Source organism: Helianthus annuus, chromosome 6 (genome assembly GCF_002127325.2).
Source record: "Helianthus annuus cultivar XRQ/B chromosome 6, HanXRQr2.0-SUNRISE, whole genome shotgun sequence".
Classification (NCBI taxonomy): domain Eukaryota; kingdom Viridiplantae; phylum Streptophyta; class Magnoliopsida; order Asterales; family Asteraceae; genus Helianthus; species Helianthus annuus.
In genome coordinates, this window is record NC_035438.2 from 87,223,475 (window position 1) to 87,295,563 (window position 72,089).

Consider the following 72,089-nt stretch of genomic DNA (forward strand, 5'->3'; position numbering starts at 1 on the left):
TCGGTATCCGCCAGCACTTCACCGTCATTACCCCACTCGTTTGGGCCCCACTCGGAGAATGGGCCCCATGGTTCGCATGGATCCTACATACCTTTGCATCAGTCACCGCACCAGTATCCAGCACCAGTCTACCAGGGTTTGTATAACCCTGATGCTTTTGTGGATGAGCCAGTGGGTCATAACCCACTTGGACCGGAGGACCACTTTTCTGGTGGTCACGAGATGGACGTCGACGAGGATACGGACCCCTCGCTACCGCCTTCAGGTACGCCTAACCATCCGATTGAGATATCGGATGGGTCGCCATTTAGGGGATCACCCTACAATGGTGGGGACAGCTTTCAGGAGAGATTTAAGCAGCATGATTGGTATTTCACCCCCAGCCACAACTCTCCGATGCTCCAGTCTCACCAGGTTTCGCCGGTGCACTCGCAGCACCACTCGCAGCAGCAGCAGCTTCAGCAGCAGCCGCCTCTACCGCAGGACCTATCTGAGGCCCTATGGCGTGACGTGATCACTCCGTCACCACCGCCGCCACCAGTTTTACCTCCTCCGCCTCAGAGGCCTAGGAGGAATGCGCGCATGTCTACGCGCGGAGGGATTCGCATAGGCACCCCTCCACATGTTGGTAGCAGCCGCTACACGTCTCTTCCCGGGGAGTCCGAGACAGGGGAGTCTCAGCAGCCCGTATCGGAGGTTACTTCTGTACCGATTCCGCCTCTGCCGCTGTAGAACTATGGAGAGCCGATTCCGGCTTATGCTAGTGCAGCTCAGTTTAACCCGTTCGAGCACGTTTTCCCTCAGGGTTATGATTACACAGGAGACCCTTATTGGCAAGCTGTGAACTACAGCTCACTCCCACCTAGTGGTCCATTGGGAGACACTTGGGCTGCTGGGCAGTCTACTTTTGGTTACCCTCCGGGTTACCAGCAGCCACCGCAGCCGCAGCCGTACCAGCCACCGCAGCCGCAGCAGTACCAGCCACCGCCACCGGCGCCTATGATGTCGCCGCCGCAGGTTCAGGAAATCCTGCATGGGATTGATAGCATGCGACGTGAGTTTCAACACGAGATGCGAGCTGATCGCCGTCGCACCAGTGGCATGTTCAAGAAGGTATTTGACCTGCTCAAGGGTAAGAGCAAGAGAGATCATTGAATCCTTCGATTATTGTCTCATTTACTCATGTCCCTGCGTGGACATCTATCCTTGTACTCTACCCCTGTGTGGGTATATTTATCTTATTCTACCCCTGCGAGGGTATGCTGTTCTGTTGGCCCCTGCGTGGGTTTGCTTTATTTTATTTTGTTATTGTTGTTATTTGTTTAGCCCCTGCGCGGGCATGTTATTCATGTTATTCATGTTATTTCAAAGTCCCGTTTAGGGCAAAATATGTACTAGTACTTGTTTGAAATTGAAATGGTTAATTTGAATTTATCATTTTATTTATATGCATGAATAATATTAAAATAATGGAAAATATCAATTTTTATTTGATTTGCCATTTTATAAGAATCTTAGTAAGGTATAACCTAGCTTGAATGCCTTATTAACAGGCCTGGCCCTGATGGTAAAACCTGGTTGAAAAGATTCAACTCCCTGTTAACATCTGAAAACATGTTAACATTCTTGACTAAGCGTGATTCGTAAAATCACCCACGTCACCCTTTTTAATAAATTATCTACAGATTATATCTGTATACAAGTCTATTAATGACTTGATACCTACGGGTTATGACTATGTCATATAGTGGCAGTTGTGGTTTATAACTCCCTGCCTAGTAAAGAAATATCTACAGATTTTATCTGTACACAAGTCTGTTAACGACTTGATACCTACGGGTTATAACTATGTTATATAGTGGCAGTTGTGGTTTATGACTCCCTGCCTAGTAAAGGGTTATTTGTTTAATTATACAATTTATAATCCTATAAAAATCTAAATTTATAATTTAGTAATTGTCCATGTGACTAGGCCTATGGTGCCAATATATATATTTTCATTCCTTGATTGCTAATAAGAGCCTGAATGAAATTTATTAAATTAACTGCTAAGGTTTTTGATACCATGGTTAATAAATCATCTAGAACGATAATACTGTTAGGTTCTAAATTAGACCTTGTCCTTTATTGTAGCTTAAAGCTACAATGGCCAAATCGGAGGAGACCAACAGTCATTCTGGGGAACACTCAGATAATGCAAAGATTCACGTTACCGGTGCAGAGTTGCAAGCACTGATAGATAACGCTGTTGCCAAAGCTATGGATAGGCAATTCAGGGAATCTAGTGGTACTCGGAGTAGGACCCGAACAGAAACGCACGCAAAGCCCAAGACTCATTCTGAGGCTCATAGTAAGCCGCCATCTAAAAAGAGTGAGCCGAAGAAAGCTGAGGATGATAATCATTCCTCCAACCACAGCAGCGTCCCAAAACAGGAGATTGAGCTGAAACATGACACGTACAGCAGGTCCTGTACGTACAAGTATTTTGTATCCTGCAAGCCCAGAGATTTCACTGGGGAAAAGGGAGCCGTCGATTGTATGACGTGGATTGACGAGATGGATACTGTGGTTGATATCAGCGGGTGTGCTGATAGAGATGTTGTGAAGTACGCGTCCCAGTCGTTCAAGGGAGACGCGTTAGCATGGTGGAAGTCGCTTCTACAAGCTACTGGAAAGACCGCTCTGTATAGCATGACTTGGGATCAGTTTGTAGCACTGATCAAGGAAAATTTCTGTCCGCAGCATGAGGTCGAGAGAATTGAATCGGATTTTGTGTCTCTAGTTATGAAGAATCTCGATTGTCAAGCGTATCTTACTACGTTCAACACCTTATCCCGGTTAGTGCCTTATCTGGTGACCCCGGAGCCGCGTAGGATTGCTCGATTTATTGGGGGTCTGGCACCGGAGATAAAGGTAAGTGTCAAAGCTTCAAGGCCTACTACATTTAGATCCGTAGCGGATCTATCCCTCTCCCTCACTCAAGACGTGGTTAGATTGAGAGCCATGAAGAGCTCTGAGGAGAACAAACGGAAACGTGAGGATGACACCTCACGAAGGTCTGAGAAGCGACATAGAGGGAACAACGGCCACAGGAAAGGGTCGGGGTCTAGGAAAAGTGATCATCAGTCCGGTGAGAAACCCAAATGCAAGGTTTGTAGGAGACACCACTTTGGGAGGTGTCGGTTAGAAACAAAATCCCAGTCTTCAGAAAAACGGTGTGGAATCTGCAAGTCCACAGACCATAAAGCTGTGGATTGCAAGAAAATGAAGGATGCAACTTGTTTCGGTTGCAACGAGAAAGGGCACATTCGGCCCAACTGTCCAAAGAATGCGAAGAAGGCTGATGATGGGAAGAAGACTAATGCGAGAGTCTTCAGAATGGACGCAAAGGAAGCAGTCCTTGACGATAACGTCATTACCGGTACGTTTCTTGTAAATGATGTTTTTGCTAGAGTCTTGTTTGATTCAGGAGCCGATAAGTCGTTTGTAGATGATAAGTTTTGTAAATTGTTGAACCTTCCTGTTAAAACCTTAAGCGTGAAATATGAGGTGGAATTAGCCGATGGAACCTTAGAAACCGCCTCGACTGTTCTAGATGGATGTGTTATATCCATTAGGAATCATTCTTTCCCGTTATCCTTGCTTCCCTTTAAGTTAGCTGGATTCGACATAGTGATAGGCATGGATTGGTTGTCGAGTAACCAAGCCCAGATTCTGTGCAATAGAAAGCAGGTGATAGTGAAGACTCCGTCTGGTGAGTCACTTACTATTCAAGGAGATACCCAGCATGGATTGCCGGAGCAAGTGTCCATGCTCAAGGCATCCAGGTGCATGCAGAAAGGATGTGTCATTTATATGGCACAAGTTACCATTGATGAGCCGAAGCCGAAGATTGAGGATATCCCTGTTATCTCGGAATATCCTGAAGTATTTCCTGAAGAGTTACCTGGTTTGCCACCAGATAGGCAAGTAGAATTTCGGATAGACATTATTCCAGGTGCAGCACCTGTAGCAAGAGCACCATACAGATTGGCACCAACGGAGATGAAGGAGTTGAGGACGCAGTTGGATGATTTGTTAGCTAAAGGTTTTATTAGACCTAGCTCGTCTCCTTGGGGAGCGCCAATCTTGTTCGTTAAGAAGAAGGATGGTTCGATGCGTCTGTGCATCGATTATCGTGAGCTTAACAAGGTCACTATCAAGAATAGGTATCCGTTACCCAGGATCGACGATCTGTTCGATCAGTTGCAAGGAGCAAGTTATTTCTCCAAGATTGACCTGAGGTCAGGTTATCATCAGTTAAAGGTCAAGGATGAAGATGTGCACAAGACCGCGTTTAGGACTCGTTATGGACATTACGAGTTCCTAGTGATGCCGTTTGGGCTCACTAACGCACCAGCCGCGTTCATGGACCTCATGAATCGCGTCTGTAAACCCTATTTAGATAAGTTCGTTATCGTCTTTATTGATGACATTCTTATCTACTCGAAGAGCCAAGCTGACCATGAGAAACACCTTCGTTGTATTCTCAAACTTCTGTATCAAGAGAAGCTTTATGCCAAATTTTCAAAGTGTGAATTTTGGCTTCGAGAAGTCCAATTCCTTGGACATGTTGTAAGCGAGCGTGGTATCCAAGTAGATCCCGCTAAAGTAGAAGCAGTCATGAACTGGCAGGAGCCGAAGACTCCTACCGAGATTCGCAGTTTCCTCGGATTGGCAGGATATTATAGGCGATTTATCGAGAACTTTTCAAGGATTGCTGCGCCCCTAACTTCGTTGACCCGTAAGAAGATTAAGTTTGATTGGGGCCCTAAGCAGCAGGAATCCTTCGACATTTTGAAGAAGAAGCTGAGCAATGCGCCAGTATTGACATTGCCCGATGGTATAGATGAATTTGTGGTGTATTGTGATGCATCACATACTGGCATGGGTTGTGTACTCATGCAGAAAGGCAAAGTCATTGCCTACGCTTCTCGACAACTCAAGGTGCATGAGAAGAACTACACCACCCACGATTTGGAATTGGGTGCAGTTGTATTTGCTTTGAAGTTATGGAGACATTACTTGTATGGAACCAAGTGCATAATTTATTCGGATCACAAGAGTCTTCAGCATCTGTTCAATCAGAAGGAATTGAACATGCGTCAAAGGCGATGGATGGAAACCCTCAATGATTATGACTGCGAGATACGATACCATCCAGGCAAGGCAAATGTGGTTGCCGACGCCTTAAGCAGAAAGGAAAGGGTGAAACCAATCAGAATCAATGCCAAGCGCATTGAAATAAGAAATAACTTGAATGAAAGGGTGTTAGCTGCACAGAAGGAAGCTGTGCTGGAAGCTAATTATCCTGCAGAAAAGTTGGGAGTAACTGAGGAGCAGTTATCCCACGACAAAGATGGGATGCTACGACTAAACGGACGAATATGGGTTCCAGTATATGGAGGACTTCGGGATGTTATCCTCCAGGAAGCCCACAGCTCTAAATATTCCGTTCATCCTGGAGCTGATAAGATGTACCAGGATTTGAAATCAAACTACTGGTGGACTGGTTTGAAAAAGTCCGTGGCCGAGTATGTGGCCAAATGTTTGACTTGTGCGCAAGTCAAGGCTGAGCATCAGAAGCCGTCAGGTTTGCTTCAGCAACCTGAAATTCCCAAGTGGAAATGGGAAATGGTGACAATGGATTTCATCACCAAGTTACCAAAGACGAAAAAGGGAAATGATACCATATGGGTCATAGTAGACAGACTGACTAAGTCAGCTCATTTTCTACCCATCAAAGAGACGTATAGCTCAGATATGTTAGCTCAATTATACGTCGATAAGATAGTAGCGCTACATGGTATACCTATATCTATTATCTCTGATAGAGATACTAGATATACGTCGCATTTTTGGAAAAGTTTCCAACAGTCGTTGGGCACTCGTTTGAATTTTAGTACGGCTTATCATCCTCAGACCGATGGTCAGAGTGAGCGTACTATTCAAACTTTGGAAGACATGCTTCGCGCATGTGCGATCGACTTAGGTGGTAGTTGGGATAAGAACCTACCACTGATTGAATTCTCCTACAACAACAGCTACCATTCCAGCATAAAGGCTGCGCCTTTTGAGGCCCTATACGGTAGAAAGTGTAGATCGCCCATTTGTTGGGTAGAAATTGGAGATGTCCAGTTGTCTGGACCAGATATCGTCTTTGAGACGACAGACAAGATCGTTCAGATCCGTGATCGTTTGAAAGCTGCCAGGGATAGGCAGAAAAGTTATGCGGATCCTAAGCGCAAAGATTTTCACTTTGATGTGGGTGAAAAAGTGTTGCTTAAGGTATCACCTTGGAAAGGTGTGATGAGATTTGGAAAGAAAGGCAAGCTAAGCCCGAGATACATAGGACCTTTCGAGATTATCGAACGTGTCGGGTCAGTCGCTTATAAGTTAAACTTGCCTGAAGAGCTAAGCGCTATTCATAATGTGTTCCATATCTGTAATTTGAAGAAGTGTTTCGCTGACGATTCACTGGTTATACCGCATACAGATATACACATAGACGAAAGTCTAAAATTTGTGGAAAAACCTTTGTCGATTGAGGATCGACAGGTAAAGAAGCTTCGAAGGAAGCACGTGCCTATTGTTAAGGTCAAGTGGGATGCCCGTAGAGGTCCCGAATACACGTGGGAAGTGGAATCCACGATGAAAGAAAAATATCCCCATTTGTTTGAATAAATCTCGGGGTCGAGATTTCTTTTAAGGGGGTGAGGATGTAACACCTCGAAAAATTTCGTCCAATAATGTCTTGACACGTGTCATAAGGTTCCGTTATGTGAAAACATACTTTAGAGGGACTAAAAGTGACAAACGGTGAAAACTATGGAACGTAAGGGTCCAAAGTGTCAACAATGGATAAATAGACTCTATGATAACCCTACATAATGTTTATAACCTTAAACGTATGGTTCATGGATCATACGACGCGGAAATTGCACAAAAGTGAAGTATTTCAAACTATAGGGGCCAAAAGTGTCAACATGTTTAATTTATACCTCTGAGTGAACTTTTGGCAGACCCGAAGCTTTGTATAGCTAAAATATACTCACTAGAATATGTGGTAAAAATTTCATGAAGTTTCGTCAACGTATGAGAAAGTTATGGCCAAAACCGTACTTAAGGGACTAAAAGCGTCAACGTCGAATTTCATGGCTTTTCGGTTGAGCGCAAAGTTATCCGAGGACATTACCATGTTGGTAAAAGTCCTAAGGTTCTTAAAAACCAAGTTTGGGGGTTTACGGGTCGAGAAAAGTGGCCGAAACATCGCGTACAAGCTCAGGGACCATTTCTGCCAAAACTGAAGCAAGTTTGGCTGAACCAGGGTCAGGCGACCCGCCTGGTAAAGCCCAAGCGGGCCGCGTGGGGCTGCCAGCGACAGGAAGTTCGGATTTAGGTCGAATTGGGTCCGATTTTGAGTGGAATCCAGTTGTTCTTGCCTCCAAATGCTCCAATTAGAAGCCATGCATGGCTATGACTACAGTAAACCTCAAATTACAGCTTTAAATCCGAATTCATCTCATTCTTGAGCATTTACAAATTGTGAACAAGAACTCTCAAGACTTGCAAAGGTTCTCAAGACTTCCTGGAGCTAATCTGATCATCAAGGCCGATTTCTAGTGTTCACTAATCACCTATAGGACCTTTGTAAGCTTTCAATTCGTTCTTTAATCCGTTCTTGTTGTGATTATTGCTAAAAGTCAAACTGGGTGTTCATAAGCTTTGACTTTCTGATTAAACGGATTTCTTTCAGTCATTTCTCGAATTGAAACTTGTTATAGATTGGTATTTATGTGGGAAACAAACCCTCTAAAGGGTACTCTCTGATTCCCACTACATGCATGCTAAATGTCGAGTCAAACCTGTTTCTAAAAAGTCAACAGAATTGATTTTTGCAAAAATAAGCTTGAATGTTAATATATTAGACATGCAATCTGATTGATCATCATAAATAACTTGTAATACATATAAGAATGTGTTTTATCATCATCAACTCGACAATCTATAGTATAGACACGAATCGGAACCGAAAGTCTTATAAAACGATTATTTCGTAGGCTATCGATTCGGATTCGTACATGCATGTTCGAGATCTGTATTGGAAAGTATTTTTGACCATTTTTATTTTGGTAAAACTTTCTGGAATTTTTGTTGATTAAGTCTATGCTTAGCCGATTCGAATGCATGTTTCCGATTTATGCATAAAGTTGACTATTTTGCCCTTTTTGATATAAAACGTGATTTTTGGAAAAGTGAAAGAGTAGAAATCTTTATTTCTAATATATAAACTTGCACCGAAAATTTCGGATCAGTTGGTGGTCCAGATTGTGAGTTATGGCCATTAGCGTAAAACTATATTATAAATTTACATAAACGGCCCTTTTCGCGTAGAACCCGTTTCTGGCCACATTTTGATGCAAAACTTTTTACCAACTGATGTATTATAATATTCTGGGAATTTTGATGATTTTTAATTAATTTTTGGCTGAACGGATCCTAGATCGCCTAGTTATTTCGGGTTATGTCGGTTTTGACCGTTTAAGCCATAAAATGAGTTTTACACATCCTTTTGACCCGAAACCTTTTTCTACTGATTTCAAATGTTAAATAAATTATTTTGAGCCTTCTGGAAATATAAAAATCTCAGCTTCCATATATAAACCCGGAAACGGCTCTAAATCGCATATTTAGCGTTTTAAGCGCATAGTAAGCGTTATACTTGTTTTAAACATGTAAGACCTATACCTACTGATGTGTTTAGCTTATTTTCATATAAAAACAGTAAGTATAAGCATATGAACTCAGATTTCCAGTTTTGGCATTTTTAGCCCTTGTGAAATTACTAATTTGCCCATACGGTGCATAGTTTGGTTTTAAATGATAAATTTGATATATGGGTCATACCCTACTGATATAATATGTTATATTAAGTATATTTACTGTATGAACCAGACCCGAAACTCAGATTTCTAATTTTACCCTTTTATTATCTTTTAAATGACCAAAATGCCCTTCTAAGGCATAAAATGGGTTTAAAATTATTCCGGGCAATATAGAACATAACTTACTGATATAATATCATATTTTAAGCATATTATCTCAGGGAACTTGCATTTGAATCATTGGTCTACCCGTATCGCCCTTTTCGCGTTCGGTTCGGTTTACGTAACTAGTTTGCGTAAATTGACCGAAACGGGTCAAACGATATCATTTTTATTTCAAAATCCAGAATGTATTTAGTATACCCATATTATACAAGTATTCAAACTTGTCGGGTCTAAATCACATTCTATCCGGTCTTTCGCTTAATCGTGCGTAAACCGTATCATTCTTAAAACTAACCGGTCAAAGCTTAGGCTTAAATAAAAGACCCGTTAGGAATCTAATAGGTTAATTATAAACCTTTGTTCCAGATTAGGAGGCCCGGTAAAAGCTACCAACACTTATCATTTGTGACTTATACTTGCTCAGGTAAATACATTTTGACTTATTTTCCCTATACGGGCTTGGGGTACGGTATTTAAAATACCGCTTGATCGGGCGCACAAGTCCTGCGCCTTATAGGTGTACAGTCCTGAATAGCTTGTGCGACTTCGTTTAAACAGTTTTGTCTTACTTAAAGGCTTTGGGGGGTTATTGACCGTGTCCCGGATATCCTTGGCATTATCTTACGAGATGGCCACGACCAGAGCACGGGGTGTAGGCGTACACCCGACGTGTATAACGCATTAATGTGGTGTGTCATTTAATCTCTAGCCCGGACAGCAGATCCCGGGCCACCAGAGATATAAGTGCATGTAATTCGTTCACAAGTTTATATTATATAATTATCCCAAGTTAATAAAAATATTTATGCCTTGTGCATTTAAATAAATTTTCAATCATTTTCAAAATGAGTCAGTCGATTTGTATTTACCAGTGTAAACTGACGTATTTTTCCCAAAAGGTTAAGTGCAGGTACTATACGAAAATAGGCTGGCTGTTTCCTAAGAGCGTCCACTATAGTCTCGCAAGCTCGGACGACAAATATCTGTTGAACTATTTTTATCTTATTTTATTTGATCCGCCTGTGGATCCATTTCAACTACTGTGATATTTATTATTACACTTTATTTAAAAGTTGAAATGTTTCTATTCTGCTTCCGCTGTGCATTATTATATTGTGTTGATTGTCTATGACGATGCCAACTACGTCACTGTACCCCACACCGGGCCCACCGGTGACACGTGGAAATCGGGGTGTGACAGCATGCATCAATATCATCATCAAACATCATCAACTATAGCACCTGAAACACATGTGAAAATACGTCAGCATAAAAATGCCGGCGAGTACATAGGTTTTATGAAAAATAGGATTCATGAGTTATGTTTAAGAAAATGTTTAACCAAAAACATGTCATAAATCCAGTTTAAATGTTTGCTTTTATAAAACGTTTGAAAATCGATGATAGATAGGTATAGTTAAAAAGAATGATGTAAGGTTAAGTGAATAACCAAGTAAAAAGGAGTTTGTATAAAACAAACTGTTTTGTAAAACAATGTCTTGTGAAAAAATATGTTATTTGTGTAAAAATGTATAAGTCCAAATTGAATGATTTAAATAACGGTACGTCATGTAATACAATACAAGCACTTATATATAGGAAGTACCAGCGGCGTATCCACCATGCTTGTATCACATTACACACGTCTCGTTACCCAAATCACTTACCCACATAAACCACCAATGTAAATTGCTCATGTCTAAACCGTTGTCAAATGTTAATCAAGTAATGTGTAAACAAAATGTCATGTATGGCAAGTGAAATATGCAATCACCAAACCATAGGTAAGAATGCACAAACGATGTGACCATAAGGTATAACCTCGGAAGGTTATTCCCTATACAACTATGGTCACTTAAAGTGTTTGGTCGGATCCTAATGATCGACCAAATGGGTCGGGTTCGTAAGCATAAGCGATTGATTAGATCGCTTACCTTTACGACCCTAAACAAGCACAAATCTAAAAGCGACGAGCTAATCATGCTAGAACATGTTTAGTAATGTTTAGAAAACAGGTTTGGTATTAAAACAAACGGTTTTAATACCCTAGAGTAGTTTGGTTACAAAATACGCGAGAAAACGCATTTTGGCCGAAACTACGACTCGTCACTGAGCCTAGATAACGTGGTAATCAGTAGGTATAGTCACTAGGGACTATAACCATCGTGATGACGCTCACGTTATGAAGTTCAAACGAACTTCGCATTGACCATAAACTGGGCAATGCAGAAAGTCAAACGCAGTTTGACTTTAACGCTAAAACGAACAAAAAACGCGAAAGAATACTTACAGAAGGTCCCCGCAAGATTTGAACCCGATTCACTCTCAGGTAGGAAGTATATAAACTTCCACTTAGAGAGCTTTGAATCAGATTTCAAATGTGAGGGAAAATGAGCAAGACAAGGTGGGTATTTATAGATAAACAAGAACCGTTAGGATCATTTCTTGGAAAAGAGGGCACAAATCTGGCCATACAAGTGGGCACAAGGTTTTGAATACAATGGGTAATGAAATACCAGTCCATAGAATGAAAATCAGGGGTTAAAAACCATGGGAACAAGTGGAAAGGACCAGGTTCAATGTTTCTGCATTCTGCTGGTCTGAAGGTGGCTTACGGACCGTATGAGGTCCCTTACGGTCCGTAAGGACCTCTGGTGCTGGCAGAAACTTTCACAAAATGGCAGAACAGGCCCCTGTGACTCCGAACTTGGTTTTTGATGCGTTTTGGCACGTGTAAGCCCCGTTAACCCCATTTTAAGGATCTAAAATGAACTTAAAGTATAGGGAACTTAAAATGTGCTCAAAAATATCCCGGATGTCGGCTCGTTTGGTCGTACGGTTGCGTTGTTCGGTTAATTACGACGGGAGCCGTAACGGACGCAAAAATGGTCCAAATTGCGCGACGAATGGATTATTCTTATGCCAAACACTAAAATAAAATATTTTAATGCTTACATAAAATTTTGGAAGTCCGGAAGTATTCAGAACGTAAAATATGCGCGAAAATGCAAACTTATGCACTTTTTGATGCTTTTAGTCCCTGAATGAGCATAAAGTTTATTTTTGCGCACCAAACACCTCAAAGCCTATTTCTAAGCTATGTAAAGGATATTTAGGGCATATTTAACTTATGATCAAGTTCCGGAAGGTCTGTTACAGTACAAATTGACATACTTTCGCAGTTTGTCGAATTTAGTCCCTGTAAGCGAATAAACTTGATTTCGGCATACCAAACCATCCAAAACTTATTTCTAAGTTATGTAAGGGTTATTTTAGGTATGCTAAGCCTATGTCACTATTCCGGAGTGTTTGTTGCATTAAACTGGTTATATTTACGCATCAGTGCGCTTATAACTCTCCAGAAAGCGATTTAGAGCCCGAAATCGAACAAGAATTAATACGTGCAAACGATACACATATTTACACAAAATCCCAAGTATGAAATACAATATTTCATTGGTTTAGTATTTGTTTGATGGTTGAAGTGACACAGGTGTCACACCGCCAGTGAACATTTTTCAAAGAAGAAAGAGACTGACGACAGATAAGATTTGAAAAATGAATTGTTTCTATTTCTATTTTTTTTTATTTTCTATTTCTGTTGTTTGTTATGTATTTTTCAACTTAGAATAAAGAAATAACATTATATTAATAAAACGCCAAAAGTCATAATTTTGGTGAAACGCCATAATGAAGTAAAACGCCAAAAACTTCCAACCTATAATAAAAGTAATTTAGAGAAGAATTATTAAAAGCTAAAAATGGAAACAAACGCCAAAAACTACTTAAAGCCATTAAAAACGCCAAACTTGGAAGATGGAATGTCTAAGACCATAAAAACTCATAAATACCCGAACAAAACCAGTAAAAAATACACACAGTAACTGAAAAGACGGCTACTTTGTTAATATCATTTATTATAAATAAAAATCCCGCCTAAACTACGTGCCAAAAACATCCTATAAGAGAGACGTCTCTGCACAATCAACTGATCACACCACCAAAAAAATAAACGCCATCTTTCCAACAAACCATTCACTTAAAAACGCCAAAAAAGATACTTAAAAACGCCACAGATGCGGAACGTCATTTCTTCTTTATTGTGTATTGTTCTGAATGAAGTTTCACTAAATGGATTATACTCTGAGGTGGGTATATCTATAAGCTTTTGCGGAATGAGATGGACAAATTTTCATGAAAAACTGAAGAAAAAAAGACTTTTACCCCTTAATGAAGACGAGCGTTATGTAGGAAAAAAGGATGTACATAAGGTATTCAAAACAGGTTTAAAACGCCAAAAAGGTTAAAGTAGAAGAGGCTAATGACAGTGAAGATTTGGAAGAGAAATTAGATTATAATTTTTATTTTTTTTTTCAGTTTCTATTGTTTGTTATCTAATTCTCTGATTTTATTATCTAATTCGCTACTAAAAAAAATTTAATATAAAACACCAAAAACACCAAAACGACTGATAGTGTGAAAACTGAGAGAACGGATGCTAGCAAAGCACGATGTTGCTATAAAACGCCAAAAACGCCAAAGAAGGTATTACTGAAAAATCAACACTAATTCACCGATGAAATTGAACGAAACAGTAATTGCTCAACAGTAAAATGAAGAGACGGTAACATTATTGCCAAACATTTATTATATTAAAAGCCACTACATGAAAAACTGGATTTATTTATCTTTTCAAAACGCCATAATTGCCTGTCAAATTATAGACCTGTATCCTACTTGATATAATAAACATCAAGAAAATTACTGATGTATTTTACATCATAGACATGCATCCGGATTTAAAAAACAATAAAAATGCCAAAACATAATTAAAACGCCAAAATATTAACTATGATCCTGATCTACAAACAATAAAACGCGGCGTATTTATTAAACGCCAAAAAATGGAAACGGGATGTGACACACGTTTAAAAAAAGAAATATGAAAGGACAAAAAAGCCCCTCCGCGCTACTCTATGCCGCGTGACACGTGTTAGGCCAGGAAGCGTTCTCACCATTCTCACACTTTTGAGCGTTTTCTCCTGATCCCGTTTATATATATATATATATATATCTATATATATATATATATATATATATATATATATATATAGGATAAGGATTATGTGAGAAGTAGTAGGCTAATTGAGAAACTTGAGAATCATTCTGGACTACACATTTTCCTTACGCAAAAAAAATGCAAAAAAAAGGTGAAAAAAATGCAATTTTTTTTTTGGAAAAATCGTAACTTTTTCTTTAAGGATTTATTTATTATATTTATTTTTATTTATTTTTTTTGGGATTTATACACATGTGTATATTGTTAATTTTTTAACTATACATATATGTATATTGTCAATTATACATATATGTATATACATGTTTAAAATTGAAAAATAAGTGTTATTTAGGGTTTAACATTAGTATTTAAGGTTTAGCATTAGGGTTTTGGGTTTAGCTTTATGATTTAGGGTTTAGCATTAGGGTTTAGCAATAGTATTTATGGTTTAGTATTAGGGTTTAGCTTTTGGGTTTAGCATTAGGGTTTAGCTTTAACTTTTGGGTTTAGCTTTAGCTTTAGGGTTTGCATTAGGGTTTAGCATTAAGAGTTTAGCTTTAGGGTTTAGCATTAGGGTTTAAAATTATGGTTTAGCTTTAGGGTTTAGCATTAGGGTTTAGCTTTAGGGTTTAGAATTAGGGTTTAGCTTTAGGGTTTAGGGTTTAGCATTAAGGTTTAGCTTTAGTGTTTAGGCTTTAAGGTTTAGGGTTTATAACACATATTTTTTCAATTTTAAACATGTATATACATATATGTATAGTTAAAAGATTAATAATATACACATGTGTATAAATCCCAAAATTAAAAAAAAATAAATAAAAAATTAAATCCTTAAAGAAAAAGCTGCGATTTTTCCAATTTTTTTTTTTTTTTTGCATTTTTTGCTTAGGGAAAATGTGTGGTCCATATTGCTTCTCAAGTTTCTCAAATAGGGTGGACTTCTCTTAGGATCTCTACCCTATATATATATATCTATATCTATATCTATATCTATATATATAATAAACAAATAAGGTTTGAGACACGTGTCACATTGTGGTGCAACCTCAATTGATTTTGGGCGGGAAAATGGATGGGTCAAAGTTTTTTGTTTATGGGTTAAGACGGGATCCGGATTTTGACCCGGTGTATATAAACCTTCTAAAATAACCAATCCTAATTTCATTCGATCAGAACTCCTTCGTCACCCTCAAAACCCTAGCTGCGCATACGTATCTTCTCCAGCAAATCCACAGATCCAGCCGCTACAATCCTTCAAAGATCCAGCCGCCATGATCATTCCGGTATATATTTTTCTTTCGCTAATTCATATTCTGATTGTTAATTTCATATATCTTAGATCGTTCTTTCCAATTTCTAACCACAAATCACTTCTTTTCTAAAAACCCTAGGTATCAGAAGCATTTTCCTTCTGATTGAATCATATACAATCCAGACAATACAATCAATCAGGTTTGACATCAGTTTCTCTTCTACGTCTCTGTCACAAACCCTAAATCGATCTGTTTCATCTTACTGTGTTGCCTTTTGAATCATTCATCTGAAACCCTAATATCGATCTATTCACAGTTGGTGAAGCGTTTCCTTTTCAATCATTCATTGCAAACCCCAATCGCAATATCTTTAAAATCAAGAAATCTATGTGGTTAAGAATTGGTAGAAAAAATTATTGCGGCATTTGATCGAAGATGGGATCTAGATATGTAGCTCAGACTAATCGCTCAAAAGTTAGACATTCTTGCCGGGTAAGTTTATTACTCTATTTCACTTCAGATTTCAAACATAAATCTAGGGTTTAAATTATGAACTTCTTCGCTCATGTCTTGTGTTTGTTTTATATATCTCCATAGGTTTTGGTTCAAATACAATAATCAAATCAACTATGGTCCAGACCCAGTACGTTTGAGCTCAGATTATAGTTTTTCACTTTTTTTTTGCTTAATATTACTTCGACTGTTGTTGTTTTGTCTGTAATCGGTGTTTTGGTTGTTAAGATTTTGAATAATTTGTGATAATTGCTTTGGATTATGATTTCTAGGAATGTTGTTATTAAGTTGGATGTTTTCTACCTTAAATCATTGAATGTTTGTGATTTAAGTTGGTTGTTTTCTACAAATGACAGCATTGGATTTTTTGCACCTACTTATGATGGAAACATGGCCAAAGCTGTCGAAGGCCATCATAGGTGCACCATTATTATAGCTTTTAATGTTTTTTTCGGTTCGGTTTTGACCTTTAACCATATCCATAACCGCTAGCTTTGGTAATGGAACTTCATATTTTTTTAACTTTCTTGAAATATTTGTTAGGTTTTTTTTTTAAAAAAAATACTTATATCTTGTACTAAAAATGTCAAGGGATTCAAAATTACAGCACCATGTAGAACAATCGAAGAATGATGGGATCTACATTAGCTGTGTAGCATCAAGTCATCAGCCTAGCATGTTTGGGCTGTCAATACGGATGCAGGAACAGGGTTCACTTCACAAGTTTACAAAATGGATGAACATTATGATGTTAACTTTTTTATTTCTTCAATTTTTCATCGTCTAAAGAATTGAGATTTTCAGGAACTACAAGTGGTACTGGATTGGAAACAGCGCATGTGGTTACTACTGTAACCACGTATTGTACTTTTGAAGTTATAAAAAAAAGGCATCTGAGCTTGAGTTGTAAGTTGACCGGACATCTAAGCTAGAAGGAAGCCTTCTACAACAGGTTGGCATTTTTAGATTTTAGACCAATCTATCTATAAATGTGTCGAGATTTGTGTTATGCTTTATCTTTTACGCATGGGCTCAATAGGTCAAATGGGTTAAAGTCATTCGAAATGTATAGAACCCATATAGTTGCACTTCGTTTAATAGAATTTGATTAATTTTGTTATATTTAATTTTTATTATATTTGATTTTTGTTTTCTTTTAAATTTAGAGTATTAATTCGATAATCGGTCTTTGTTCAAGCAACATCAACATGAGAACCAACTAATCTTAGGTTATTTCGGAGATTTGTTCTTGGTATACATACTGTCTTACTAAAAGGTAAATAAGTTAGGAAGTATATTTCATCTAATCTAACACTATCACAGTATAATTGATGGCAGCATATGATAAATGATCATATTAATTTGTTCTATTTAGCTTACACCACCAGTCATGTTTCTGTTCTTAATATTGTTAGGTTTAGAGTATTTTTTAGCATTTTGCATGTAATTAGTTTATATTTAGTGTTTGCGTTCTTTAAATAGGTAGATTTTGAAAGTGTTTTTTAGCATTTTTAATGTGGTTAGGTTATAATTACTGTTTTTGTTCTTATAATCTGTAGGTTTTGAGCCTTTTTTAGCATTTTGTATGTAATTAGTTTATAGTAAATGGTTTCGTTTTTAAAGTCGCTAGATTTTGAGTGTTTTTTTTAGCATTTTGCGTGTAATTTGTTTACAGTTCATGTTTTCATTCTATTATCGGTAGATTTTTAGTATTTTTTTAAAATCATTTTGAATGTAATTAGTTTATAGTTACTATTTGCGTTCTTAAAATCAGTAGATTTTGAGTGCTTTTTTAGCATTTTCTATGTAATTAGTTTACAGTTACTTTTTCTGTTCTTAATATCGTTAGGCTTTCAGCATTTTGAATGTGATTAGCTTTTAATTATTGTTTATGTTCTTAATATCGTTAAGTTTTAAGTGTTTTTTAGCATTTTGCATGTAATTAGTTTATAATTAGTGTTTGCGTTCTTTAAATAGGTAGATTTTGAGAGTGTTTTTTTTAGCATTTTGAATGTAATTAGGTTATAGTTACTGTCTTTGTTCTTAAAATCAGTAGGTTTTGAGCTTTTTTAGCATTTTGTATGTAATTAGTTTATAGTTAATGGTTTCGTTTTTAAAGTCGGTAAATTTTGATTTTTTTTAGCATTTTGCGTGTAATTTGTTTACAGTTCCTGTTTTCGTTCTATTATCGGTAGATTTTGAGTATTTTTTTCATCATTTTGAATGTAAGTTTATAGTTACTGTTTTCGTTCTTACAATTAGTAGATTTTTAGTGCTTTTTAGCATTTTGTATGTAATTAGTTTACACTTACTGTTTTTGTCCTTAATATCGTTAGGTTTTGAGTGTTTTTTTAGCATTTTGCATGTAATTAGTTTATAATTAGTGTTTGCGTTCTTTAAATAGGTATACATACTGTCTTACTAGAAAGGTAATTAAGTTAGGAAGTATATTTCATCTAATCTAACCCTATCACAGTACAATTGATGGCAGCATATGATAAATGATCATATTAATCTGTTCTATTTAGCTTATACCACCAGTCATGTTTCTGAGTCTTGCTATTCAAGAGTGTTAGTACTTTTCAGTAAGATTAATTGAATTTGGTGGTACTTGTTTGTTGCAGTGTGATATCAGGTATAAGGAGGATTTGGAGAAGTTGTTTTCTTAGTCTAAAAGTATGTTAATTTTCATGTAAATGTGTTTACTCTTGATTTAGGTTAATTTTGACACAAATGGTTCTTGAATGATCTATGATGACATGGATTCTATAATCCCTAAAACTGATGTTATTTTGTATGGTTGTTTTTCTTGATTTAACTGTATGTAGGTTTGAAGAAACACCGAACTGATTAAGGTGCTAATCGGTTTGGTTTATGTTTCTATCATGATGGTTAATCTTCTAATGAATATTTGAGCTCCGACTGGATGAATCAATCCTGCAAAACAGAACACCGTTACTCGTTAAGAGGGGAATGTGGGGGTTTCCCTCTTAACCAGGCTCCGGCGTGAGAATAAGCGACTGTTTTGAGAGTAATTAAGTGCTAAGAGTGAGAGTAGAGGGAATGGAATGTTTAACCTGTGGAATGAGGTCTCTATTTATAGCCGGAGAGGTGTAAGAGGATATGGGCTGATGGGTCTTGGGCCGGAAATGGACAGCATAGCGGATATGCTCCTTGCCTTGCTGATGTCGACCGTTTAGTGGCTTCTAGAAGTTCTTTGGTGTTGGCGCACCTTGATTGGAGCCACGTGTCATTGTTGTCGGCCCTGCTGTCTTTTTGCCATCAGCAGACAAGTGGAGATCGTGGGACAGTTGTCTCCGTCCCTTGATTGGTGCCACGTAGGCGTCCTTATGTACTTATCGTCAGGCGATCGTGGCGCACGATTGACCAGACCCTGCTGGACGTTCATTGGCTCTTTTCACTGCCACTTGTACCTTGTGTACCACTGGAGGTAGACTCGCGCTTCCCTCTTGTGTGGTTCTTGTTGGGCATGTAACTAACCCGCGCGGGGTTAGTATGCCCATGTGTTCCTTTATTTTATGCTAAGTGCTGTTATCTGAGCTTTTTGAGGGCTAGGCCTCGCGCCGCACGGATCGAAACGTGGTGTAGGTCGCGCGAGGCTCTCGGTAAGAGGTTTATTAAAATAAGGAGTATGGTCTCAAGCGCAACCACACGGAGGTTTGCGCGGCTTTTTTGGGACCATACCCCTTCAAGTCCCCCAGTCCAGTGCTGCACCATGCGCAACGCAAGTGGTTGGAGCTCTGGACTTAGAAAAATAAAAGAAGGGGAATGCTCTCTTGATTTTGGTTGGTGTGGCAGGTTGTAAAATTGTTGTTTTCAACTGCGCAGCTTATCCAGGCAGGTTCCAAGTGGTTCATTGGGTATCTGATCGGGCGCGAGGTGTTGCTGAGCTGGTGTTAGCTTGCGCGGCCCTGTTAACTTTTGCATGAAGTTACTTGTAATTTTATGGCGGGAAACTCCGAAATTTGAACTCTGGCAAGTTGGTAGGATAGGTCTTTGAGTGCGACGTTTGAGTTGACCCCTGACACGAATGTCATCATGTCGACTGCGACGGTTGCACTTCGTGTCAGGAGAGTGAGGCCCACGCGCGCGTGGTAACTGTCACCCCTGCTTTTCCGCTTGACGTGGCAATCTCTCATTGGTTAGCCTAGCGGCGAATACGGCACGCTTACCCATCGTATTAAATGCGATGGGTATATATATCTGAAGAGATGTGAGACGGTTCTCACTTCTCTCTTCTTTGCTTTCTATTTTCCTCTCGTTTCTTTGAATCTTCAAGATTTCTTCAAATCTTCAAGAGTTCTTCCGATCTTCAAGAGAGTTCTTCAGATCTTCAAGTTTTCTTCAAAAACTCCTGTTACGATGACTGAAGAACACCAGGAGGCTGTTTCTACCGAGGAGGGTCCGGTTCCTGTCCTCAAGTGGGATCTCGGACTATTTGAACAATTTGTTCGAGGTTTCCGGTTCCCACCGGAGTGGGATGCTCGGTACCCGGCTCAGGGCCAGACCGCCGCCGACGCACCGCTGGGTTACATTACCCTATATGAAGACTTTTTCCTTCAGGGTAACTTTAGGTTACCGGCGACTAACTTTCTGGGAAACATATTGCATTATTACAATTTTCACCTTTCCCAGATGAGCCCTCCTGGGATGGTTCGGGTTCGTCACTTCGAATTTCTATGCCGATCTCATGGTATTGAGCCGACTGTCGAGAAGTTCCGGGCTTTTTATCAGTTGCAACGAACGATGGGTTTCTTCTCTTTTGCCAGCCGTGGTGCTGCAAAGAAGATCTTACTAAATCCTCCTAAGAGTTTTCACGATTGGAAACCCAAGTTTTTCTTCATTAGGGAGGAGGTGCTGCCGTTCAGGGACTGGACTGAGGCTGTTTTGAAGGAGGATCTTCCAATCCCCAAGCAAGCACTGTGGTATCAACAATTAGCCCCTACCCCTAATCGGGTGTTTGGGGAAAATGTGTTGGTAGCTGCGCAGATGAGTGACCGGTGGTCACCCGACAGCAAAGAGGTCCCTGTCTTGAAGATTGGCGATCAGGGTTAGTGACTTTCTTCCTCTCCTTTGATTCAAGTTTGTTTTTATCTTACATAATATATTCTGACGTGTAGATGCGCAACTATATCAAGCTGCCTTCGCCACTTTTGCTGGATCAATGGGCGTGCGCCCGCTGCGCGAGGATGAAGAGAGCTGGTATGAGCAGATCAGGGGCAACTTCATGTACCCTGTTGCTGATGCATTTGCCGCGCCGCCAATTGCAACAGAAGGTGCGCAATTCCCTAAACCTCGCCCTTTGCGCTCTGTGACTCCCGCTGGAAAAGAGGTTCTTTATCTTTCCAGCGAGGAGTCTGTAGGGTCTTCAAACGGCGAGCTAAGTTCGTGGTCTAATATATTTGCAGGTGTGTTGCGCGACCTGGGGATTGACCCGGAAGAGAAGAAGAAAAAACCCCTGAAGAAGAAGAAAACAGCTAAAGCGGGTCCGGAGGTGACCAGCAAGGGGGCTGGTAGTAGTCGCGCAACCGCTGCCGCTGTTAAAGGTACTCTTCGTCTTCGACAGAGTGACTTAAACGATTATGTGATAATAAGTGACTCACTTGAAGGCTTATCATGCACAACTGATGTAAAGACTGGAGCGGGTAGCTCAAAGAGTTCTTGAAGCGCGGGTTCTCGTAACCCTGATGCTGGCGCGACCCCTTCGGTGCATGAAGAGGAAACTGAAGAAGAAGAAGATGCTGCTGCCCAGTTGGTTGGTAGAAAAAGAGTTAGGAGTGAGACCACAGCTGGTGTGGGCTCTGCGCTGATTGTTGACGTGCTTCCCTTGGTTGGGAAGACGAGCAAACTGCGCTCTTTGTACAAGTTCTCTCCTGGTAAGCTCCTGATTTCTCTCCCTTTATTTATCTCCCTTGCTTAATTATTTGTTTTATTTCTCGCAGAGATCAAGAAGAAGACCCCTGAGAAGGGTGTCACGTTTACTGAGCCAGAGCCGAAGAGGCCGAAAATTACGATCAAGTCTTCTCAGACTGCTGGTGATGAGTCTGCTAAAGAGAAACATATTGCTGAACAAGACGTGGCGAAAGCTGTTGACGCGCAGCGGACAGCTGAGGAACGTCGTAAGAAGGAGGAAGAGAAAAAGAAAAGAGCTGAGGAGGATAAGAAGAAAAAAACTGAAGAGAAGAAGAAGGTTGAAGAGGAGAAGAGGAAGAATGCTGAGGAGGAGAAGAGAAAGAAGGCTGAGGAGGAGAAGAGAGCCTTCGAGTTGGAGAGGGAGCAAGAACAAAAGAAGGCTATGGACAAACCTGTCAATGTTCAAGAGTCGGAGGTCGTTAGGGGTTCTGAGAGGAGGCAAGGGCCTGAAGTCGTCAAACCTACCCACCTCGAGCATTCTGAGGCCCATGACCGTTCAAAGATACATACTTCCAAGGGGTCAAGTCGGTATACCTCTAGTGGTGCGAGTTCTGGTGGAGCTGGGGGCTATAACCCAAACGTCATTGGGGCGAAGGACACCGTTGGTGATATATATTATAAGAGTTATACCGAGGAAGAACGCGGTGATGCTCCTCACCAAGCTCCCTGGAGTTTGAAGCAAAAGGACACATTTCAGGAATTCGGGCCCTGCCGTGATTGGTTCTTGAACTCGTTTACTCCTGGAGAGGTTAACCGACATAGGGCGAAGACCCATGAAATGTTGTATTGAAAACAAAATTTTCCTAGCCCGGGATGTTCCCGGGTGATAGCCTAGTATATATATAGGGTCGGGATTTAGAGAAAACGGAAGAAAGTGTGAGAACGGTGAGAACGCTTATCGATCGTCCGATCAAAACAATCTATGGACTAGATTGGCGCGGTGGCATTTTCGTAAATAACATCAATTTTATTACGTGGACGCGCTTCATTAAGGGTAAAAGCGTCTTTTGACTACTCCAAACAAACGCCATCTCATGAAAATAAAACGGCAAAACAAAAATCACACAACATTCTGCTAAAACGCCATTAGATATAAAACGCCAAACTTAATTATAGTAAAATCCCGCCTAAAAAAACCGCCAAAGATATCCTATATATACAACAACTCAGACCTTCAATTTAAAAACACAAACAAAAACCCCAAACGCCATATTTAATATATACCATTCGACTGATAAACGTCGGAAAACCCAAACATCAAATATATTGCTGTCAATAAAGTGTAGCTGTATGGTGTGGACAACATTGTCAGTTATCTTTCTTAACCGAGGATTAACAATGTTATCCAACACCATACAACAACACTTTATTGATTTTAGCATGATCAAATTTACACTTTTAAGATGGTTTATTTTGTGGCGTTCTTTTTCTCGGTAAAACGCCAAAAAAGATAACATTTTGGCTGAAAGGGTGTAAACTCAATAACATTTTGCTGCATGAGATGGACAAAAATTATAGAAAAAGAGGCTCATTTCATACGAAAGTCGAAACAGCCAGTGAAGATGCTTCAAACGAAGAAAGAGACTGGTGACAGTGAAGATTTGAAGATCAATATTTATTTTGTTTAATTTTCTTTTTCAGTTGATTGTTATTTAATAAACAATGCCATATCTAATAAAAACACCAAAAAGGCAAATGTCTTACACCTTTGGCGTTTATGAAACCATCATAAAATTACTTTGGACAAGTATTATAAAAAAACATTTTTTATGAATTCTTTTTTTTTATTTTCCTTTTCAGTTGATTGTTGTATAAATAAAAACACCATATATAATAAAAACGCCAAAACAGCCAAAATGCTTGTTTAAACGATATCATCATGTTAAACGCCCCCAAAAACTCCGAAACTATAATAAAATTAGTTTCAAAAAGTATTATCAAAACCCCCAAAAAAAAATAAAAAAGTAAAAAATAAAAAACAAACTTGAAAATGTTACTAGAAACAGTAACTTCAAATCAGAAAAACTAAAGATAGGGGAAATTTATTATATTAGAATATAAAACGCCAAACTTGAAAGATGTGATGTATTACAGACTTCATTGATAAAGCTTGTCAAAAACAATAATTACAAACAGTAACTGAAAAGATGAATACTTTATTATAATAACGCACCGCCTAACTTAGGCGCCAAAAAGAGATCCTATAAAATGATACATCTCAGCAACTACCATTTGATTAAACCAAAAAAAAAAAAAAAAAAAACAAACACCAATACTACTAAATACCACTCAATGTAAAACGCCAAAAAAAATCAAAGATGGCTAATATGCTTTATTGGATATTCAGTATTGTTATTCGTCAAGTTTCACTGAATGAATTGTTAGGGGATGCGAGTAACTCAGTAAGATTTTGCTGCATGAGATGGACAAAAATTCAAGAAAAAGATACTAATGCCAGTCATATGGCATTTTGTATTTTTTGTTCTTGAAGAAGGCTTGGATGAGGAGAAGAGATCAATGACACTGAAGAGTGGGATGATGATAAAGATGAAGATCAACATGAAGAAAAAGCGAAAAACCCACCCACACGTCATAGATCTGTGTCCCCAAACATCTGTAGGATCGTTTTCAGACCCGAACGAGTCGATCAGAAGAGTTTATCTCAGTTTCAGAGGCGGAAACTAAGAAACTAAGTTCAATTCAACAAGCATTACACTTTAAACTGTTGTTTGATTGATAATAATGACTTTTACAGCGATTCGACACTTTGGCAGCACTTCGTGGCAAAACCGGAACAATTCTTATGAGATTCCGCTCCATATAACCCTATATATAGACAAAGGGGTCCCGCTTGAACACGTTCAAGCGGAATCAGAACATTAACTCTCGAGCGGAATCATCATGTTACACTACGAGCGGAATCAGACTTTTATGTGATTTCGCTTGAACATGGCCTAATGCCATTTCAAGCGGAATCAGCTCTAAATCACTATTTCTCGATTCTCGTGCCCTGATCTATCATGTTCTATACAAGACTCGATACAAGACGTAGACGAAAGATGGATGCACCAACAAACTCCCCCTCGGATGTTGACGGAGTCTTCAGTGTCGAGTCTTCGCATCTTCAGTCTATATCAGCCTTTGGGCTTCTCTTAGAAGTATTTGACGCTGTAAGCATCCTCAATCTCTATCTTCTCTTCTCTTTCAATCTTCCCTCGGATGTTGACGTCTTCTCTATTCATCAGCACCAACATACACTCCTTCTCAAATGTTGAATCTTTAATTTTGTCAGCAGCAACAATCTCAGGATCAAAAACCTGGCTCAGCTATTTGTCATTCAGACTCCCCTTCTCAGTCAGCTGGGATCACAGTCTGGCTTTCACAGGTTCAAAATCCATTCCAAGATCGTGACCTAGCTCTCCTCCAGCTCAGGTTATATGCACAATCTCTACCTCAAACATAAATGATATTAAACTTTAATACATTCAGACACCACTTGTAGAAATCATAATAATCTAACATTTAGACTCTGATGAACCACTTGCAGGAGTATCCTTTTTCAACAACATCTGATTACCACTTGTAATATTTAAACTCTTAAACACACTCTCCCAAACCAACTGTCGTCATATTTAGCACTTGGAATTTTGAAAATCAGCTCTTCAACACCAGTTGTCGAAAATCTTTTTAGATTTTTCAAAATTTATGCTAAAACACACTAAAATCTTTTTGAGATTTTTGAGTATAAGGAATGCAGTAAAGAAATATTTACAAACAATATTTTTGTGAGTTTGTGCAAGAGGATCATATCAGTTTTTGAGAGAAATCACCAACACCGTTAAACTTCGTTTCATTTTAAGTTCTAAACAATTCACTTAGATTGTCAGTATACTGGTCCACTTTAAATTTTCACACAAAGTTCAATTGTTTCGAGATACGATATTAATGTTTTAGAGACTTAAACTTATTCGAGTGTCCCACCACTTGAATATACTCCCGTATCCAGATCCCAATATTCAGTCTTACAGGTGAGTATACCACAGATGATATCTGTAAAGGGGTTAGATGCGAAACCGTGAGAGCTCAGTTCAGAACTTTCGTTCAGCAGAGAGATGATGGTTCGACTTTAGGTGTGTTCCCTTTAGAGGATCTTTTCTTCAACAGCAATGATTATCAATTTTATTGTTTCATCATTTTGCTAAGGGCGAGCTTATATCACTGAGTATAAAGACCTAGTATCTCAGAAAGAGGGACCTTTCAAACAAGATTTCGGGGGTTACCCATATATCCAAGAAGTTGTTCCCCACGATATAAGCAAGATTGAAATTTTAGGTTTATATCTCGTTACAATTTACTAAATGTGCAAAAACCTACTGGCATATCATCAGTGAGATTGTTTATCACTTTTTTCTTTCCAATACTTTAGCATGTTGTGATAGTCCGTTGATGTACTATCATTTCCTCTTTTTCACAACAAAAACTCATTTTTGATTTTATCATGTTTTTGGCTTTTTCAAATTTACAAATGTTTTTGAATTTTCTGAAATTTTCTACTCCCCCTAATATTCAAACAAATAAAGAAATTTTGAAAAAAAAAACTGTACAGAAATTGACAACCGATATCAAAACGCATCAATTCGCCATTCACTAGGCGTAAACAATCAGAACTCCCCTATCAACAAACTATTTTCCCATTTAGATTTCAAAACACTTAAGTTTGTTTTAATCAAAATGGTTTTTCTAGAAAATAAGTTTTGTTGATTTTACCATTTGTAAGAACGGGGATGTGGTTCATCATCTTGTCTTCAACCACTTGTATGAGGATTACATCAAGTTCAACTTAATGACCTTGATTAATCACTTTTTAAGAACCAACCTCTGTACCACTTGTACGGCAAACATAACCAAATACAAAGAATGATGCCGATTCATGATCCACGATTACCAACTTGGGATCTCCGGCAAGTCAGGTTTTTCTATTCAAAGAAAATATCCACCCAAGCCTGACCAGCCTTGGGTGTCACCGAGTCATCATCACTCGGTTTCTTACCTCCCCTCTTCTTCTTCTCATAGAACTCTTTAACCCCTTTGATTTTTCAATCAATCATCTTACCAAAAATATGTTTAACCTTGGGGTTAAAGGCCTTTTCAACATCAAAAACCTTTTTATCATCATAAAATTGGTTTAATATCTCAACTTTACCAATTTTCTTTTTAAAAATTTCAGCCCGAAGTGGTGGAAAATTCTCATCATCCACAATCGAAACTGATTGTTCACCATTTTCTGCAACCTGTGGCTCCTCTGATTTTGTGGAATCAGATTCATCGCCAGAAGATAGCTCCTCTGATTTTGTCCTGTCAGAATCATCGCTAGAGCTATGAACAGACTTCTTGACCACCCATTTCTGGTTGTCAGATTTAGCTCTTTTGTTGTAAAACTTGTTTGAACATTCACCAATTTCACATTTTGAATTTTTGAATAGTTTTGTTCTGTCAATTGGTGATTCAAACTCAATCACTTTCTCTTTGAGTTTGGAAACTCCCTGTTTGGTTTGAATTGCTTGCGAACAGTTCACTGCAAGATGTCCAATTCTACCACATTTGAAACAGGTTCGAGTTTTCTTTCTCTGATTAGCATTCTTCATTTCTTCTTGCTTCTTTGCAAGGAACTCTTTATTTGACTGTCTCCAAAATGTTTTCTTTTCTTCTTCTTCTGATGATGTACTTGAAACAAATGTCATTTTTGATTTAAAATCACGAACATATTTTTTCATTTTTCTGTTTTTCTGTTGGAGTAAAACCAAGACCTTTCTTTTTGAAATTGCCATAGTTAGGTTTCTTTTGAAAACCAGAACCAGAGCCATAACCTTTTTTCTTGTTTTCTCTTTGCTCAACTCTTGAGGTGTAGTTTTTAGGTTTATCAGTAAGATTTAAATCTTTTATTTCAGAAATGTTAATTTCTGTAAGTTTGAAAACCTTTTTTATCATCTCAGTTTTGGCACCTCTTATTGGAAATTCCTCATCAGAATATAATTTGTCCGAATCATTCAAAGTATATGCAACTTTAAATGTCTCATCATCCAAATTAGATTTTGATAACAGGAATTCATTACTATAAACTCTTTTGCCCTGTTTTTCATTTTGACCCGGAATGCTGGACTCAGACTTTGACTCCGACATCGACTCCGACTTTGACTCCTCAGTTTCATCATTATCTAACATATGATCCACCACTTTCTTCATAAATTGAGATTGTTGATCAGTGTCAGACGATGTAAACGTGACATCAATAGTTTCTGGCAAATTGACTGAGGACTCTGACTCCCACTGTAAGTTTGTAGCCTGTTTGACTCTTTTATCATTTGGATTTCTGGGCAAATATCCATTATCCAGCGGGGGTGGAAACTTGTTGTAACTGACACCTTGTTTCTTACCAGAATTCTTCTTGTCAGCCTTTTTCTTAGTGTCTTTCTTCTTCTCAGTCTTTTTTTTTTCTCTGGAGTCTTTTCTTTAGAAGCTTTTTCATCATTTTTTTCTTCAGTTACTTCATCATCTTCAAATGCCTTCATGCCTTCAACAGTAGGATATATCCTGTCAATGACATAAGAAGTACATGAGTAACTTTTCAACAAACGATTTACTCTCTCAGTCTCAATTCTTTGCAACTCCAGTTTTTGTTCAAGAACAGCACACTTTTCAATGTAGTTATTCACAACTTTTTACTTCGTCATGAATGCTCCTTGAAGAGTTTTCATAGCAGATGCCTGTTCTTCACTTGTGTCATTATACATGTTCATTGCTTTGTTCAGCACATCATAAGATTCCTTCAACCTGTTCATGTTGTTGAATGTTGATCAACTCACTGTTTTTCTTTTTCATGATCTCACAGGTTTCACAATTCACAGGAATCTCTTTTGCAATAACATCTTCACTAATTTTGAACTTTGGAACTTCTTTAACTTTTCTTTTCTCCACTGGAGCTTTATCATCACTGCTCACAGGTGTCTTGATCTTTTTCTTTTTCTTCTTGGCTTTTTCATCTTCACTATCGCTTTCAGCCATCATCTTCAGATGTTCTGCCATTCTTCTTGCATAATACTCAGTATCATCATCACTATCTTCTTAAATTCTGGCAACAAAAGCTGTGTGAACTGGAGCTTGGTCAGGAATATAATCATCCCAAGTGAAATTCTCCCAGCTAAACCCTTCAGGTAACTTTTCATCATCTTGATCAATCACACATGCTTTGCCATCAGCTAATATATATTTATCCCAGTTGAACCCTGTTGATGGCTTCTTCTCTTCTTGATTAACCACACAAGCTCTTTTTGAAGAATCTTCAATCACATTTCTTCCATGTGTAGTTTGTGCCTGATGCTGAGTTGGTTGTTGAGCAACTTGATGGTAGATGGCCTTTCGGTAGTAATCATTGTTGTTGAACGGATTTTTAGCTCCACTTGCTTCGTGATTGGTGCACTCCCTCTTGAAGTGTCCTTTTTCCCTGCATCGAAAACAAGTGACTTTAGATTTACCAAAACCCAAAGTAGAAACATTAGCCTCACGAAGATCATCTCTTCCTGTGATTTGCTTAAATTTCTCAGCTCTCCTCAACACGCTAGCCAAACACCATTTTATATCCATTAGCTCCATCTCTTCAGCATCGATCTGGTCGTAATCCTCCTTAGTCAGCATTTGATTCCCGATCCGACCTGCAACAAAACTACCATAAGATTCTAAAACATTTCCCAACAAATACATATGGCTTTTAGCTAACTCCTCAAAATATTCCTGATCATTTTCAATATTCAACACAATATTGCATTGAAGCTTTTTGCCATTTCTTGTTGTTGAAACATTCGGATCAAATGATGGAAATGATGAGAAATTTGTGTTGCTGCTTGATCCTTTTGATGAACTACCAGATGAATTCTTTGCGTTGAAAGCAATGTCAACTTTTGGTGACAAGTTGGTTGTTTTCTCATTCAACCCTGATTTGTAGTATAAACTGATGTCTTGTTCACCATCAAACACTTTCATTCTGGAAATTTTTATCTGTTCCATCTCTTGAGCTTCCAATTTTTCAATGAATTTACTCAAAGTTAGCGTGTTAAATCCTTTCTTGTTTCTGAGCATCATCAAATATGTTCCCCATGTTTCGTGTGGCAATGCATCTGCTAGCTTTTCAATCAACTCCTCATTATCTTTGTTGATACTCACTCTTCTCATATTAACCAACAGATTGCAATATCTTTCTATAATCTGCTTTGTGCTCTCGTTCTTCAAACCACGAAACAAATCAAACTCTTTCTTTAGAAGTGATTTCTTGTTCTTCATCATTTCCTGACTACCAACAAACTTTGATCTTAGAGCTTTCCAAATCGAATATGAACTTCCGTTATGTTGCAATAAGACCATGATATCTTCTTTCACAGCTTGTTGTAACAGACTTAGCATCATTTTCTCATTTTTGTATTTCCTTTTATCATCTGCACTCATGTCCTTTATAGCAATCACTTCTTCATCGTCATTCAACGGTCTCACATACTTCGTTTCAACACATTCCCAAACATCTAGATAGTTTGCTTGTACCCAGTTTTCAAACCGTCCTTCCCAACCTTTATACTCCTCGATGTTCATAAGCTTGGGCGGTTTTTGCATAGTCCCCGTTTCGTTTTCTAGCATCGTGTTTTGTGCAATAGTAATCGGGGTAACCGGGGTAGCGAACGCGTTATAAAAATCCTCGTCCATGATTCGGATTTCACAAAATTTTCAAGACTGTCTTTCAAGCGAAATAACCACACTCAAATACACACTGATTCAAGCGGAATCACTACACACTGATTCAAGCGGAATCAGTTAAAACTTGTTCAAGCAAAACCCTGGTTTGGAGCGGAATTACAAAGGATGATTCAAGCGGAATCTCAGTTCGAGCGGAATCAAACCTAACTTTCAAGCGGAACCTCAAATACATGCAGAATGTCACGTTTGAAGCGGAATCAAACAAATTTCAAGCGGGATCAAATATAAAATGTGATTTCAAGCGAAATCAGATCTAAAGTGCTGCTGACGTCATCATATAATTGCTGTTTTTGAAGCGGAATAGCAAATTTAACCTGATTTATATCGAATTTTAAGCTGAAATTTTCAAGGATTCATTAAAACATGTTTGCGCACAACATATGTGAAATTTGGCAGATTTTAACCGTGTAAAATTTTGAATTTTGAAAAAGAATGGTGTAGAAACAGAATTGGTAGCTGAATTGTATGGAACTCTTCTTCCTGAGCTCTGATACCACTTGTAGGATCGTTTTCAGACCTGAACGAGTCGATCAGAAGAGTTTATCTCAGTTTCAGAGGCGGAAACTAAGAAACTGAGTTCAATTCAGCAAGCATTACACTTTAAACTGTCGTTTGATTGATAATAATGACTTTTATAGCGATTCGACACTTCGGGAGCACTTCGTGGCAAAACCGGAACAATTCTTATGAGATTCCGCTCCAGATGACCCTATATATAGACAAAGGGGTTCCGCTTGAACACGTTCAAGTGGAATCCGAACATTGACTCTCGAGCGGAATCATCATGTTACACTACGAGCGGAATCAGACTTTTATGTGATTTCGCTTGAACATGGCCTAATGCCATTTCAAGCGGAATCAGCTCTCAATCACTATTTCTCGATTCTCGTGCCCTGATCTATCATGTTCTATACAAAACTCGATAAAAGACGTAGACGACAGACGGATGCACCAACAACATCCACAAAAAAGCCACTTCAACAGACGAGCAGGCAAAATAATCAAACCGATGGTTTTGTTAAGTTTTACATAAAACACCATATTTTGGTGTCAGTTCTTGTACTATTAAAGAACAGAGAGACTGATGCCAGTGAATATTGTGAAGAGATATCCGATTAGGATTTTTAATTTATTTTCTTCGCTTGTATTTTTTTTCTGTGGCTGAAATATAATCCAACAATTGTAAAACTCCAAGATAACCCAAAAGCCAAAATGTTTATAAAAAGATAATAGAACAACAGACCATCTTGTTTAAAACCCCTTGAAAAACGCCATTCAAATAGATTTCCTGCCCCCTGGGTTCCAATGGCATACGATGTGAATAAATGCCATAAACGCCAAAATGTTGATACAATGAAACCATTAAAACGCCATAAATTATTGAATTTGGTTAACACCAAAAATCTTAAAAAAAATTAAAACAATATCGGGAAAAGCGGAACTAGAAAAGCAGAAGATGAAAGGACAAAAAAGCCCCTCCGCCCTTCTCTAAGCCGGGTGACACATGTTGGGCCAGAAAGCGTTCTCACCGTTCTCACACTTTTGAGCGTTTTCTCCTGATCCCGTTCATATATATATTATAGGGTGGGAGTTGACTACAAAGTCTATTTTTCCTACAAAGTGTAAAAAGTCATAAAACACCACAATTTCAGTCATAAAACACACTCAAAACCCACAAATAACAAAGTGAAGATTACTAAAACGCCATATTTGTGGGTTTTGTGTTGTGTTTTGAATGATAAGGCTTTGATTAACGAATGACTAACATTAGTGTGTTTTATATTTGATTATCATGTTGTGTTTTATATTCATAGTTCTACAATGATGTGTTTGAAGTTTTATGGAATGTTAGGGTTTGGATATTGTGTTTTAGTGATCTTTACTCTCTTATTTGTGGTTTTGAGTGTGTTTTATGGCTGAAATTGTTGCGTTTTATGACTTTGTACACTTTGTAGGAAAAATGGATTTTGTAGCCGAACCCCACCCTATATATATATATATATATATATATATAGGACAAAGATCCGTTAGGAACCACCCTTTATTGGGAGAACCGCGAGAACCAATGTGAACACAACAAAAAATGCCTAAAATAGCTAAAAAACACACAAAACTTTTTTATTTTTTTAATATTTTTTTATAAAAAAATCGCTACTTTTAGTAGGGTTCGCACGGAAAGTGTGTTTTTCCTAGAAAGTCTAGGAAGCGATCTGGTCCATCCGATTGGTGTGTTTAAGGGTTGAGATTAAATCAATGGCAATATTGTAATATTTGAGTTTAATTAATTGATTGTTTTAAATGAGTAGGGGCAATTTTGTCAATGGTCGTGTTTTAAATCAATTAGATAACCGCCCAATTCCTAATTTCAAGCGATTTTCCCTCTCTCTCTCCAAACTCATCTTGGAAACCCCAATCCCTACCAAAAATAACTACAATCATGGAAGAATATAACTTTAGAAACGATGGAGAGCACCGGATCAAATTAAAACACTTCTCCATCTCCACCATCTCCGAGTTCATCATCACCATTCAAATATTGTTCTTATCATCTTCGTTTTCTTGACGATGTGTTTTAACAGCAAGCAAATTAATACAGTTGTGTTTTAGCAGCAAGCAGATTCATACAGTTGTGGTTTAGCATCCAGATTCATACAGATGTGTTTTAACAGCAAGCAGATTCATACAGTTGTGTTTTAGCATTCAGATTCATACAGATGTGTTTTAACAGCAAACAGATTCATACAGTTGTGTTTTAACAGCAAGCAGATTCATACAGTTGTGTTTTAGCATTCAGATTCATACAGTTGTGTTTTAGCATCCAGATTCATACAGATGTGTTTTAACAGCAAGCAGATTCATACAGTTGTGTTTTAGCATTCAAATTCATACAGTTGTGTTTTAACAGCAAACAGATTCATACAGTTGTGTTTTAACAGCAAGCAGATTCATACACTTGTGTTTTAGCATTCAGATTCATACAGTTGTGTTTTAACAACAATCAGATTCATACAGTTGTGTTTTAGCATTCAGATTCATACAGTTGTGTTTTAACAGCAATCAGATTCATACCATGTGTTTTACCATCTTTATATTGTGGGATCTACGAAAATTTTTTGACTTTAGGCCTGTAAACTATTAAAACACAGCACCAAGAACATGCTGATAAATTCCAGTAATCTTCTGAACAATGGAATATGCGATGTAATGTGACATAGACAATAACATAAAACACATTCAGATTGTTAAAATGCAAAAGAACTGTTAAAACACAACCTGATTATATATTGACTTCAGAGTGTTAAAACACACTGACTTCAACCTCTCTGACTGGTAACACACATCACTAAGAACATGCTGATAGTTTTCAGATAAACACATTGACTTCCAGATTTGAATTCGAAAATAATAAAATGTCACGACCCCCGACCCCATCTGGCCGGAATCGGTGCCGTGAGCAGTCCAGTGGTACCGGTGATTATTCTTGAAAAGCATTGCAGCGGAAATTTCATCAGGACCGTGAGTTAGGAAAATATCAGAGTTTAGAAACACCGGTTTTTATTTAAATAGATGGAATAAATTCCATGTTTTACAAAGGTAGCTTTTAATAAAAACAATATTTGATTTAATTAATAAAATAAGCCACTTCTTGAAGTCTTTTAGTGCCGGATCCAATCCTTACTCCAATCTACTGTAATTACCTGAAACGCGTTTTAAAAAGGTTTTGTCAGCGGGAAGTACCGAGTGAATCATTCATTTTACTGAAAATGACACATTTATTTTAATACACAGTGTTAAGATCTTTTACGCATGTTTCTGATATCAACCAACTACCCATAGTATTTGTCACTCGACCGGATCTGTGACAGTGGTCATATCACCATTGGCTGCCCCAATGAATGACGTAAATTAATTAAAATTAGGTTCGCCCACCTAAAATGATTTAAACCGTAGTAATGTGCACAATACCCCACATACTGGCTGTAATTTGGTGATTACATCAACTTAATCACTGTAATTATAATTCTGAAAATAATTTGGAGTATTGTGAAACATTTGATAAAAAGAGAGAATGACTCACAAACTATGAGAAAAGGAGAATGACTCACAAACTGTGAGAAAAGGAGAATGACTCACAAATCAGCATGCAGGACTGAGTTAACAAACTTCTTGATTCTACTTCTTCCGATAATTAAGCATGCACTTTATTATTCTGGATCTTCTGATGATTTAATAGTTTGTTTGATTGTAAGGGTGTAGTTGGGAGTATTTTTGGTAGTTAAATACATAGTTTAACAGAATGGAATACGTATTGGTGTAAAACCCAAATCAAACCTTAACGGTAGTCATGAGATTCGAACCTTAACGAATTTCACAAAAACCGGGTTAATGATCAATACAGCTTTTACGATAACTCACGAGATCAAATTCTCACAACGAACGACAAAGCACGATACTTAAACATTCATCGAATTAACGACGAACGACAAAGTATAACCCTAATGTGGGCGGCACTTAAACATCCATTGGATATATTGATCGGTCGGAAAATGAATCGTAATAGCGATTGGATGATTATTGGTTAGAACACCAACGTATAGAGAAAAGAAGAAAGAAATGAGCAAAGAAAAATGAATCCTAAGCTTCCTATTTATAGGTAGGAAATAGGAAATTTCTAGGAAGTTTCCCTTGTATTTCTAGGAAGTTTCCTATAGCTTTTCTAGGAAGTTACTTATACATCTTCTAGGAAGCTTCCTATCCACAGATATCTATCCTCTTACACCTTCCTAGCACCTTCCTTTGGTATTATCTATTATATTTTTATATATTTCTATTTAGGTGATTAGTAGATCTTACTTAGCTTAATTAATCTTGCTTAACTCAATTAATCGTACTTTAACTTAATTAATCTAGTTTAACTTAATTAATCTGGATTAACTTAATAAATCTTGATTAACTAATTAATTAATCATACTTAATTTAATTAACAGATTAATTAATCTACTCAGTTAACTTAACTGCTAAGTTTGATATACTAGTTTAACAGCTTACTGATTATGAGTTCTAATTTCTAGACACAAGAACTCGTATTAGTGTATTAACTCAATTCAACTTTAACGATAATCACGAGATAAAACCCTCACAACGATTTACAAGTGCAATACTTAATAATTCAGCGGATTCACAACGAATGACAGAGTATAGCCCGAGTTTGGACAACACTCAAACATTCAAGTCGAAATCATAATGAATAACAAAGTATAACTCAATTTGAGCAGCACTCAGACAATCGTTGGATAGTTATAATCGATCGGATAAAGTATCGTACCAGTGATTAGAGTTATTACCCTAATAACGGGCAGAGTTTAGGGATTTAGAGGGTAAAATCCCGAGCTATTATTTACAAAATAAAAGCTGACGGAAAGAAAAGAATTGAACATTGATCGAATTAATACCCTGATTGCGGCAGCACTTCGTGGTGTGTGTGTTTTGGACTGTGTTTAGTATAACTCGACGTACAAGAGGAATTTGGCCGTCGTTTTAACAACAGAAAGCATGAGCCAAGGTCGGCTATTTATACACGAAATTGGACACGCTTACGGACCGTAAGCCTAACCCTTTACGGTCCGTAAAGGGTTGGAACCGACTATAGGGTTGCCACGCATGGGACTAGCTATGCTGAATCAACAGATTCGACCAATCAGATTTAGGCAACGCGTTTTTAGGATATTCGTCCACTAGGTTTATCCCCCCCTTGAGTTTTAGGGGCCCTGATCCTGATTCCGATCATTCCGGAAATTTTAGGGTTTGTGCAGAATCACTTGGGTGTCTTGGTTAGGGTTTCCTTATTGGATAATTATCATACTAAATATTAATTTTTAGTGAGAGTTGTTACATAAAATTCCGAAAATCATGGAATTTTAGTTAATGAAGATACATTCCAAAAATAAAATTAAAATGTGAAATTACATGATAGCCCTTCTACTTAAAATCCCTCAATGACACATGTCCAATTCTTATTCCTTCCTAGACTTTCTAGGAAAAATAGACTTTCCACCCAACTCCTAATATATATATATATATATAGGTAAAGGGTACTGTACAAATTCCCTTATCGTACATTACGTACGCTACAATCTCAGCCGTCAGATCATTTTCCCGCAATGAAAATCGCATGTTGTTTTTTTTTTTTTTTTGTAATAATTTCGCATGTGATAAATTTGATGAAATAGCAGGTGTTTTTTTGTAACAATTTCGTATGTGTTAATTCAATTTCGCATGTGATATATATATATATATATATATATATATATATATATATATATATATATATATATAGGGAGAAGATCATGCGAGAACCACCTCTTATTGTGAGAACCGCGAGAACCAATGTGAACACACCAAAAATGCCTAAAAATAGCTAAAAATCACACAAAAATTTTTTTTTTGATTTTTTTAATATCTTTTAGGTTAAAATCGCTACTTTTCGAAGCAAAAAAAAAATTTTTTTTTTTTTAATTTTTTTTTTTAAAATTTTTTTTTTTTGCTTCGAAAAGTAGCGATTTTAACCTAAAAAATATTAAAAAAATCAAAAAAAATTTTTTAGATTTTTTTTTTTGATTTTTTTAGATTTTTTTAGATTTTTTTTAGATTTTTTTAGGTTTTTTGGGGGTTTAGTTTTTAGCATTTTAGCTTGGGAGGGGGGGGGGGGTTAGGTTTTTGGGGGGTGGGGGAGGGGGGTTTAGGTTTTTGGGGGGGGGGGGGTGGGGGTTAAGTTTTTTTTAGTTTTTTTTTAGGTTTTTTTAGGTTTTTTTTAGCTTGGGGGGGGGGGGGTTTAGGTTTTTTGGGGGGGGGGGGGTTATGTTTTTTTTTTTGGGGGGGGGGTTTAGGTTTTTGGGGGGGGGTGGGGGGGGGTTAGGTTTTTTTTAGGTTTTTTTAGGTTTTTTTTAGGTTTTTTTAGCTTTGGGGGGGGGGGGGTAGGTTTGGGGGGGGGGGGGGTTAGGTTTTTTTTGGGTGGGGGGGGGGGTGTGGGGGGTTTAGGTTTTTTGGGGGGGGGGGGTTGGGGGTTAGGTTTTTTTTAGGTTTTTTTTAGGTTTTTTTTAGGTTTTTTAGCTATTTTAGGTTGTGTTCACATTGGTTCTCAAGGTTCTCACAATAAGGGTGGTTCTCGCATGAGCTCCTCCCTATATATATATATATATATATAGATTCAAATGAAAACCACTAGTTATTGTGAAAACTCGAAAACTAATTAAAAAAAGCCAAAAAAACATACAGATTTTTTTTTTGCAAACCAAATTTCGCAGTTTACACATGTGCACTACACAAAAAAATTGTATTTTTTTTTTGTTTTTTGAAAAAAAGTTTTTTTTATATATAAAAACCAGCGATTTTTATAAAAAAAATTGAAAAAAATATAAATTTTTTTGTTTGTTTTTAGGCTTTTTTTAGTTAGTTTTCGAGTTTTCACAATAAAAGTGGTTTTCATTTGAGCCATCCCCTATATATATATATATATAGGGCCAGGATTTAGGAAAAACGGTGGAAAGTGTGAGAACAGTGAGAACGCTTATGGATCCTCAGATTAAAACAATCTATGGACTAGATTGGCCTGGTGGCGTTTTCGGAAATAACATCAATTTTATTACATGGACGCGCTTTATTAAGGGTAAAAAGGTCTTTTGACTTCTATACGCAAAACGCCAAACTCATGAATAAAACGCCATTAAATTCCCTGGCTTAAAATACAAAGCACACATCATCCTTATCTAAACGCCATTAAATATAAAACGCCAAACTTTGTTTTTAAATGATTAAACTGAACAAACAGTAACTGAAACGACGGAACTTAATTACTAGCATTTGTTATAATAAAATCCCGCCTATATACGCGCCTAAACATCCTATATAAACAACATTTCCGACCTTCCATTATACACACCAAACCCAAAACGCCGTATTTTACTATATATCATTCATTTTAGAAATGCCATAAAACCCAAACATCAAAGATTCCAAAAATCGACGCTTCTTTGAGACACACTATTTTCTTAGAAAAATGCCAAAAAGTTAAAAAATCAAAAATGGCAAACATCGTTTGTTAGTGCATTTATGTCTATCGCCTCCGTCAATTCACACCGTAGCTGAAACTGATCTAACTAGTCTTTATATTGTTATACTTTAGTAAAAGGCAAGGTGGCATTTGTGTAAATAATGAGATATCTCATTATGTCCCTTGGCCTATAAATAGAGGAGTTAGGGCTTAGTTTAGAGACTTTTGCCACATTAGAGACTTGGAGCTTTTGAAGGTTAGAAAGAGAATCTAGAGAGAGAAAGTGGCAAGGTGATTCACGTTTCTTGTACGTTTTCAGATTATTAATCGAATCACAGATTTAGTACGGTTCTCGTGTTCGGTCCACGCACGTGTACGGATTCCGCACGTCACACGTGTCGATACGCAATCATTACGGAGTCAAAACCGGTCCTAACAAGTGGTATCAGAGCAGGAGCTCGATTGCACGGATCAAACACACAATTCCGAACAGAAACTCATCAGATTCAGAGTCAAATTCATTCAGATTTGTCAAAATTCTTCATTTTTCATCTCATTCACGTTTTTATCTGAAAATCACCAAATTAAACGACTTTTCACAGTTAAAAATTGCTAATTTTTGGATATGTTGTGCGAAACTATCTGATCTACAAGCCTACAAATTTTCAGATCTTAACTCTAAGTAATTTGGGATAAATCTTGAATTTTTGGTTCGAAAAAGTTGAGATATGTTTACTGTTGATGTTGGAGTTCATATGAATGCCAACCGATCGGTTAGCTGACCGATCGGCTAGCTAACCGTTCCATAGCATCATTCATCATTGGATTTCATTTAATCGTTGACTTTGACTTGCCAGCCGATCGGCTAGCATCTCTGGCCGAACGGTCAGCAAGCCGTACCACACTTTACACTGCATTTCATTAAAAAGTGTTTGACTTTGTTGACTGCTGATCGATCGCACAGCAGTCCGATCGAACACCTGTCCGATCCACTGCATCATTACATTTCATTAAAAGACTCTGTTGACCTAACCGATCGGACGTCTGTCCGTTCCACTGCAACACTGCCATACATTTAAAGAGTTGACTTTGTTTGACCTAACCGATTGGACAGCTAGCCGATCAGCTAGCATCCCTGACCGATCGATCGGCAAATATTATTATCTTGTCAGTCAAGCGGTGTGCATGTGAATGTTATTAATTGTTGTCATAAAGTTTCATGCTTTTGTGTATATAAATGAGTTAGGCGGCCCAACGTCACGTGAACTTTAATATCATACTTCATCAAGCCCATGTGTTTACTGAAAAAGTGATATTTGCGGCCCAATGAGATTTTAAAATCCATTTGTGTTGTCGGCCATTATTATTGATTGTGCATGTCATTTGTGTATTCAATAAAAATTTTGTCAGAAGTTCATGTGATCTTTGATTTGATTAACTCTTGAATATGAATATATTGATATTGATAGCCATTTAGAAAGTCAAAGTTGTCAGAATCATTTTGTCGATCATTAATTCCAATTAAGAAGAGGCCCAATAGAATTGATATTGTTATTTCGATATATTTGAAGGTGATTGTCAGTTTGCATGTGTAGTTGATAAGTTGTCGGTCACTTTAATTGTTTAAATCAGATTCTCATGTGCGTGAATAAGAGATGTTGACTAGGCATGTCAATGGATGGATATGGATTGGATCATGATCCGATCCATTAATGATCCAACTTAAATGGATCATGATCCGATCTATGATCCAACATAATGGATCGTGATCCGATCCATATCCAAGTAATTTTAAATGGATGGATCACTATCCGGATCGATCCATATAAAAAAACCTCTAAAAATAAAATAAAAAATCGCAAAAAAAAATTGTAAAAATACAAAAAAAAATCTACAAAAATAAAAAAAAATAAAAATAAAAAAAATCGAAAAAATTCTAAAAAAATTCTAAAAAATATAAAAAAAATAAAAAAAATTCTAAAAACCACTTTATTCTAAGTTTAATATCTAACAAATTGTATTATTATTATTATTATTGCTAACCTAAGTGGTGATTAAGTTAGTTACTGGCTGTTAAAAGTACCCCACCAGTAGATGCTCCCAGTTTCTTCTTGTTCCCTTTAGAACCAGTCACCGTCACAAATGTGTTGTTGCGCATTATTTTAACATGAACTGTATCTACATTTTGCTTTACCCCCTATCGATAACTTACATCGTCTTTCATGATTCCCCTGCATATTCCTACCAATTTTCGTTAACTTCGTTTTGCAATACCTAATTTCGTACCCAAGTTTCCTAAAATTCTAGGCATGGCATTATGCAGAACACGAGTCGGACCTTAGAAGTTCTCTGAAATTCCATGAAAAATATACACATTTTATAAATAAAACAAGACTAGTTAGGAAAAAAACCCATCAAAGGAAACAGTTTAATTTCACCCCAAATGTATGAGAACAGGTTAATATGGGTTGTCATTTGTTTATAACATCTAATAGGAAAATATATCCAAATAACAAATTTATAATCAAGAACACAGTACAAATGGGCTAATAGTTTCCAAATGTGTATTTGCGATTTTATTTACAAAGCAACAAGGATCTATATTTGTGATGATGAGCAAACAGAAAATAATAACATGAATGCTTTTTTTTTAAATGTTGCAATTTTGATGTGATATCAGAAAAAAAAGGTGATGAAATTTTCAAGGGACACAATATGTACTAAAGCATATTGATTTTAACTAACAGCAACAACTCAAATCGATTATCAAATCCAAGCAATAATTCATTTCGTTTTGTTCAACAATATCAACTCAAATCGATTATCGAATCCAAGCAACTCAGATCTATATTCAACTCCGATTCGAAAACTAGTTCAGATTTTAAATTGCAAAACACGTCTACTATGATATGAAGTTCACACGTGATGCGCTGAATATAACCCATTCTTCTTCAACCAGCAACAACAATACAACAGAATATGACAGTTTTTAACACAAAACTCAATAAACTTACTGAAATGTTCGAAAATTCAACTGAAAACTTCAATTTTTTTTTTTTACCGAAAAACAACCGAATTAGTTCGAAATCAATCGAAATGTTCAAACGACACACCGAAACAAAACAAAAATCAACCAAAATGGTTCAAAATTCGACCATATTTAATTCTGATTCAAGATCTAAGTGAATGTTACAGATGAATATTTTTTTCAATTTGAGTTGATCCATATTTAATTGCTTCCATTCACTAAGTAATCAATCCTAAGCCAATTTCATCTTAATCAAACTCAATAAAACCCTAAATCTAACAACCAACAGCAGAAATCACAATATCTACGTTCAAAACACAACTAATCAATACACTTAACCGAAAGCATATAAAATCAGTGAATCAACAGCTACCTCGAATGAAGGTTTCGTTTAATTTCATCTTAATCAAACTCAACAAAACCCTAAATCTAACAAAAAACGTCATAAATCATGATATCTACGTTCAAAACACAACTAATCAATGCAGTTTACCGAACGCATATAAAATCAGTGAATCAAGAGCTACCTCGAATGAAAGTTTGGTTCAATTCACGCATAGAAAGAACGAGAACAGTGCGGGAGAGATAAGAACCAGGAGCTACTCGAATGAAACTTTGGACTTTTGGGTTGATTTCAAATTTAGGGTTTGGACTTTTGAGAGGCACGTGCACTCTCAAATTTAGGGTAATGGATCCGGATGGATCATGGATCGATCCATATAATTAATTGGATAAATGGATTGATCCATTGGATTAACTAATGGATTGTTGGATATTTTTTATGATCCAATAAGTTATTTAAATGGATCAGATTGGATTGGATATGGATCAATATCCGATCCATTGCCAGGCCTAATGTTGACAGTTTACATGTGAACATTATTATAGTCGGTCATTCATTGATTACAATGCATGTGATAATGTCAGTTTGCATGTGATTGTTGGTAAGATTTGAATAGAATCAAAGTTGAAAAGTGTTTGTCGTTTAGTGTGACATTGATCGAACAGTGGGTCGCTCAGGTTCTCAACCGATTCAAAGTTCATTTGTGGTGGTCAAAGAAGTCAACGTGCAAGCCGATCGAACAACATATTGTTTTGTTGTGTAGTGTTAACCGATCGAACAGAGGGTCGAACGGACAACCAACTGATTCAAGATACAATCCCAGTCGATCGGACAGCTTTACCACCCGATCGGACAACAATTTGACTTTCGTTGACTCACTTGATCGAATACCCGTTCGATCGAATAGCTTTCCCGTCCGATCGAACAGCACCCTGTCCGATCGAACAGCACCCTGTCCGATCGAACAGCTTTCCCGTCTGATTCAAGTTGTTTGATAATTTTTAGAACTGATCATTGTTGTTTGCGTGATTCAGGTGATATTTGAAGTGATAAACAAGAAACGTCATGGCTGAAGAGTTCTACAACATGTTCTACAACGCGTTTACATCCGAATCGTCTGAAACATCAAATGTCACACCGAAATCAACAACAAAAACGTTCAATGATAACATAAAACATGAAAACTTCTATGGAACCTATTCGAAACCACCTAAGCTTGAGAAGATAGAGGATTACACTTGGTGGAAAGAAAGATTTCTGAACTGGACCAAAGCATACGCTCACGAAAGCTGATTCTGCTTAGAGTTTGGATACAGTCGACCGATCAATGACAAGAAAGAAGAGATCCCTCTCAAAGATCTTTCAGATGAAGACAAATGGAAATTCTCATATGAGCAGAAGATGATCGCTTGATTCAACAATCTATCCAAGATGATATATTTTATTTGTTAAATCATGATGGGTCATCAAAATCGGTTTGGGAAGCGTTAAGGGTTAAAGCCGAAGGCGGCAAACAAATTAAAAAGAACAAAATTGCTTTACCAAAAAGGAATTTGATTTGTTTGATAGCTTAAAAGGAGAGTCAGTGAGACAAATGATTGAACGTTTTTGTCATTTAAAAATTGAAATCGAAAGGTTTGAGATTGAGAAAAAGAGAGAGGAAATAATTGATAAAATCATAGAAGCGTTACCACGAGCCGATCAGTGGCAAACGTTTGTGTTTATCTTGAAAAATGATGCATTATATGATACAATTTCTCTTGATGCTTTAATAGAAAAAATTGAAAGTCATGATCTTGAGCTACAAAAGTAAAGCAAGATGAGCGGTTCTTCGCATCAACAGAATGTCGGTCTTTACTACAAGGGCAATGCACCTTCAGTGAAAGTCGGTGAATCACCAAAGACTGGATTCAGTGCTGAAAAGACGAAAGAACCACAGAAAAGCTCATCAAGCTACAATCCAGGATATCATTCGTCTTCTTCAAAAGCAAGCCCTGAAGAATCTGAAGAAGTTCTCTGCAACATCGCTGTGAAATTAAAGAATCATCTGGCTATGAGCATCAATGCAGCAAAACAACAAATGAGTTTTCGGGCATCTGTGTTAGAGTCATACGAAGGTCTAGTGTCTGGGAAAATAGGAAATTCAGAACTGACAAAGGAAGACTACGACCAGATCGACCCAGCAGAAATGGAACTCATTGACATACGCTGGTGTTTAGCAAGTTGCATCCGAAGAGCTCAGAGATATATGGAGATTACTGGGAAGCAGTCTATTGGTGGTCCGTCAACAAAACTGGGATTCGACAAATCCAAAGTGACCTGCTTCAGATGTAAGCAAAAAGGTCATTTCAAAAGAGAATGCAAAAACTCTGAAGTTGACAAAACTGAGAAACCTTTCAATGATGATTATTACCGAAAGGCGATCTACCACCGTAGCAAAGAAGAGCCAAAAATGATCGAAAATAATCCCAAAGAGAAATCAAGAGCATATGCAGTAATCCATGATGATGAAGGGTTTGTTGGAGTGAGATTCTTCCAGAAGAAGATCGTGTTGATAATCGATTCATAGCTCATGGCATAACTATATCAAAGAGCAAACATCATGCTTTAGTTGCTGAAATCAAGGAGAAAACCAGAGAAGAAATTCTAAGTGAGAAAACCGAAAGAGAAAGATTCTTTGCAGGATGTAGAATTGAGAAAATGCAAGAAGAATACGAAGATGCAAAATACTGTGGAAGATACGACAAAAAGAGAGATTGCTATGTCAACAGAAATGGTGATCCTGTCGTTCACAGAAAAGAAGTGGTTTTCAATGATGTTCTTGCAGTAATTCCTCTGTCCGGCGAATACTATTCAAATATTGCGAAAGATAAAACGGGTTATCTGAAAAAGCTGGATAAGATAATTCGTGACGTGATGACCGTGAGTTTGAAAAAGAGGGATGAAGAGAGAATGAAGAAAAATGTTGAAGAATTGGTTGATGATTTGAAGAAAGTGGCTGAAGAAGTGAAAGTCGAAGCTGTGAAAGTTGAGGATGTGAAGATAGAAGAAGAAAAGAAGGTGATTAAAGAAGTTGTTGAAGAAAAAGTTGTTGTGAATGAAGAAGTTGAGAAAGAAGCTGTTACTGAAAAACTGCAAGTTGTTGAAGAAGAAATGAAGAAGAAAGAAGAAGGAGAAGTGAAGGATGAGATTTTGGAGGTTGCTGGTAATGTTGATAATAGTGCTGGTGCTGGTGATGATGGTGATGAAGCTGTTGGTGAAGAAGAAAAGAAGAAAGATGCTGATCAGACTGAAACAGCAAACAACACCAAAGTGACAATCACTGAGGTAAATTCTAATTCTGAAACTTTAAATGAAGCAGTTGAACAGTGCAAAATATTGCATGGAACCATGCAGTGCTTGTACTGAAAAAGACGAAAAGTTCAGAACAAGAGATCTTGAATTTGTTAAAATTGAAGAAGTTTTCAAAAATAAATGCAAAGAAATGTTAGAAAACGAAAAGGTTTTAAAAGAAAATGATGAAAAACTTTCAGAAAAATGTAAAAAATTAGAAAAAGAAAATGAAGTTTTGAAAGAAAATGTTTTGAAAAAGACAGAAGAATGTGATCTAAAAGAGAATGCTTTTCAAGAAATGAAAAAAGAATATGATTCAATAAAATTGGCATATCACATCACAAAAGAATCATATGAAAATGTGAAAAGTCAAATGAAACTTGTTCAATCCAGATTGAAATACTGTTCTGAAACATCTGATACGCTTAAGCGACAGTATTCAATAAAGCAACAAGTTGTTAATTCTTACATTAAGGATGTTGCTAAGCTAAAGCGTTAGATTGCTGATTTAGAACAGGATAACAACAAGTTACATAGTTATCATGCGTCATCATATGTGCTTGAAAGAATTTTCAAAATAAAACCGGGTGATGATGCTTCTGAGAAAAACAAAAGGGCATTGGTTCTGAGTATCATCGAGTTCCTCCACCTGAAAAGTTTGCATTTTATGATGATGAAAAGATTGAAAAAACTTTCAACATGGTCGATCATTTGCCAGATAACATTGACGTAACCTATTCCAAATCTGATGATTCAAGTGATTCAGAGGTGGTAGGTAAGGTCGTTGAAAGTGTCTTGAAAGAAGACGAGTCGGTTGAAAAAGGTAAATCTGAATCACAAGATGAAAATGAAGGTAGTTTTCATGAAGAATATCTGAAAAACTCAAAATCTAAGAAAAATTTGAATGATGATTCAAAAGGATTGGTTTATACCATGATTGGATCGGACAAATTATTCTTAGATGTTGTATTCCCGATTCAGAATGTGATTTCAGAAAAGATTGACAAAGTTTTCAAAATAGTTGAGATTAAAAAAATCTGAAATTCCAAAATTTGCTGGAAAATGTCAGAAAACCTTTTATAACAAACCTGGTTACAAGAAGAAAAACATGAAGGCTGGGTTGGGTTATAAGAAGAAACAAAGTTGGAAAAGAAATGAAACACCGAATTATCAGGCAAAAATGAACTTTGTTCACGGAACAAGTTCAGAAGAGGAGAAAGAACTCCAATTTAGACGTCAGTCTAATGAAGAGTTCTATGCTCAAAAGAAAAGGCAACAACCACAGGTCAAAGATGTCTCAAAGAGAACATGTTTTAAATGTGATCAAACAGGACATCTTGCTCGCAAGTGTCCAAATATGAAACCTGTTGGTGTTGAGACGAAAAAGAAGTCTGTTCAAAAACAGAAATCTGATGTTGTGAATCAGAAGTCAACCAAGTTTGATTCAAAACAAACTTGGAAGCCGAAAATGTCAAAGGCTGACCCACAACAAAGATGGAAACATGTGACACCCAGACTTAGAAAAAACACAAAGTTGGAAAACAACTGTTGATGCAACAAAACCAAATCAGTTTTGGAAACCAAAAGTTGTTGTTCAGAATCAAAATGTTCAAAAAGAGTCACATTTTTACAAAAGAGGTACTCCTAAAGGTCAAACATGGAGTGTTAAGAAACAAGTGACTTCGGTAGATGATGCTAAATTTGAAAAAGTTTTTGTACAAAATGACAAAGATTTTCCGAAGTTAAATGATGCATGTTGTGTTGAAATGCCTAAGGTCAAGTAGACCTGGGCTAAATTGTTCAAGTAATTGAGTAAGTGTGAAGGTGTAGGTGCTTCCGAAGAAAACTGAATGTCAACAAAAAGAGAATCGAAGTAGCCTGGCACGCGAGGAGGAGGCTGCTGAACCCTGTGTTGGTTGAAACAGGGAGTTTGTTTGTTTTCTGTATATAAAAAAAATATTTCAAAAACCCTAAAAAAATTGAAAAATTTAAAAACCAAAAATATGTTTTATTTTGTCAAAATTTTGAAAAATAAAAAATATGTTTGTTTTTAAATTTGTCAAAAATTTAAAGAAATAATAAAAAAAATATGTTGATTGAATATGCCGAAACCCTCACGGCGAAACAAACATGATTAATTTCACAAGATTGAAAAACGGTTTTCAAACTGTAAAAGATCAATGTGTTGTAAAGCATGGGGGTACGTTATATTTTCTGCAAATCAGAGCATGAGATGCAGAAAATGGATAGCGAGACAAAGCTATCAGTATCGGGTTGTCAATTTTTCTTTAAATGGTTTTGCATTTTAGGGGGAGTAAGAAATTTTCAGAAAATCCAAAAACATTAGAAAATTTGAAAAAGCCAAAAACATGATAAAATTCAAAAATTAAGTCTTTGTGTAAAAAGAGGAAATGATAGTACATCAGTCGACAATCACAGTACGCTAAAGAAATGAAAAGTCAAATGTGATAAACGGTCTCACTGATGATATGCCAGTAGGTTTTTACACGCTTAGTAGATTGTTTTCGAGATATAAACCTAAATATCAATACTTACTTATCTCGTGGGGAATATCTCTCGGATATATAGGTAACCCCTGAAATCTTGTTTGAAGGGCTTTCTATTTCTGACATACTAGGTCTTTGTGCGTGATGATATCTGGGGTATTATACCAGGACTTCTGATTTTGCGGGAGCAATAGCCTAGTCCTCGTATAATACTCTGCACTGCTTTATTCATAAAGCCTTCCCTTAGCATAAAAAATTGATGAAACATTGCAAAATGCTAATCGTGTGATGTTGAAGAAAAGATCCCCAAACGGGACACACCTAAAGTCGAGCCATCATCTCTTTGTCTGAACGGAAGTTCTAACCTAAGCTCTCATGGTCTCGTATTACCCGTTTACAAATATCATTAATGTACATTCACGTGTAAGACTGAATATAGGAGTCTGGATACGGGAGTATATTCTGAGGTGGGACACGCGAATAAGTTTAAGTCCTTAAAACACTAAATCCGTATCTCGAAACAGTTGAACTTTGTGTAAGAATTTAAGTGGATCAGTATACTGACAATCTAAGTGAATCGTTTAGAACTTAAAGTGTTAAAAGCTCAACGGTGCTAGTGATTTGTCATAAACTGATATGATCCTCTGACGCAAACTCAAACAAAAATATTGTCTGTAAATATGTTTGTAAATATTTCTTTAATTGCTTTATGTTTCAGAAAAATACAAAAAGATTTTGATTCCGCTTTATTTTCGACAACCGATGTCTGAATGCTGAGTTTCAAAATCTATGTTTGCTGATTGTGTTTCTGAAAATAAAACAAGTTCATAAATTTGAAACTTGAAATTTTAAAATCAAAAATCAAAAACAGTTTGTGATTTCTCCAAGGTCATTAAGTTGGACTTGGATGATTAACTGTGAGGGAGTTGGATTCTTAAATTGCTAAAATGTGCAAAAGAGCCAGTTTTCGATTTTGGATACTTAATACTGCCAAATCTTTGAAGTTTATTGATAGGGGGAAAGAATCAAGTATTCCTGGATATATCATATTATTATATCTTAAAGCTAGGATCTTGATTTAGAAAGTTTAAAAGAGCCATGTCCCAATTCCTGGATAATTGAATGTTTGAAATGTTTGTACTTATAAATGTTTGACGATTGCAGATGTTGTACCAGACTACGATCTCGACAGCCGAGTCTGAGGGGGAGTCTGAAGACGAGCTCAACGCAAGAGGAAGCGTGGATTCAAGGAGCCATGTATCTATTCCAGAAGAGCTTGTATCCGGAAAGCCAGGTGTCAATCCCAAAAGCACGGAAGCTTGACGAAAGGGGGAGCCTGAAGAGTCTACTGAAAGAGGAATCTGAAGCTGAAGACAGATCCACCGGGATTCTGTTCAAGAAAGAGGGAGTCTACGTTGATGAAAACGTGTTAAAACTTCAAGAAGACTCAAGAGAGAGAGAAAGACAAGTCACTACGAGTTCGACTAGGGATTGACTACGACAATATCCAAGGGGGAGTCTGTTAGTGCATTTATGTCTATCGCCTCCGTCAATTCAAACCGTAGCTGAAACTGATCTAACTAGTCTTTATATTGTTATACTTTAGTAAAAGGCAAGGTGACATTTGTGTAAATAATGAGATATCTCATTATGTCCCTTGGCCTATAAATAGAGGAGTTAGGGCTTAGTTTAGAGACTTTTGCCACATTAGAGACTTGGAGCTTTTAAAGGTTAGAGAGAGAATCTAGAGAGAGAAAGTGGCAAGGTGATTCACGTTTCTTGTACGTTTTCAGATTATTAATCGAATCACAGATTTAGTACGGTTCTCGTGTTCGGTCCACGCACGTGTACGGATTCTGCACGTCACATATGTCGATACGCAATCGTTACAGAGTCAAAACCGGTCCTAACATCGTTTCTTGGATATTCAATATTGTTCTACGCGAAGTTTGGCCGAATGGATTGTTAGCTGAGGGGTGGAACTCAATAACATTTTGCTGCATGGGATGGACAAATCTTCAAGAAAAAGATGCTGATGTCAGATTTATGTCATTTTCTGCGTTTTGTTCTTGATGTATATTTGAATGACATGAAGACACGGATGACACTGAAGAGTGAGATGAAGATAAAGATGAACTTCAAACAAAAAACCCACATCATTTTGTGTGTCGAAACGGCCAAAAAAAGCTAATTCAACAACAACAAAACAAATGAATCATACCAAAGTCAAACCACCAGTGAAGATGTTCCAAGAAAAAAGAGACTGGTGACAGTGAATATTTGGAAGATGAATTGTTTCTATTTTTTTTAATTTTCTTTTTCTGTTGTTTGTTATATAATTTTCAGCAAAGAACAAAATACATTATTTCTCTAAAAAATATAATAAAACGCCACAAAGACAAATGCTTGTGAAACGCCATCATGCCATAAAAAGCCCAAAACTCCCAAACTATAATAAAATTACTTTGTACAAGTATTACTAAAAAATTCAAAAGAAAATAAAGTATAAAACAAGGTACAAGAGAATAGAACAAAAGTGCTATCTTTATCAAAACCCCATTAAAGGTACAAAACGCCAAAATCTCAGAAAGGTAACTACAAACAGTAAACTGAAATGATAAACAGATGAAGCTGAACAAACAGTAACTACAAAAATAGTAAAATGAAGCGACGGAAACTTTATTATTAACATTTATTATATTAAAAGCCACCGCTTGGGAAATTGAATTTATTTATCTTTTCAAAATGCAGTAATTACCTGTTGAATTTATTTATCTTTTCAAAACGCCATAATTACCTGTCACTTTATAGACTGCATCCTCCATGCGCGGGAAAAAAGTCATTATAAAAGTATAACATGTAAACACAACTTAAAACTCTCTACACATTATCTAAAACGCCACATTGTTGGTGCATATGTCTGTCGACTTCGTCTTGTATCGAGTCTTGTATCTAGATTGGATAGAACGGAGCTCGGTAGTTAAGAAAATAGGGTTTTAGAGAAGTCAGTCCAGTTCATACGAACTGGCTGACCAGTTCGTACGAGTTGACCAGTTCGCACGAACTGGGTCATGTCTGTTTCATGCGGACTGGATCATCTATAAATAGGAGATCTTGTGATTTCATTTGTAACGATTCTGATTCCGGAGCTGAGGTGCTGCCGAAGTGTCGAGTGATCTGTAGTAGCTTTCAAATCAATATAAATGACAATTAAAGTGAATCATAGTGTTAGACAAGCTGTAATCAAGTTCGAATCATTGAATTCCGCCTTTGGTTTGGATTAGAACTCTTCTGATCAACTCATTTGATCGATTCAACGATCCTACAAGTGGTATCAGAGCACAGGAGGAAGAGCTCATACCATTTCAGCTTGTTTTCACCGTTAAATTTGATTTCTACTCATTTCTACTCACTTTCTTCACGATTTTTCAAAATTAACTGAGTTTTTACGGATAAAATGATCTGATTTCTTGATATAACACGCGAAACACTGTTTTAATCAATCCTTGAAAGAATCAGAACTAAAATCGACCTAAAACGTGATCAATTTTGACAAAAATCAACCGAAAACATGTCTGATTGTTCGAACTCAGATCATGCGAAGTGTCCCAGATCGCATCAAAGTGTCCAGGTCATGTGAATATTGCTCCAGTTCGCACAAAGTGAACTCCTAGTTCGCACGGTTTGATTTGACAGACTTCGAGTTCGCACGGATTGAACATATTGGACTCAGTTCACACAGATTGAACATACTGGGCTCAGTTCGCACGGATTGAATATATTGGACCCAGTTCGCACGATTTGACCCTCTTAGTTCACACGAAGTGAAAAGGTTCAAGGTCGTTTGGAAGTTATTCAGTTCGCACGAACTGGTTTGAACTGATCCATATTGTTTGAAAAGGTTCAGGTCGTTTGAGGTTCATCACTTCGCACGAAGTGGTCCAAGTTTGAATCAGGTCGTTTCAAATCATCAGTTCGTTTGAAATTGTGTTTTTGAGGAACTTTTTACCGAAACATGGAAAACGAGTTTTACAATGCCTTTGCTACTGCTATAGCTGCTCCAGTTACAGTTGCCGAAACTGTTGAAATCGAAAATGAAACGGGAACTTTCCAAAAACCTCCAAAGCTTATGTACATTGAGGACTTTAAAGGATGGCAAAATCGTTTTGAAAACTGGGTGCAAAGAAATAAGTTTGATGCATGGGTTTCGATAGAGAAAGATTATGTTAGACTGAAAGATGATCTTGAAAATGAAAAACCATTAAGTGAATTTACACCGAATGAAAAATTAAGATACACCAGTGAAAAGATGATGATTATCTTTCTCCAACAAGCCATAAAAGAAGATATTTTCATTTTGCTTCAACATGAGGGAAATGCTAGATCAATTTGGTTAGTGTTGATTCAAAAGTTTAAGGGAAGTGCTGATATGATAAAAAATAAACGTGCATTACTAAAAAAATCGTTTGATATGTACTTTTGAAGGTGAAACAACAAGAACGACTATTGAGAGATATTGTCATCTTGTCCAGGAGATGAAAAGGTTAGACATCAAGAAAGAAGATGATGAATGGGTTGATAAGCTAGCCGATGCGCTAACACAGAATAAATGGGGAACATATCTATTGATTTTAAAAATAGCCGAAAACATGAAGATATGAATTTGTGTAAGTTCATTCAGAAGCTTGAAGAACATGAATTGGATGTTCAGAAAACTGCTATAATGAAGAATCCGGGTGCTCAACAAGATGTTAGTCTATACTATAGAGGAAGCAAATTTGAGACTACTCCGAGTCCAAAGATTCAGGCTGCTTTCAGTGCTGATGGTACTTCCGGGTTAGCACTACAACTCAGAGTGGTGGATATTCTTCGTCTTATTCAAGTTTTGACCCAAATTTCTCAACACCAAGTTCTCTACAACAGAATTTAACAAATTTGCAATGCAATGTGACATTAAACATTCAAAATAGTCAAAATTTCTCTTCAGATATTGCTAAGCAACACATGGCATCTCTTGTTACTGTGTTAAGAGTCATATGAAAGTTTGGTTGCTGGATGAATCGGGAATCCAATGCTCACTAAAGAAGATTATGATCAGATTGATTATGAGGAACTTGAGTTGATGGACATCAAGTGGTGTTTAACCAGTGTTTTGAGAAGAGCAGAAAAATTCAAACAAATCACTAGAAGAGATGATCTTCGTGATGCTGCTACATCTCAGCTAGGTTTTGACCAATCAAAGGTTACTTGTTTTCGTTGCCGAGAAAAAGGGCATTTTAAACGAGAGTGTACAAACAGAGAAGCAACCGAAAGACAAGATCCATTTGGAAACAACGATTATCATCGAAAAGCAATTTATCATCAGGTTTCTCAACAACCATATCAACAACAATCTTCAAGCTCAAATACTATTAAAATTGAAGACGGAAAGAAGAGAGCTTATTATGGTCTGATAGACCAAGAAGATGAAAGAAGTCCAAAAGGTGGTCTAATATACCAAGATGATGAAAGGCTTCCAGAAGGATTCAGTTGGGATAAGTATGATCCTAACAGAACTTGGGAAAAAATAGAATTTGTTGCTCGAATCTATGAAGACTCAACCTCAGGAGAAGAATCAGTCAAATCTAAAAAGAACAGACTGAGAAGAATACCGATTTTTAAGTCATTAGGAAGTGATGCAGATACTGATGATGAGGAAGAGTATATTAATAAAGCTAGAAGACAATTGGATTCTTATAGTTTTAATTTGTTTTTTGCAGATAAAATCGAGATGTTGAAAGAGAAAAGGGCCGCTAGACTGAAGAGAGAATTGGAAGCAAGAAGGGTTGTTGAAGAAGAAATTGAAGCAAGAAGGGTAGCTGAAGAACAGAATAAAATTTAGATGGAAGCTAATAAGACAAAAGTTGAAGAAAAATAGACACAGAAGGTCGAGGTTGAAGAAAATGAAGTGCAGATGGAAGTTGATAAAGAATCGATTGTGATTGAAAAGATGGTGGAGAAAATTGTTGAAGTTGAAAAAATTGTTGAAGTGGAGAAAATAGTTGAAAAAATTGTCGAAGTTGAAAAAGTTGTTGAAGTTGAAAAAATTGTTGAGGTAGAAAAGATTGTAGAGGTTGAAAAACCTTGTGCAAAGTGTTTAGTACCTTGCAAAGGTTGTGCTGAGAAAGACATGAAGTTGGTTGAATTGGAGAAACTCAAAGAAAACTTACTGCACAATGTGAGGAGTATAAAAGAGTCATATGATCTCCTAAGCAGCAAAGTGAATATTTACAAAGGAGCTTGTGATGAAGACATTCAGATGAAAGATCTTCTAAAAGCAACAGTTCTTCAAAAGCAAAGAGCAATCAACGGATATATTGAGATGAATGCTGAGCTGAAACAAGAATTGGCAGCAATGAAGATTGAAACTGAAAGAGAGAACAATTTACTCCGAAGTTATCAAAGTTCAGAGTATGTTATTGATCGCGTCTATCCTGCCGTTGCAGCTCATAAGTTTATAGATAAAGAAGAAAATTCTGGTAAGAAAACTGGTTTGAAGTATAACAGAGTACCAAATCCAATGTGGGATGGCTATACCCCCCGAGACTTTGAAAAGATGGCTGAAGCACTCAATCCAAATATGAAATCCGATCCTATCAATGGATTACCAGATCATATTGATGTCACCTTCACAGCGTCTGACACTGATCATGAGTCTTAGTTAATTAAGAAAGTGGTCGATCAGGTGTTGGATAAAGATGAAGAGTCAAAGTCATAGTCTAAATCCGAAAAGTCGAGTTCGTCAGAAAAAAGCTCGAGTTCACCGGGTAAAAGGGTTTACAATAAAGATTTTCTGATGTCGAAAAATAATTTGAATGGTGAAACATTTAAAGTAGCTTATACTTTGAATGATTCTGACAAATTAATTTCTGATGAGGAATTTCGAATAAGAAGTGTTAAAAATGAAATGATTAACAAAGTTTTTAAATTGACAGAAATTAATATTTCTGAAATAAAAGATGTAAATCTTACTGAAAAACCTAAAAAATACACTTCAAGAGTCCAACAAAGATTGAACAAGAAAAAGGGTTACAGTTCTGGTTCTGGTTTTCAAAAGAAACCAAACCATAACAGTAATTTCAAAAAGAAAGGTTTAGGTTTTATTCTACCAGAAAATCATAAAAATGAGAAAAATTATAAATCAAAAACTAAATTTGTTTCAGGAGGAGGTTCGGAAGAAGAGAATGAGAAACCATTCTGGAGACAGTCAAACAAGGAGTTTCTCGCTGAAAGGAAAAAGAATATGTTGAAGAAATCTGAACCGAGAGTTGAAAAAAGAACCTGTTTCAAATGTCAAGGGGTTGGGCATATTGCTTGGAATTGCTCAAAGCCCACCAATACAAAACAGGGAGTTTCTTCTAACTCTAAAATGAAAGAAAAATGTGTTGATACAAAGGAACAACCAACAGAAAAATTTAAAGAGTTCAAAAATTCGACTTTTGAAGTTAGTGAAAGTTTGAAACATTTTTACGAAAGAAGAGCAAATTTAAACAAACAAAAATGGGTTGTTAAAAGTTCAGATGATAGTTCTGGTGATGAATCTGACTCGTCAAAGTCAGAGGAGCCATCTGTTGTGCAAAAAGATGAGAATTCCGTTCCAAAAATGGATGATGAAAATTTTCCACCATTGTCAAATGGAAATTTGAAATCAAGAGTTGGTAAGAGTGAGATTTCAGATCAATTCTTTGCTGATGAGAAAGAATTTGATGCTGAAAAGGCTTTTAACGGAAAAGTGTTACATATTTTTGGGAAGATAGCTGATGGGAAGGTAAAAGGAGTAAAAGAGTTTTATGAATAAAAAATTGTTAAACTGAATGAAGATGGTTCACCCATGATTCCTCAGGCATGGGTGAGTTTTTTTAAGAAGTAAAAACCTGACTTGCCGGAGCTCCCAAGTTGGTAATCGTGGAGAATGAATCGGCATCATTCTTGAAAATTGTTTCTGTGAAAAGGCTTAAAGTGTTAAATTTTACAAGTGGTGAAAGAAAAGGAAAAGTGAACCTACAAGTGGTAATGAGAAAACAATGTGATGAAACCCCACAAACTAATTTTCCGGAAAAACAATTTTGATTAAAACAAACTTAAGTGTTTTGAAATCATAATAGGAAAATAGTTTGTTGTCAGGGGGAGTTCTGATTGTTTATGCCAAGTGAATGGAGAATTGAAGCAATTCACATCAGTTTGTCAGTTTATATGTACAGTTTATTGCTTTTATTTTCAAATTTTCCCAGAAAATCACAAATTGAAACATATTTTTGATTTTAGGGGGAGTAAAAAATTAGAAATTTTGAAAATTTGACAAATCCCTAAACATGATAAAATCTAAAAAGCCAAAAACATTGAAAAATTAAAAATGAGTTTTGTTGTGGAAAAGAGGAAATGATAGTACATCAGTAGACAATCACAACATGCTAAAGAATTGGAAAGTCAAATGTGATAAACGGTCTCACTGACGACATGCAAGTAGGTTTTTATACATTCAGTAGATTGTTTTCGAGATATAAACCTAAATATCAAATACTTACTTATTTCGTGGGGAACATCTCTCGGATATATGGGTAACCCCCGAAATCTTGTTTGAAAGGCTTTCTATTTCTGACATACTAGGTCTTTGTGCGTGATGATATCTGGGGTATTATACCAGGACTTCTGATTTTGCGGGAGCAATAGCCTAGTCCTCGTATAATACTCTGCACAAGTTTTAATCTTAAAGCACACCCTCAGCATAAAAAATGATGAAACATTAAAAAATGCTAACCATGTGCTGTTGAAGAAAAGATCCCCAAACGGGACACACCTAAAGTTGAGCCATCATCTCTTTGTCTGAACGGAAGTTCTAACCTGAGCTCTCATGGTCTCGCATTACCCGTTTACAGATATCATTAGTGTACATTCACCTGTAAGACTGAATATAGGAGTCTGGATACGGGAGTATATTCTGAGGTGGGACACGCGAATAAGTTTAAGTGCTTAAAACACTAATCTCGTATCTCGAAACAATTGAACTTTGTGTGAAAATTTAAGTGGATCAGTATACTGATAATCTAAGTGAATTGTTTAGAACTTAAAGTCTAAAAAAGGTCAACGGTGTTAGTGATTTGTCTCAGAAACTGATATGATCCTCTTACACAAACTCACAAAACATATTGTATGTAAATATTTCTTTACTGCTTTTTATTAAAACCAAAAATCCAAAAAGATTTTCAGTGTGTTTTAGCATAAAATTTTGAAAAATTCAAAAAGATTTTATTTCATCTTATTTTCGACAACTGATGTTGAAAAGCTGAATTTCAAAATTCCAAGTGCTAAACATGACGACAACAGTGAGTTGGGAGAGTTTGTTTGAAAAGAAATGAGTTCGAAATGATTAAATGGTTCATTAATTTGAAACCAAATTTGAATGTTTCGATTACAAGTGGTTAATAGAGATTAAGTTGTTAAATTTTAATAACTGTGGAATTTACTATTGGGTAGAGATTTGTGCAGATCCCCGTGTCTAAACCTGAGCAGAGTTTGAGCCAGGTTAAGATCCTAGAACAAAAGCTATGTCAGATTGCGATCCGGAACAACTTCAAGGGGAGTCTGTTAGCTAAGGGGAGTCTGAAGACAGTAGAGCCAGTTTCAAATCCTGCCGTACACACCAGCTGCTGATGTTGAGGAGAGTAAGAGAGAGATAGAAGAGAAGATAGAGATTGAAGGATGCTTACAGTGTCAGATACTTTGGAAAGAGCATGAAGACTGATTAAGACTGAAGACTCGTCATACTGAAGACTCGACACCGAAGACTCGTCAACATCTAAGGGGGAGTCTGTTGGTACATATGTCTATCGACTTCGTCTTGTATCGAGTCTTGTATCTAGATTGGATAGAACGGAGCTCGACAGTTAAGAAAATAGGGTTTTAGAGAAGTCAGTCCAGTTCGCATGAACTGTCTGAACCAGTTCGTACGAGTTGACCAGTTCGCACGAACTGGGTCATGTCTGTTTCATGCGGACTGGATCATCTATAAATAGGAGATCTTGTGATTTCATTTGTAACGATTCTGATTCCAGAGCTGAGGTGCTGCCGAAGTGTCGAGTGATCTGTAATAGCTTTCAAATCAATATAAACGACAATTAAAGTGAATCCTAGTGTTAGACAAGCTGTAATCAAGTCCGAATCATTGAATTCCGCCATTGGTTTGGATTAGAACTCTTCTGATCGACTCATTTGATCAATTCAACGATTCTACACACATATTGTCTAAAACGCCATAAAACTTATAGAATGGCCAAGGTTATTGCATGAAGGTTTGAAAGGTCGGAGAGACGTTTCATCCTAAAAGTTCTCTGATAGGAGACAATCAAAGACATACTTAGTATGAATGAAGGGGTTCAGAAGGATACTCTGGCCCTTGGGGTTCCAATGGCCAACGATTGTGAAAAGAACCCGAACGGTAATAAGAAGACTGGAGAGAAAATTTCCAGCAGAAAATGATGAGACATATCCAAAAAAAAAAAAAAAGAAAGTAAAACGCCATGTAGTTAATGAATCCAATTAACGCCAAAATAATCTTAGACGCCAAAAATAAAGCAGCATGTGACACACGAAATTGGGTTGGGGGTATTAAATGAGTTGGTTGGAGGTTAGGACATTAAAGAAAGTGGTTGGGGAGATGAGAAATTTTCATTTTTAGTCCTTGCACTTGTATTGTTGGTTATTTTATTCTATAAAGGTGTATCAGGTATATTATAAGTATGATACATGTATGAATGTGATTCCGAGAAAATATAATATCGATGTATGTCTCGGTTTTAAATTATAACGTGTATTTCGCGACTGATTACATATTATGCATGTGTGATTAAACAAGGTTGATATAAAAATACGATTTCCATTGTGATCAAAGTCTCGAGATTACAAGGATTGAAATGAAGTAAAAATACACGTTTCTAAAAATATAAATGTGAATACAACTTTCTAAATATGGAAAGTACATAAAATGCGGAGCATTACACGTAAGACCTAATGGTCAACGCTTGTCTTTACAACAACTTAATTTTGCAACTCGCTATAATCATATACAATAAAACCTCTATAAATTAATAATGTTGGGACCGAGATATTTTATTAATTTAGTGAGATATTTTATATCGATAGATTAATAAATTATTAATTTAAGAGTTGGCTTATATTCGCGAGCAACTCTCAAATTAATGCATCGACCTTGAAAATTTCCATGTACGTTCACTTTACCTATTTGAATAAAACAGAAACAAGGACTTTCAAAATTCTCATGTACATTCACACATTATTGAACTTGTCAAGTTCAATGTATACAGATCTAGATTGATCACTAAAAAATGTCTAATGATAAATTTTAATTATGGGAATGTCTAGATTGATCACTATAAAATGTCTGGAAGACATTCGTGAGCTTGAGACCTTGATTACGGGAATGCATTAGCGGCATAAAATGGATGTGAATGAGTTGTTGGATTATCCGGGTGAAAACAATGAATGTTATGAGGTTCAAAGCATTGAAGAAATTACGGCGGATGTAGTTCAAAATCCGATTGATGATGAAGTTGATGATGATTCAGTACCTTTGAAACCGGTCACTCAGAAAGAAGCATTGCAAGCGCGACAACTCTTCACAACTTTTTGTTGCAATACGAGAATACAGTGCCTCAACTCTTAAGTGCAATGAGAAGATTTAAAGATGAACTCAATATAGATTTGAAGTTCACAAAAAAAACAAGTGACTCTGGATTCATTTTACTAGACAATCCTAGAATTTTGGAATATTTTAGTAATTATTAATTTATAGTTTCGTTGGGACCAATATATTTACATTGGGATTTCAAAACAATTATTATCTTATTATTTTATTGATTGCAGTCCAATTTTGTATTGGTCCCAAGTTGGGACTGGACAAATTATTAATTTTATCGAGGTTATTAATTTATCGAGTATTAAATTATAGAGGTTCTATTATATGGTATTGGTGTAAATAGTGTTTTAATGTTTTGTACATATACATAGAATTACTGCCATAAGCTGTGTGAAAATTCCACTAGTTATATATAATTATGGCATATAACAATATTGGCGCCACATATTTTGTGGCCAATCTAGTATTTTATTAGCTCACAAAACACATTGAGATTGACATGCATTTAATACAAGATTACTCTAGCATCCGAGCTAAATATGTTCTGACTGTTGTCTAGATTGTTTACCTACCGATGTACTCTTCGATCCACTCTACACATCATGATCGTCCGGCTTGTGGGGTAATATAGAGTAGTTATAGTGTGTTACTTTGTTGATATTAGGGGGATGGGGCGCCCCGTTGTCGACATTCCTTCACGCGTCGAAGAGTGTGGAACAACAGTGTCGGTGTTGTTGACCACGCATGGTTAATAAAACGCGTTATATCGAACACGCGTTGAAATTTGAAAAAACGGAACGTTATTGAATGGACCGTTGTGTTTGACCGTTGTGTGGGAGCCGTTTGGAATTAAAAAAAAAAACTTAAACAATCTATATATATTTCACACATTCTTCATAAAGTTATACCACTTCATAAAGACACCGACAGTGATAGCCAAACGTCTTCCGACAATGAGACGCTTGAATTTTTCGAGAATGTGTATAACGAACTTGAAGCAACTTCGAGCCGCCCAAGGAAGAAAATGGTGGATCATGATCGTATACATGCCAACGAAGTGTTAATGAAGGATTATTTTGTGGAGAATCCGGTCTACAATGCCAAAACGTTTAGAGGTCGGTTTCGTTTACCAAAAGATTTATTTTTAAAGATTTTTGGAGATATCGAAGCAACCAAAGAATGGTTTCAAGAACGTTAAGACGGGAGGGGCAAACGAAGTTCCACGCCGATACAAAAATGCACATCCGCCATTCGCCAACTAGAGATAGGTAACCCTCCCGATGAATTTGATGAATACTTAGCTATGTCGGACATAACTTCACGTGAATGTTTGCAATTTTTTTGTAACGCGATTATTAAATTGTATGGTAAAGAGTTTCTACGTAAACCAACGAGACACGACATCGCATGTATTTACGCCGCGTATGAGGCTAGATGGCATTTTGTAGGGATGCTCGGTAGCATCGATTGTACACATATCGAATGGAGAAATTGTCCAAGAGAGTTGCGAGTGGCTTATGTTAGGGGTGACGTCAAAAGACCAACCATCATTCTTGAAGCGGTGACGTCGAATGATTTATGGTTTTGGCATTCATATTTTGGTGTTCCAGGTTCAAACAACGACATCAATGTTTTGTACACGTTGTCGTTGTTTCAAAGCGTATCAGATGGTACCGCACCCTTCTGTCCATTTTATGTTAATGGAAGATATTAAAGACAAGGCTTTCTTCTTGTGGATGGTATCTACCCATCATGGTCTGTTTTTGTGAAAGCTCCTTCATTTCCTGTCGAGGTTAAAGAAAAGACGTTCAAGAGGTTGCAAGAATCGGCAAGAAAAGATGTTGAGAGAGCTTTTGGTGTTTTAAAGGGTAGATGGGGTATACTAAGCCGACCGGTTCGTGCGATGAATAAGAAAACAATACATAGCATAGTATATGCATGTATCATATTGCACAATATGCTAATAAAAGAAGACGAACGTGCAATATCTCCAGATTGGGTGCCGGATCCTCCTACACAAGTTCCCGTTCCCGGAAATGTCTAACAAGACTTGCGTAATGAAGAGATTCACTTTCGGTTGAGATACGATTTAATTTAACTTGTAGGTTCTTTAGGTTTGGAATTTCCTTATTCGGACGAGGAGTAAGTTTTCTTTATGTATGTTTTTATTTTGAGTAAACTTCCGTTTTGCTCCCTGTGGTTTGGTCACTTTAACGTTTTTGCCCCAAACCTTTAAAAATAGTCATTTTCCTCTAATAGTTTGCTATGGTTTTTCCATTTCGCTCCCCGTCTCTAACTCCATCCAAATTGTCTATTTTTCCATTTTGCTCCCCGCAGGGAGCAAAATGGAAGGGGAGCAAAATGGAAAAATCATAGCAAACTATTGGAGGAAAATGACTATTTTTAAAAGTTTGGGGCAAAACCGTTAAAGTGACCAAACCACAGGGAGCAAAACAAAAGTTTACTCTTTTATTTTTATATGTTTATTTTTAAGTTGTACTCTAAAATATTTCTAGAAATATTGTTTTTTTATTTAAATGAAATTTAGAGTTAAATGCCATTTTAGTCCCTGTGGTTTGGGCCATTTTGGCAGTTTAGTCAAAAGGTTTCATTTTTAACCTCTGGGTCCAAAAAGGTTTCACAGTTGCCATTTTAGTCCACTGGGTTAACTTCATCAATTTTTTCTGTTAACGAGAAGGCCAATTTGGTCATTTTGTATGTAATTCTGTTAACTAAAAGGACAATTCAGCCATATAAAATGACCGAATTGGCCTTCTCGTTAACAGAAAAAATGGATGAAGTTAACCCAGTGGATTAAAATGGCAATTGTGAAACCTTTTTGGACCCACAGGTTAAAAATGAAACATTTGGACTAAACTGACAAAATGGCCCAAACCACAAGGACTAAAATACCATTTAACTCTGAAAAAAAGCTCTAGAGGTCTTCCCGTCCCGATCGAGATCATTTATAATTTATAGTTGAGTTAATTGCTCGGATGGTCCCTGTGGTTTCATATTTTTTCACGTTTAGTCCTCACATTTTGAAAATAGCATGTATGCTCCCTATGGTTTGTCATTTTGTTACTCGGATAGTCCCCCAACATTTACTCTGGGGACTATCCGAGTAACAAAATGACAAACCATAGGGAGCATACATGCTATTTTCAAACTAACTGACATCTACTCAGGGACTATCCGAGTAACAAAATGACAAACCATAGGGAGCATACCTGCTATTTTCAAAAGGTGGGGACTAAACGTGAAAAAAGTTGAAACCACAGGGACCATCCGAGCAATTAACTCTTTATAGTTTTATTGATTTTATTGTTAATTTATAATTTAAAGAAAAAAAAGGTTGTGAGTGACGGAATTTCATCACTAATGATGGAATAATGCTTGATGACATGACGAAAGTTGATTGAGTGTTGTGAGTGATGGAATTCCATTACTAGTGGAGCGCCCCTATACCTTGTTGTGATAGTTTCTTCACCTTCCTTTCTGTATGACAGTAAAACATAATATAATTTTCCACATTTTCTCTACATTCTTATCTTCTTTTTTCCAAAATCACTATACAAACATATTCACACTCTATATTCCTTTATTTTTCATATGTGTCATCAACATAAGACAAACTGAAACTGACAACTACCATCCAAAACTCGTTCTTGAAGGCAGCAGCAAATATAACCAAAACTCTTTTCATGTCTTCTTTGAACCAACAGAGGCAAGTTCAACAGATATTATGAAAGTCGACTTTGCGGCCTCCCTCAGGTAATGCACGTCTCCACTCATGAGCTTTAACAGATTTCTGCTGATCAGTAAGCTTATTCCCTCCTCAGTTGCGTCGACACTGCTTCCAAACATCTGTCTTACCAGGTCCTCTGGCACACCATCTCCGGTGTGTGTTATCCTACCAAAACGAGTTTAAATTTGATACAAAGAAGCCCATATATGATATATCTAACTTCAGTCATAAAAGTGCATACCTGAGCTCTAGATTCACAAGTGGAACTAATCTTTCAAGATGGTTTTTCGTCATACTGGCTGCGATTATGACCATGCCACTAGGTGGTGTACAAGAGACTGATAGTGACAAGAATTCTGCAAGAACCTGCTGAAGCCTCACACTATCCCCGTATAGTTTCTCAAACAACGTATCTTGTGCGATATTGTTCACTATTTGAATGCCCATTTCGTTGCTCCTTGTCATTACTTGACTCATGGAGGCCCCTAAGATCTGCTGGAGTGTAAACTCAGTCATTTCAAGATCGAAATACCTGCATAAAGTTAAATATGAATTCAAGATTTGATGACCTTTATAATTCAACTTACCCGGCCCAATTGGAAAATTGTATTGTCATTACCGCCATATTATTCCTATTTGTATACAGTCCAAGATAGGATTCATTGGGCCAGGCTTCTTAAGCCCATATGTCAGGCTCAATGATAAATTCCCTTTTGGAGATTAGTCAACCCTTGGAGAATTGTCCAGTTGGGCCCTTATGTTTTGCATTAATAAAATTTTACCGGGTTCCGTCCCCTTTCCCATAATTCAACTTACCCGTCTACAATACCATCAAGATCGGTGTCATCAACTACTTTATTGAGTTGTTGCTGACACAAAGCACTTGCGTGAAGAAGCTCCTTTTGATCATCTCCTAGCTCGGTTTCCTCCAGCATTTTTCTTGAAAATAATATTCCGGATAGCGGATTTTTCACCTGTCTTCTTACATACGCTAATGTTTTAAGTAGTTTGGCTGCAACTCGCGCATTCATTCTTTGATAATGGATAGCTTGTTGAAGATCTTTACTTGGTAGCTGCAAGAAGCAGAAAAGCCCATTAACTGTACCCTTACTATCCACGCGTTTGCTAGCACACAGCACACAATCTACGTACTTTCCAGTTTTAGCATAGAACCCGAATGAAATCTTTTCTGCTTCTTGACTAAGCATAGCTTTATTAAGAACAATGCTGGTGTTTATGAACGTCTCATGACTACCGAGCCGACATTGTGCTCCATGGATCCCGAAAACCTCACCCAAAAGCATTTTACCAATCACTTGCTCTCTTGATAGTCCAGATAAGTCTGTCATGGCTTGGTTCCATTGAGAACACCAACCGAATTCATCAGTTCCAAAGATTGGGGGAATCAGTGGGTTGGGGCTATGCACGATAGCTTTGTAATCGCCTTCTATTCGTGTGAACTTGTCCATTATAGTCTTTTGGTAAGTTATATCGTGGGCAATACAACATACACCCACAACATTTTCGTTTACATCCATTCTTGAACAGGCATTTACCACAAGTGTGATCGGTCCAGACCCTGTCTTTGACCCATATGTTTTGATTTCAAATCGGACACCTGTTTCTTCTATTCCTAATCATATAGAAAACACAACATGCATGAACATGGCATATACATATACATATACATATACACTTATCAAATAATGAGGATACCTTGCACTGCCAAACTTAGCATCTTTTGGACTATGTCAACTGAAGAATCTTCAACAAGTGTGAGAATTTGGCGCCCGATAGCTTCTTCTACGGTCAAACCAGTCAACTCAGCAATTTTTGGGTTCCATCCGTTTATGAAGCCATCACTATCGAATGCAAGTATTGGAACTGAAGCAGTTTCAATCAACCGGACCATCTCACTTGTGACAGCTTCTAGTTCTTGCATTCTGTCAAGCCTAAGCTCATGAAAACTGGCCTGAATCACTTTGGAGTAGTTCAAAACTGCAGCTTCATTCTCTTTCAAAGCATTCCTCATCATAAGCTGCAATGAGTGAATTGCATCCATCTCAAACTCTTTCCATGGATAGCTCCTATGTTTCACAACTTCCAAGAAAGCTTTAAACGAAGACCTCGGGTGCATTCGCCTACCATCATCCTTTTCACCCTTCTCATGTTTTGCCCCACCCCATCGAACCTCTGAAGCTGTGCCGGATCTAAACCAAAAAAGAATATCTTTTCCGGTTAGCTTAACCGATGCCATCCCACAAACACCACAAAGAGCTAGAGCCCCAGGATATCCTGCATCATACAAACTATCAGTAATCAATCCTGTTGAATCCATATGGCATTCATAGAGCCATGAGACTATATCGTGAATCTGATGCTCGGTAGGGCTCACCCCAATTTGGTAAACCTTATCTTGGTACAAAAGACATGCCCCATCACATTTCACGAGATCCGAAATGTTCGGGCTCTGTGACACAATGCCTAAAGGAGCATCCCGCATTAGCAAATCACATAAAAGCGTTTGTGTTCTTAAGATATTATTCTCCATAAGCTGGTACTCCAGTTCTAGTTCTTTATTGATGTGAACCGTAAAAACTTGTGCTAAAAACTCGCACGCACAACGCAATGGAAATGGGACAAATCTTGGAGATGTGTTATGACACACCACCAAGCCCCAAAGCCTCTTCCTTTTTTGAGATTTAGAGTTTTCACACTCTTCATCTGCATCATTCATCACAACAGCCATAACCAAAGAGGCAATAGAGGTCATGTTCTCCATAAACTGCAGATGACAACTATGTGTAGCCCGGAGGGTCGACCCGCATAACGATAAATCAAACTGTAACTTCTTGTCTTGAACTACCTTTACATTTTTAGCTCGACAATCACAAATCATTCGGACCTTATTCTTTATGAACAAGAATCTTGCAGCCTGAGGGAGGTCAGTGGCAGGATAATGTAACCCAAGGTATGGTTCAAGCCTGGGTTTAGTGATCTCAGCCACCACCTCACCATGATCATCATCATGGAATTTATAAGCCATGACTCGGTCATATCCAGTGAGCTCGAAAACCTCCTGGACCATCGTGTCACACAGTCGTTCAATGCTGCCAATAGGCAAAGATTGTAACCTAGCTATCGCTTTGGCTGCATGTTTGTAAGACTGTAGGGAACCCGCAGCTGTCATTGGGGCTTCGTTAGGCATAACAGGCTCAAAATCTATGATCAAACTACCTGTTACCCGATGGATAATCGCATAAAATGGCTTCCCAGATGTTTTACAGTGGACCAAAATGGGATTCAGTAAAGATACCTCCCCAAATGTTAAGGCTTTAAACAACGCATTCGCACTGGGACCGGCAAATACAGTTCTAACATCGGTTCCCATACCGATAACTGGATTCTCACTGACGACGGGCACCGTGTGGTTCACAGTTGTGAGCATTTCGGGGGCGTTTTCGCTATAGGCAATTACTCTATAAGTCTTGTCATCTATGGCTAATAAGCATCCAAAAGGCTGAATTAACTTACACTTTTGGATGTGGTGGAGGTAAGTTGTGGTTACCTTATCGGAACAAGGCGGTTGCCCTTCAACCACCGCGGTGCGCACCGAACTAGAGTAATCAAATGATTCACCTGATTCCTCAAAATCTGCATGGAGTTTTGCATCCACAGTGGTTTGCTGGTTGATTCTAGTACTGTGTATTGCTCTACCAGCACTGGTTGATGATTCAGTAAGCCTTGAAGCAGACATAATGAACAAAATCTGAATAATAACACAAGAATTTTCAGTAGTTAGATAGATTACAAGACTTATACAATTTGTTGGTTGGTGGGGGCCATGCAACTTAAGAAAGGTGATGAAGAATATGAATGAAAATGAGTCTGCTACGTCATATGAAAATTGTTGCATTAAGAGACACGTGTCAAGTACGGGATATGTTGATAAAAAATATTTGAAGTAAAACTATTTTTTTTTTGAAGTTTATCCATGAAAATGGTACCTTTGGGGTGATTTTCTGATAAATTCATCCATGCGCGTTTTCATTTTATTTTGATGTATCAGAGGTATGTTTGACGAATTTTTATATTAGGTAAGAGTATGAAAATAAACTCAGAAAGCTATATTATAAGAGAAACAAAAAGAAAACTCCATCTTCCCTAATCTTTGAAACTAACATGTGAAGTTCTGTACTTGATACAAAGAGAACAAAGAACACCTGCATCAGTTATAACACAAAATCAGAAAAAAACAAGAAATTATAAGCACCCAGAAGTACCTGCAAATTGAAGAATGATAAAGTACCTGAAGTTCAAGTTTCGACTTTTACAAAAAACCTACATCGACGGGTTTCATATATTGAAGTTGATTTTTACAAAAATCAATAATTTCTGCTCGAAAAGAAAGTTACTGGTCTGTGCTATGATGAATATATTATATATAGGATAACGATTGGTTATCAACTACCCTTTATTGCGAGTATCACGGTAACTAGTGTGAACACAAACAAAAATACCTAAAAGAAATTTAAAACACACATTTTTTTTAACCGCTACTCTGGGGGGGGGGGGGGGGAGGTTTAGGTTTTTTGTGGTGGTGGTGGTGGTGGTGGTGGTGGGGTGAGTGTTTTAGTTTTGGGTGGTGGTGGTGGTGGATTGGGTTTATTTTGTTGTATTCACATTGGTTCTCATGCTTCTTACAATAAGAGTTGTTCTCAAATGAACCCTACATATATATATGATAAGGATCCATTAAAAACCACCATTTATTGCGAGAACCAGTATAAACACAACTAAAAATATCTAAAAAAAATTAAAAACACATAAAATCATTTTTTCTTTATAAAAACAGCCTAATTTTCGTCCTTATGTATATATAGAAGAAGGATCCATTAAGAACCACCCTTTATTGCGAGAACCAAATGTGTACACAACCAAAAAATACCTTAAAAAAATCAAAAAACACTCAAATTTTTGTTTTTTACTATTTAAAAAAATCGCTATATTTCGTAATATATTATTAATATCAGACAATTGCACTTTCACTTACACTACCATTCATAATACACTACTTTTTACATTAACAAAATATTAGAAATGCACACGTGCATCTATATGTATGAACTTGTTATAACATTAACAACACTAGAAATGCATATTGCATCTATATGTATATATGTATGAACATGTTATAACGTGTTTTGGTACACCACTTTGAATACAGTTTCCCTTTCTGTCACACCCCAACCGATGGCGGAATCATCGGGGCGCGGCACTAGGCGAACCAGATTGCTCAAGAGGATCCATAACAACTATCTATTACCAATATTTTTAAAGGTTCATTGTCCTATACCAACGGACAAATATTCAACAAACAGTTATTACAGATAGCGAGTTCTCATAAACAAAACAAGTCCGACAACCTAGATTTTATTTGCGGGGTTTCTAGACTTCCTAATCCATTGCAGCAAACAGACCATCAACCTGTCACATGCATTGAAATAAAAGTCAATATATAAAGTAAAGGTGAGTACACAAGTTTGCATAGATATAGTATAAAAAGCGTTTACGCATAACCAGCATGGAACACGCAACGGGCGATGCATGTGACTATCAACAATGCTACAACCTAACCACATGACTGCGATGTAGAGTATGCGCGACACATGTTCACCGAAGCGAACACGTGAAGTAAAGTAATGTGATCCTTAGCAAACCCTGTTCACAACAGGTGCTGAGTCCAAACTATAGTACTATCGTTGCTAAAGACGGTCTAGCGTAACACTGTGTAAGCATAGTAACAAGCATTCAACAAATCATGTATAGCATGCGGGAGCGGTTATCGTTTGTAAAGTGTTTGCGTTGTGTGTTGTGTTTTGATAGAGAACGTATGTAACACCCAAAAGTGTGTTAAACGAAAATGGGTTCGAGTATACTCACAGAGCGTGTACTAATCAAGAAATACGATCCTCAATGGATTGAAGGGAGCACCGGGTCAGCCTGCGTGTAGGAACAGAAGCATAAGTCCTCCAAAGTGCTAAAACGGTCGAAAATCGGAGTGTCGATGGGAAATAGAAGCTTCGTACGAAGCTGGTGCCTTCGTACGAAGGTGGGCCTTCGTACACGTGCTGCTTCCGTTGTCCAAAATCGATTGTCTTCGCGTCGTCTTCAGAAAATCGAGTGTTCATCCCTCCTACCGTAAGCTATTGATTGAGCTTAGAGTCGGAGAGGTCTTTGATCATGTCACGAATGGAAATTGGGCTGTGTTGTGTTAAACCAGGGCCTTCGTACGAGGCCATGTGCCTTCGTACGAAGGTAGTGCCTTCGTACAAAGCTGGCTTCGCACAGAACAGTCCAATTCATAAACGTGGCTGTTTTTGGCATCGGTGCTGTGTTTTCGCCTGAATCGGATGTGTTTTCGAGTCCTATTCAAGCTGGTTTCGACATTACCTCGTTCCACTATTCAGTGAACGAAATATATGATGTTTTAAGTCCATTTAGGGAGAAAATACAAGTATAAACAGATTCTAAAAAATTTCATCTTAGATTCAACACTTGGTGAGTGTGAAATCAACTGATTTCTAACTTGGGAAGCTGTGTCTGGTCTCAATAAGTGTAGATCCATGGTGAAAGAAGAAGTTTTGATGAAAAGATGAAGGATTTTCATGAAAAGAAGGAATGTATGAAGAAAAGAAGAAGTTAAGTGAAAAGATGAATATTTTTAACTGAAAACATAAGGTTTTAGATGAAAAGGTAGTGATTCTTGTGGAAAACGAAGTGGAAAACATTGTATAATTGAAGAAAACTGTTAAATCTTACTTGAAAATGGTCGGACAGCAATTCGGCAGAGTTTCGGTATGAAATCAGCAGGATAGAATGAATGAGGAGGGGCTTGGGTATTTATAGAGTTGGTGGGTTCGAACAGAGGTGATGTATTTTGCAACGAAATCCTCGTTTCGTGCGTAGGGTGCTCGTTTAATGCATTTTGTTGCGTTAGTATTGGTACTTTAAGTATTTTAGCGTAACATCGTGTCTCTGGTCGCGTTGCGTTTTAGAGTGATAAATCGAGTTGTGCGAATAGCGTTGAGTTTGCGTTGCGATAGCGTTTGCGAGTAACAATACACATAATAAGCATACACAAGTAAAACACATAAGAACACACGTTATTACATTATTACTACTAATAACAGCGTTTGCAATTTAGTGTGTTAGTTGTGATAAGCGAATGCGGAGGTGTATGGTAGCCAAACAAACACACTTGGTAATTTAAATAGCATAATTCTCTGTAATTCGTGTTGCGTAAGCGTTGTGAATATAAAGCATTTAAACGTATAGCGGTGCGGTGTGATGAAAGTATTTAGTATAACATAACCCTTCGTTTATATCGAATCCCGGAATACACGACGGTTACAAATCGAAGCAAAAAAAAAAAAACAAACAGATAACGATCCGAAAAGTCGGGTTGTTACAGCCTTCCCTACTTTAGGAAATTTCGTCCCAAAATTAAGGAGCAGGCGTAACAAAGAGTTGTGGATATTTAGCTTTCATATCACTTTCGAGTTCCCATGTGAACTCGACGCCGCGTTTGCCTTCCCAGCGAACCTTCACTATGGGAATGCGTGAGCGTCGGAGTTTCTTGGTCTCTCGATCCAAAATTTCTACAGGCTTTTCCACAAAGTGCAGGGTCTCGTTTACTTGTAAATCTTCGAGAGGTATGTAGAAAGTCAGATGTACGTTGCTGAGTTCCACCAGTAATTCGAGTCGGTAGGCCACTTTGCCAATTCTTTCTAGAATCTTAAAGGGACCCACGTATCGTGGAACTAGCTTTCCTTTCTTGCCGAATCGGATCACCCCCTTCCAAGGTGAAACCTTTAGGAGTACGTGATCACCAACTTCAAACTTAAGGGGCTTGCGGCGTTTATCGGCATAGCTCTTTTGACGACTCCGAGCTTTCAAGAGATTGTCTCTTATTTGGTGGATCTTATCTGTCATTTCTTATATTAACTCAGGACTGGTGATCTGTGCGTCTCCGATCTCGTGCCATACAATAGGTGATCGACATTTTCTACCATATAATGCCTAAAATGGTGCCATTTGAATACTAGCGTGATAACTGTTATTGTACGAGAATTCTACTAAAGGTAAATGTGAATCCTAATTACCACCAAAATTTATAACGCACGAACAAAGCATGTCTTCAAGGGTGCGGATCGTGTGCTCAGTCTGACCGTCGGTCTGGGGATGGAGTGCGGTACTGAGATTGAGGGTCGTACCGAGAGCGGCTTGGAATGTCTCCTAGAGACGCGAGGTAAAATGACCATCGCGGTCAGAGATGCGGTCACGAGGCGTCCCCTGTCAATAAATGACTTCGTCGGTGTAGATTCGTGCTAATCGTTCTACCTTGAAGTCTTCTCGTATCGGTATAAAGTGAGCGGATTTCATAAGACGATCAACGATAACCCAAATGCTATCGTGACCTGAAGGAGTGCGAGGGAGTTTCGTAATAAAATCCATGGCTATACTATCCCATTTCCACATCGGGATCTCGGGCTGTTCGAGTAAGCCAGAGGGTCGTTGATATTCGGCCTTAACTTTCGAACAAGTTAGGCATTTTGAAATGTACAGCGCGATATCCTTTTTCATTCCCGGCCACCAATACCTAGAATGAAGGTCTTGGTACATCTTGTCGGCACCGGGGTAAATGGAATATCAGGATTTGTGGGCTTCAGTCATCAATA

At 37.3% G+C, this 72,089-nt stretch overlaps 1 protein-coding gene and 1 long non-coding RNA gene across 6 annotated transcripts; one reads left to right on the forward strand and one right to left on the reverse strand.

Moving 5' to 3' along the window:
- Positions 1 to 15,294: 15,294 nt before the first annotated feature.
- LOC110917994 lies at positions 15,295 to 18,712 on the forward strand. Of its 5 annotated transcripts, none has more exons than XR_002581000.2 (7): positions 15,296 to 15,431; positions 15,540 to 15,600; positions 15,718 to 15,893; positions 15,999 to 16,044; positions 16,271 to 16,333; positions 16,506 to 16,866; positions 18,539 to 18,711. It is a non-coding gene; the product is annotated as an uncharacterized LOC110917994 (long non-coding RNA). The 5 variants fall into 5 exon arrangements; XR_002580999.2 differs by having other exon boundaries at positions 15,297 to 15,431; positions 16,522 to 16,866; positions 18,539 to 18,710; XR_004861098.1 differs by lacking the exon at positions 15,999 to 16,044 and having other exon boundaries at positions 15,295 to 15,431; positions 18,539 to 18,712.
- Positions 18,713 to 63,237: 44,525 nt separating this feature from the next.
- LOC110917111 (phytochrome A1) lies at positions 63,238 to 67,111 on the reverse strand. Its single transcript, XM_022161731.2, has 4 exons — positions 65,065 to 67,111; positions 64,165 to 64,981; positions 63,590 to 63,880; positions 63,238 to 63,513 (listed from the first exon to the last, which is right to left on the reverse strand). Exons 1-4 carry the CDS (start codon positions 67,103 to 67,105, stop codon positions 63,303 to 63,305), a joined length of 3,360 nt encoding a protein of 1,119 aa, XP_022017423.1. The 5' UTR covers positions 67,106 to 67,111; the 3' UTR covers positions 63,238 to 63,302.
- Positions 67,112 to 72,089: the final 4,978 nt, after the last annotated feature.

Coding starts and splice junctions, on each gene's coding strand:
- LOC110917111 (XM_022161731.2), bottom strand. CDS start 67,105: ATGTCTGCTTCAAGGCTTACTGAATCATCAACCAGTGCTGGTAGAGCA. Junction 64,982..65,064: donor GCTAAGTTTGGCAGTGCAAG/GTATCCTCATTA, acceptor CTATATGATTAG/GAATAGAAGAAACAGGTGTC. Junction 63,514..63,589: donor CTTGTGAATCTAGAGCTCAG/GTATGCACTTTT, acceptor TCGTTTTGGTAG/GATAACACACACCGGAGATG.